Source organism: Triticum urartu, chromosome 7A (assembly GCF_056163025.1).
Source record: "Triticum urartu cultivar PI428250 chromosome 7A, HENAU_Tu73, whole genome shotgun sequence".
NCBI classification, from domain to species: domain Eukaryota; kingdom Viridiplantae; phylum Streptophyta; class Magnoliopsida; order Poales; family Poaceae; genus Triticum; species Triticum urartu.
Genome location: NC_141879.1, coordinates 139523320 through 139594094, shown reverse-complemented (window position 1 = coordinate 139594094; position 70775 = coordinate 139523320). Strand labels below are relative to the sequence as shown.

Here is a 70775-nt window from a genome sequence, read left to right as displayed (position 1 = left end):
TTTTATAGAAACATTCAAGAAACTAAAAAGTCAAAAATACAGTGAAAAAATGACAGAGAATTAGAGCAATACCAAATTTCGTTTGCCACATATTTCGGGCTTCACTGAACTGGCAACCCTGTTAAAAACAATGAGGACAACTCAAAAATCCAGTGAAAAAAGGATGCTAGAAAATTACAGTGTAAAATCCTATCTAACTAATCCTGTACCTAGAACATTTACATTGAAAACACAAAAGAATCTACACTGAATCAACCCTGTTAGAATTACAAAGGGGGTTACAATGTAAGTGCACAAGAATTTACACTGTAAAAGTACCCTGTGAGAAATACATGAGGTTTAGAAAAAATACAAAAAACATGATTTGCTGCTCAAGATTATGTTAACACTGACATTCTACTTTGCAATTGTGAACATGATAGGAGCATAGCGAGGGCAGTGACTGAAGATGATCTATTGAGAATGTCACAGGAAGAACTCATACTAAATCTGAGATGAACTAGCTAACACTTTGCAGATGTATTTAAAAATGCATAAAAGGAATAAAAGCTAACATAATCATCATGCAGGAAGCTTTTTCTTTCACCGCACTCCTTCATTCCGACATTATATACAAGGTAAAAAACAGGCAATTTTTACCAAAGTATCATTCTGACAAAAATATTATTATAAATCAAAATACCAAGTATCACTCTGAAAAACTACAACTTCTGATGAAACTTGCAGGTACATTCAGGAGATGTCTCTACGAACATTAATGAAACTATCTTCGAAAACACCAGGAGCAAATCACATGACAGTTTCATTGCAACAGGATATGACAATGTGAGGAAAACAACACTTGCTACAAGAAAAAAAGCCTAAGGGAAAGCACACTAACAAATTGTTACTTACTTTGCAGACACTGGAGGCAGACTTGCATCATGAAATGGCAGCAAGTGCAGATGACTGGAGAGAATCCAATCCTTGGGACAATAACCTGTTCAACAACATGAACCTGCAACAGGTACACACCAGAAAAATTCACAAAAACTCAAAATGATGAGCAGAAACATTACAAACAAAAATAAAGTAAAACAATATCACTAAAAGTTGCAGGAGCCTGAAGATGTTGATCCTACTAGAGCAGAAGTTAACACGAACTCAAGCACAGACCGGGATGAAGAAAGAGATAGAGAGGAACAAAAACACTCACTTGCACAAGATGGAGACGCTGGATACCTTGATGAAGAAGACATTGAGAAGTTCCTGCAAAATGAACAAGATGCAGCATCAGAAGGGAATCTCATGAACACTAGTAGCAATTTCAAGCCGCATTTAGGCATGCAATTCAAAACAAAGGAAGAAGCACAGGAATATTTCAATTTCTACTCAAAAGTGGCAGGCTTTTCAGTGGCTACAGTTGCAATCTCAAGAACAACAAGCAAAAAAGGAACAATGAGGTGACAAGGATCACTATGAAGTGCAACAAGTGGGGCAAGACAAAAGAAATGGAGAAGGACTGCATAGTGCCCATGAGAAAATCTACAGTCATTGCTAAAACAGATTGTAAAGTCGTGATGGTCATATCAGAAAAAGGAGGGTTATGGGAGATTACAAGACAACAGCTAGAACACAACCATGAATTAACACCAAATAGTAGATTCTTCAGGTCTCATAAGTACATGTCAGATGAAGAAAAGTGCTTGATAAGGGTTTTGAAGCACACAAACCTGGAAACAAGAAGGATAGTAGCTGTCCTAGCTTACTTGCGAGGAGGAATGGCTCATCTTCCCTACACAAAAAAGCATGTCACTAACTATGTAGCGACAGTAAACAGAGATATCGCAAACTCTGACATGATGGAAGTAGTGCAAATGTTCAACAAGAAGCAAGCAGAAAATCCTGGATTTTGCTACTCGTTTGAGCTTGATGGAGAAAATAAAGTGAGAAGCTTATTCTGGACAGATGTGCGGTCAAGAATGATGTATGACATTTGTGGTGATTGCATCAGTTTTGACACTATGTTCCTAACAAACAGATACAACCTACCATTTGCACCCTTTGTGGGGATATCCCCACATGGCAACACATACTTGTTTGCTTGTGCATTCATCGTCAATGAGACGAAAGAAACATTTGCTTGGTTGTTTGAACAATTCCTGATGGCTATGGGAGGAAAGCATCCTATATCGATCATTACAGACCAGGACAAGGCATGCAAGCAGCAATTGAAAAAGTCTTTCCTAATGCTACCCATAGGAGCTGCCTCTTCCACATAAAGAAGAAGGCAAAGGAGAAAGTCGGGCCCTGCTTCCAAGCTAATGAGGGACTCTACGAAGATTTCCAGGACATTGTGGACAACTCCTTAACGGTTGAAGAATTTGAAACACACTGGCCAGAAATGATAGGAAAATACAAAGTTCACCACATCAAGTACTTCAATGACATGTGGGAAAATAGGAAAAAGCTCATCCCAGTGTATTTCAAGGACAAATTCTTCCCATTCATACAAACTACAGCGAGAAGTGAAGGAACGAATTCCCTTTTCAAAAAAGGGGTTGGAGCAAAATTTAGTGCTACTAGCTTTTTGAGAGAGTATGACCGGATACTTGATGTTGTGCATGACAGGGAAGAAGAATGCGACCATGTTTGTAGAAACAAGAAAGTTGCACAGAAAGCATTTTGGTCAAAATACAGCATAGAAAGGCAGGCACATGAGCTATACAACATTGGAATATTCAGGAAATTCCAGTTTAAAATTTCAGACACAACAAGGCTGCATGTCTTTGAGCAAGAAAAGGACAAAAACTACATTGTGGCACAAGCTGAAAACTATCCTATAAAGGAACTCCAGAAAAGGTTGTACTTAGTACAAGTTGGACTAAAATAAGAAGAATACTCTTGCATCTGTTGTGCATTCCAAAAATATGGCCTCCTGTGCTCGCACATACTTCGAGTGATGATCCATCTCAACATTGAGAAGATACCATAAAAATACATCATTGACAGATGGAGGAAGAATGACTACGAGCTTGATATTACAAAGACACCAGCTGTTGCAGCTGAGAACTCCACACTAAGGTACAATGTGTTAGCAAGGAAATTGGTGCATGTGGCATCAATAGCTTCGAAGAAGAAGAGGAAATATGAGTATCTGTTGGGAGAATTAGACAGGATAAACAAAAGGTTACGGGAAATGGATGACGAAGAAGAAACAATGGATGAGGGGCAAAGTGCAACAACAAGAACAGTTACATTCGTACCAACAGCAGGAGAGGGAGAAAGATCAACATCATCATTCACAATTCAAGACCCAGATGTAGCAAAGACAAAGGGGAGACCAAGGATGCTGACTATTCGTGAAGCAATAAAGCAAAGCAAGTTCTACAAATGTTCACACTGTGGATCACAGAGACACACAGTAAAGAATTGCACGAACCTTGACAAGGTGTACAACAAGCCTAAAGGCAAACAACCTAAGCAGTCAAACCCAAGGAATGTCAAGAAAGGTAAGTAAAAAATTTGAAATGAGCTCTACTTCATTGCAAGTATAGAATTTAATACCACTCATTGGATACAGGCGGAGATAACAAAAGAAGTAGCCAGAGGGACAACGGCAAGAACACAACGACACAACACAACCCTGAAGCAGAACCCTCCGGAAGAAGTGAAGTAAACAAATTGACCATAACATGAGGAAATAAGAAAGATAAGAGGACAAGGTAGGAAAGAAAAGATGAGTAGGAGGGAAAAAGTGATAGGAAAAACTACTAGTGAACAAGGAATGTACTATGATGGAAAGCAATGTTTGCTACCTATTTTCGAATTCATTGTTGGTCTATGATGGTTACCAGTGTTGCTACCTAATTTCGAAATCACTGTTTTACTATGATTGAGAGGAGCGTTGCTACCTAATTTCGATCTGTTATGAACGAATTAAACTACAATACATATTTTTCAACAAAAAATGTAAAGAAGCTTATAGTACATTTCAGAAACGTGTGTGAAAGGGAAATGTACCTGACAAAAAGCATGGAGGAAAAACATCCACGAAATAATTATGCGACAAAACAGATTAAAGAGAACAAAAGACGATGACGTAAAATCAACGAGATGATCCACAAAGAACAAATTAGGGTGGAGTTTCTTCACCTACAAGACATATCAACATCAAACTGTAAATCTGGGGATTACATAATCTTTGCATGCTTCATAAAAAATAATTACAATGACATGGACAATAAATTACACTGTAATTCAGAGATGGTTCCACTGTAAAATCCGGGGTAATTATAATGTGAATACCAAAAACATTAGTACCCTATAACTGCACTGTAAAAACCCTTGACCTTGTAGTGGTTATTAAAATACATTGAAAATACAATGTAAATCAAGTGCAAAAGCCAATGGAATTTACATAAAAAAACATTACACATTTTACATGAAACTTTCCAGGATTTACAGTGTAAAAACCCATAACTTATACACCATAAAACCCAAGATTTAGAGTATGTTTTCACACTGAACTCACACTGTAAAAAACGCATGAACTTACATTGCAAGTTCCCAGGATTTACACTGTAACTTCCCGGGATTTACATTGTAACTTACAGATTATCAAAAACACTGTAAGTTCCCGGGGTTTACAGTGTAAAAAGCACATGAACTTACACTATAAAAACTCATAACTTACATAGTATTAACTCCAAAACGATTTACAGTGCAATTCCTCTAAACTTACATTGAGGGAAAAAGAAGACTAAGAAATGGAAAACCTATATGAACGAGGTATTGGGATACCGACGATCGAATCTCGGGCAAGTAACATACCGATTGACAAAGGGAATTGTATACGGGATTAATTGAATCCCCGACATCGTGGTTCATCCGATGAGATCATCGAGGAGCATGTGGGAGCCAATATGGGTATCCAGATCCCGCTGTTGGTTATTGACCAGAGAGTGATCTCGGTCATGTCTACATGTCTCCCGAACCCGTAGGGTCTACACACTTAAGGTTCGGTGACGCTAGGGTTGTAGGGATATGTATATGCAGTAACACGAATGTTGTTCGGAGTCCCGGATGAGATCCCGGACGTCACGAGGAGTTCCGAAATGGTCCGGAGGTAAAGAATTATATATAGGAAGTGCTATTTCGGGCATCGGGACAAGTTTCGGGGTCACGGGTATTGTACCGGGACCACCGGAAGGGTCCCGGGGGTCCACCGGGTGGGGCCACCTGCCCCGGGGGGCCACATGGGCTGTAGGAGTGTGCGCCTTGGCCTACATGGGCCAAGGGCACCAGCCCCAAGAGGCCCATGCGCCTAGGGTTCAAGAAGGGAAGAGTCCCAAAGGGGGAAGGCACTTCCTAGGTGCCTTGGGGAGGAGGGATTCCTCCCTTGGCCGCCGCCCCCCTAGGAGATTGGATCTCCTAGGGCTGGCGCCCCCCCCCCCTTGGCCCTCCTATATATAGTGGGGAGATGGAGGACTTCTGATCCCACGCCTTTAGTGCCTCCCTCTCCCTCTCCAACACATCCTCCTCCTCCATAGTGCTCGGTGAAGCCCTGCCGGAATACTGCAGCTCCACCACCACCACGCCGTCGTGCTGCTGCTGGAGCCATCTTCCTCAACCTCTCCTTCCTCCTTGCTGGATCAAGAAGAAGGAGACATCACGCTGACCGTACGTGTGTTGAACGCGGAGGTGCCGTCCGTTCGGCGCTAGGATCTCCGGTGATTTGGATCACGTCGAGTACGCCTTCCTCATCCCCGTTCTTTGAACGCTTCCGCGCGTGATCTACAAAGGTATGTAGATGCAATCCGATCACTCGTTGCTAGATGAACTCATAGATGGATCTTGGTGAAACCGTAGGAAAATTTTTGTTTTCTGCAACGTTCCCCAACACACTGTAGATAGATAGGGGAAGGTGATGAAGATGTTGGTGAAGATGACGGAGGTGTTGGTGTAGATCGTCGTCACACAATGATGGCCCCGGCGGCGTTCTGGCGCCACCAGGAGAGAGGGGGAGAGAGCCCCCTCCTTCTTCTTCTTCCTTGACCTTCTCCCTAGATGGGAGAAGGATTTCCTCTCTGGTCCATGGCCTTCATGGCGGCGGAGGGGCAAGAGCCCCTCCGAGATTGGATCTGTCTCTCTGTCTCTCTTTGTTTCTTCGTTCCAGATTCTGCCCTTTCACCGTTTCTTAAATTGCTGAAGATCCGTAACTTCGATTGGGATGAATTTTGGACACGATCTCTATCCGGATATTAGCTTTCTTGCGACGAAAGAAGGGCATCAACCGCCTTACGGGGTGGCCACGAGGGCCCAGGGCGCGCCCCCTGCCTCGTGGCCCCCTCGGGCATCGTCTCGCGTTGATTTTTCTTCCAAAAAATCACATATATTCCAAAAAAATCTCCGTCAGTTTTTATCCCGTTTGGACTCTGTTTGATATGGATGTACTGCGAAACAAAAAACATGCAACAAACAGGAACTGACACTGGGCACTGGATCAATATGTTAGTCCCAAAAATAGTATAAAAAGTTACCAAAAGTATATGAAAGTTGTATAATATTGGCATGGGACAATCAGAAATTATAGATACGACGGAGACGTATCAATATCATGTATTGCTGAGAACTAAGTTGATCAATAAAGTTTATGTATGCTAAAATGGCGCGAGACGCCCCATCTTGAGGGTTCGATCTAGATTTGGATCGTGGCGGTGCTGATTTGGACCAAGGTGCCCTAATGGACAAGATGGCGTGGTGGCTGACTGGCGTTCCAGCGGTGGCCTTGGCGGCTGACAACCCTTCCTGATCTGGGGAGGAGGGCCCTGGATAAGGGGCGGCGGCTCCTGGGATGGCCTCCCTGTCCGCTGGCGCGGTGGGGCTGGTGGGCTGCCGGGTGGCCGGTGATTCACCAGCGGGTTAGTGCTGCAGCTTGCTGCCTCGGCGGGCAATGGCGCCGAGCTGCTCCTTCCTCCAACCCATGTTGCGTGCACTCCGTCTTACCGAACATGGCCGTGCTCCTAGTCTGTTACCAGGTTGGGACGGAGCGGGAGGTCAGGATCTAGATCGAGATAATCCTTAGGTCGGCTCCTGTCGGCCGTGACGGTGACGACATCCATGGGTTCCGTTTTTCTTCCTAGAGACGTCGTTCAGATCCGGCCTACATTTTCCCACCTCACGGTCTCTCAGGGTGAAACCCCTAGGGCTACGATGGTGCTCTTGGCCTCGTGTCCTTCTTGAAGGCGTTTCGTGAGAGTTCTATGGCGGTGGGCACCGCTTGGGCGCATCGACAGTTGCAGATGGCGTGCCCCGTTCCTCTAGGTGGCAGCTGTTCCAGGGAAAACCCTAGATCTAGGTCGGATGACGACGCATACTTTGGTGCCGTTTTCCCTTCTGGGGGCGTCATCTTGGAGCAGTGGTTCACCGGAGAGGCCAATGGATGGAGCAGTGTTACATCGACCGCATTGAAAACGATAGGTCTCGACGGTGTGGAGCAGTGGAGTCTCAGAGTTGGACGCGGATTGATCGACGCGCACAGGTTGGTGGCGCCGTCGACGACAGATAAGTCTACCAAGATCTATGGAGTGGTTCCTAGAAAGAGTACATCTTGATAGTATAGGTGTGGCGACTTTGTTTGTCTAGAAAGAGGCTTCGGATTGATTCTTATATTCATTTTGTCATACCTTGATGAACAATTAATAAAGATGATTAGTAATAAAAAATAAAGTACCCGTTGTTTTTTTTTGAACATCAGTATTGCCGCAAGCGCTCATACATACGCGCATACATTTACTCCTATGAACGCATGCATGCACACTCTACCTCTATGAACACCTTCGAGTGATTGAGCCGGCATATCATCTTGAAATTTACAAGTCACCGTAAACGTCTCGTTGTTGACGGGAACGTCTCCTGCTGCAACTGAAAGCGCATTCCGGCAAATTCTAATTCGTGTCGCTGTCGTATCTTGGCAAAAAAGAGTCGAAGATGGTGAATGCAAGGTCCTGCCCACTATTTAGTCTCGATTAAAAAAAGCATGTGACGCTGCGGAATCCATCAGGAAAGCGGCTTGGCTTTTGGTCCCTTCACGCAAATGGCTGAACGTCAAGCAAAGACAAGGCGGGGGACGAAGAAATGACGCACTGCCTATGAGAGGTACTACAGGGCATGGCCACTCGGGGCTATCACCATGATGCCAATCGAATGCTCGATCAGTTTGACGTTGAGCCGGAATGATTCTGCAACAAACGCACTGCTTATGATCAGCGCCTCGAAGCTAACGATTCACCACCGTTGTAATAATTCAAACTATTTAAAGAAGAAGAAGAAAAGGAAGAGAGATTCAGGAAGCCTCGAGGCGAGCGCGCAAGCGACGTTAGGGCTGACGCCATCTTCCAGGAGATGGTTTGTCCTTGTGATGATCCTCGGTTCGAGGTGAAAGCCGCGCGCAGGATCTTAGAATAAATCCATCTTTGAGGACCGTGGTGTACTTTACAAAAAGAAAAAGGAAAGAAAGATAGAAATCTCGCATCGACGGCCCGCTAGTCCTCGGGGCCATGCCTCCGCAGGCGGCTGCGTGCCCTGCCAGATGATCGACCAACCTCGGAAGTTTTTCCGGGCAGTTAGCACGTCTCCCATGCATCCATGCAGCTTATTCTCACGTGACGGTGATTTTTTTTTCCTTCTGCTGACTGACTAATGGGGCCAATCCGGTTAGTTTGGAACTCTTCTTTTGTTGTTGGATAAATGCTCATGAAACATAGCCAATACAGGACTTGAATTGTTGCTCGCGTTACAAGGATGGCAACGGTGCAAACAGATCAAGAAACGGGGACCCGATTAATTAGCAAAGTACGTACGTGACAACAAAAGTATGTTAAACGGTTGGTGCTGCAAGCGCCACTCGTGGTATCGAGTGAAGTGTCTGGGTGAGAGAGAGACAAAACACGTTTTCCCTACTAAGGGATGTTTGTTTTTAGGGATATTTTTATGTAGGGACTAAAAAAAGTTTTTTTAAAGACTTTTTTACCAAACAGAAAAAGCCCCGCCGTTGACGAGGCGGCCGCCATCCTCCTCGTTCTACTCCGGACGGCCTACCTCGTTGGCGTCTTCCTCGCCCACTTCGCCGGTGTTGTCCTCGCCCCGACGCCGGCCACGGCACCGACCACAACCGACGATCCCGACGCGGTTTGTCGTCCTGCTCTTTGTGCTCGTCGCCGCGTGGCTTCTCCTCATTGTCGTGCTGTTCGCCGCCGTCTCCATCCTCGGCGCCGGCAAGCGGGGGACTGGGCCGGGGGTCAGCTCGAACGTGCTGAGCTAAATCTCGGCTTAATCTCCACGGAAGGCAAAATATTACTCTTATAGTCCTAGTAGTACTACTCCTGTAGAGGTGGGGTGTTACATTTGGGCATTTAGCCAGGGATAGCAAGTGATGCCATGGACGCAAGATCGATGGTGGCCGGCGGCGCATCGGACAAGAGTCTACGGAGTGCGACTGAAGAGTGGCCCCGTGCCCGTCAAGTTCCGAGGTGATGTACTCCGTCGCTGTCTTGTGTCCAATGGATGGATTCAGCTCCGGCGAGGGACCGGGGGATCACCCACATGTGGACCAGTGCGCCACGTCGTCGGCGACCATGGCCGTTTAGCTCCCACGACAAGCCATTTTCAACTCAAGCTTGTTACAAGTGACCTGCTGGATGTCGTCCCCTATTACTCGTAGTTGATTAGAGCATCTCCAGCTGTTGCCCCCCCCCCCCCCCCCCCCTCCGACGGCAATTTTACACGCTTCCTAGGGCGAGCCGGCACTAAAATCGACGCGGGGGCGAGCGGGTTTCCAGCCGCTCGTCCCAGGGTCGCCCCAGACGCGTTTTTTTATTTAAAAAAAACTGAATTCGGCAAACGGCTAAAATTCGGTAAACTTGATATTCATATTCAACATGTTCGGTGTTTTACAGAAATTATTTTAAAAAAAGTAATCTACGGGGCGAAGAACTCGATCAGCGCGGCGAAGTCACCGTCCTCATCGTCGGCCTTCTCCTTCTTGATGGCGCGGCCGCCCCTTCTGGACCCCTGCCCGGCGTCTCCATGGCAGACAGGTGGTGGCGGCGCGTCGTCGTCGTCGTCGCTGTCGTCGAGGACGACGATGCCTCCCTCATCCCGGCCATAGCGACGAGCTTCGAACCGCGCGAAGGCGGCGCGCTGGCGCTCCCTCTCCGTCTGCACCCAGTCGTCGCGCGCCCATTTGAGGGCCGCTTCGTCGTCGAGCACCTTCTCCTTGACGGGCTCCATCTTCACGACAGGGAGCCCCCGTTCCGGCTTGACGGCGCCAAGCCCCGGCTCCGTTTTTGGCTTGATGAAACGCGGAGGAGACGAGGAGGTGGCACGCCGGCCGCCCTCGTTGATGACGATGCCGGCAACGCGGGTGCGCCGGCCGAGCGGCGTCTCCGCGACGGGCTCTGCCTTGACGCCGAAGAGCGTCGTCGAGCCGGAGGAGCGGGAGGAGGAGGAAGAGTGAGAGGAGGAGGAGGCGGCGAACCTCCTGGGTACCCACGGCTCGACGCTCCGACGAGGGGCCGGCACGGCGGGGTACGCCAGCGGCGGGTTGTTGCCGTCCTCGAGGTGTGCGATCACCTCGTACAGGGTGCGGCTGGGGACCACCCACCAGACGCGGCGGCCGTCGCTGTTCTTTGTGCCGCCGACCATCGTCACCCCGTTCGTGGACGCCAGCCTCTGCGCCTGCCGCCGCTGGAAATAGTCAGTCCGGCCGTGTGGTTGTCAGCGGCGTACTGGGGGAGGGCACGCTGCTCCTCCGATAGGGTCGACCGCACGCAGTCGACCTTGGCGGCGAAGAGGCCGGGGCGCGCGTCGACGTCGGGCATAGGGGGATGGGGACGCCGCCGTTGCTGAGCTTCCACCCCGCCGGCCCGACGCATGTCCGGCGGCGCCTGGATGTTTGCCTCGAAGAGAAGCCACGACTCGCACTCCTGGAGCGAGCGGCGGCCGAAGCCGTTGGCCGCCGCGGCGTCACCGGGGAAGCGTTCGGCCATGGAGAGAGAAGGGGAAGGGGAGGGAAGGGAAGAGCGACAAAGCTCGGCGGCGGAAGGTAGGGACGACGACTGGTTTGGGCTCGGCGGCGAGAGGGAGGGACGGCGGCTGGTGTGGCCAGCGGCGAGGGAAGCCTCTGTTTATATAGCCCCAGGCCGTGTGAACTCGTGGCAGAAGGAGAGGCGTCGCCGCGCCTGACCGCCTGTGACGCGCCGCCCGTGATGAGGAATCAATGGCAAGGCTGACCGGCGGCAGCCTTGCCATTGATTCCCCGCGAAAACCGAGGCGTTCCGGGAAGGACGAGGCGCGTGTCGTTGACTTGGCGGGCCCACCGAGTTTTCGCGGCAAAACCCCTCGCCCCCAGCGTCCCCAGCGCGCCGGGTTTGGCCTGGGGCCGCCAGCATCAATTTCGGTCCAAACCGGCAAAAAACAGGTTCATGGGGGCGCGACTGGACCGAATTTTCGGCGCCAGCGCGAAAAAACACCTGAGGAGAGCCTGTTGGAGCCGCGGCTGAAGATGCTCTTACATAAGCTTAATGCAGTGTAATATTGCCCCTGTTGTGTTTCTATCAGTACTCAGTAACTTCAACATTGTTAACCTAAAGTATCTTCCTTAATTTATGGGAAAATTGATGTTCCTTTTTTGATCCCCTGATGGTGGTGGTATACTTCGCCGTGGAGTAAATCCTAGTGGGAGTGAAGTGATTAGCAAAAAATTTACATCCTCTGTTTACTAATGTAAAACGTCCCACACTAGTGAACAAGGATACTACAAAATGCAAGAGTGTGGATTTTCTACTCTCCGATGTACTACACACGAGTTTTTCATATCAGTGCTACTGCTAAGTGCTTTAGCAGTAGTGTTTTCTTGTTCAGCGCTACTACTATATTTTCTCATATCTTTGTTTTGCTACATATTTGCGATGTTTCTGTACAAGTTTTATACAATATTCTAATTATATTATAAACATGCAATATGATCATCATATCATGCACATAATAGTCTCATCATATCATCCAACACAAATCAGGTTGTCACATCATAATCACGATATAGCTATACAAGTTACATGACATGTCTCATTATACATAATGTACTATTTCTTGAGGCGTCGGTTCGTATCCCTCTCTCGCACCAGCATGAACCTAAACTAACTACTGGCTGTCGCTCGGAAACCGGAAACCGGTACACCTGGGCCTGACACTCCGGCCACTAGTCGTATACTCCTAGCGTAGCACTTCTTCACCATCGATGATCTATGCACCTGCATCGTCACATGAGTCGATGATATGCAACGACATATATAGTTGAGCAACAGAAAGAGACAAACTTTGCGAAAATAGAAGCAACATATCATAAGCATAAATAACAAAGTTCATCGTACACAAAATGCCCTAATTAGAGTGATCTTCGCTAGTTGAGGAGGGCGTTATAATTAATTACATCACAAATAAAATTTCATCATGCATAACTTAAAATTTCGTCATAGAGAAAGTATGGACTAAACGGACACATTGTCATATATCGTCAATCACTCCATGTCGTGCCATCCATCCAAGTCAGGGAGATAGTCCCCGAGCCCGGAAAACGGAATCCGGACATTTGTCCGTTTGCGCCCGCGCGCTGGGCCGCGCTATTCGTCCATTTTACCCCAAACGGACGCACGTGGACAGGATTGGGTCGCGTGGTGCAGTGACCCCATCTTGTCCGCGCGTTCTCTGGATCATCATAGCGTACTTCCACATATCCACTCAGAGGAAAGTCTTTTCGTAATGGATGACCCTCGAAACCATAATCTCCGTTTGGGGTAAAACGGACAAATAGCGCGGCCCAGCGCGCGGACGCAAACGTACAAATGTCCGGATTCCGTCCGTTTTCAACCCATCCCGGGTCCAAACTTCCGCTCGGTTTGGGGTGAAAGGACGCGCGCGGACGGCCTGGACGCACGCCCTTGTCCCCCCGTGGCCCGCCTGTCGGGGACACTAGCAGTCCCTCCGCTCCCAACGCTTCCATCCTCTCTCCCGCCCCGCTGCCGGCGCCGCCGCCATTCTCCGGCCACCTCCTCACCGCGCAGCCCCCGGCCGTCCCTACCAAACCACGTCTCGACATGGCCGCCACTACGCCTGCGCTTTGGCCGTAGTTTTGGACGTCGATCGGAGGAGGTTTGGCCGTCGCCGTCTTTGCCGGTCGCAGAAGGGACACGACCGTCGACGGCGTACCACAGCGGCCTCAGCAGCTTCCGACGAGAGCTCCAGAGCGGCCAGTAGCGGGCCGGCAACCACCCCTGCTGCGTCAAGGTGATCATCGCGGCCTCTTCGCCACCACGACCGCAAGGTGTTCGACATTTTGCCCACAAAGGTATGGACAGTGGAGACGAATTTTTCTTCCATCACTTCCTTTGTTCATTGGACGATTCGTCATCGGATGATGAAGAACTTGTGGTGGCTGCACTAGTCGTTCACGACCACATTCAGCGGCAGCTTCCTCGGTACAGGGGGTCAGTCCCTGGCCGTGCTCCCAACCTGAACCGCAACAAGGAGAGAGGCCACGCCCTGCTCTATGCCGATTACTTTGCGAACACCCCGCTTTTCAAGCCGGATAAATTTCGTCGCCGTTTTCGTATGGCAAGGCATGTTTTCAATCGTATCCGAGAGGGAGTGGTTGCTCATGACCCATATTTCGAGTGCAAGACGAATGCCCTTGGCAAGCTTGGATTCTCCTCTTACCAGAAATGCACCACGGCCATCCGCATGCTTGCATATGGAATTCCAGGCGATCTGGTGGATGAGTATGTACGTATGAGTGAGACAACATGTATGATGTCAATGTACAAGTTTTGTCAGGCTGTGATCGAGGTGTTTGGCCCAGAGTACTTGAGGCAGCCAACTGCCGCTGATACAGAGAGATTGTTGGCGACCAACGCAGCTAGAGGCTTTCCAGGCATGATTGGCAGTATAGATTGTATGCATTGGGAGTGGAAGAATTGTCCATTTGCTCGGCAGGGCCAGTACAAGGGGCATGTCGACGCGTGCACTGTCATATTAGAAGCGGTGGCTTCGCAGGATCTTTGGATATGGCATTCTTTCTTTGGCATGGCAGGTTCTCACAATGATATCAACGTGCTGCAGCGTTCTCCAGTCTTCGCAAGGCTTGCAGAAGGTCACTCCCCACCTGTCAACTTTGAGATCAACGGCCACCAATACAACAAGGGATACTATCTAGCTGATGGTATATATCCTCAGTGGTCAACTTTTGTGAAGACAATCTCGAAACCCCAAGGTGAGAAGAGAAAGAGATTTGCCCAAATGCAATAGAGTGTTAGAAAGGATGTGGAACATGCTTTTGGTGTGCTTCAATTCCGGTGAGGTATCGTTCGAAACCCTGCACTGTCATGGGATAAAGGAAGCTTTGGGAGATGATGACTGCTTGTGTGATCATGCACAACATGATCGTCGAGAACGAGCGTGATGAGAGTATCTTCGACCAAGGATTTGATTATCAAGGTGAAAATATTGAGCCCTTGCACCAAGACCCGACCACATTTGAACAGTTTGTTCAATTCCACCGTGAGATGCGTGATTGGCACACTCATTTGAATCTTCAAAATGACTTGGTTGAGCACGTGTGGGATCACATTGGCAACCAATAGATGTATTGGTTCATTTTATGTTCAGTCAAGACAATTTCGATTTGGTTGTATAACTATTTTTATTTTCAGACAATTTCAATTGGGTTGTAAAACTATTTTAATTTTCAGAAAAATATTTGGGTTGTAAAACTAGTTTAATGAAAATATGGGCATTTTTGGCCCTGACGAACATGATGGGGTAAACGGATGCGGCCGCGCGTTGGGCGCACCACGACCCCATTGCCCTATCCAAACGAACAGAAACCGGACAAAACAGACATCCGTTTGAGGTCGCATGATGAAGTTAGGCTAACGTACTGGTATAATAAATTGGGACTTCTTACATGCATTGACTCAACTACTACTCTACTGAGTACTACCACGCGCCGAGACGGCGAGCCCACCAGAGCCCACCACCACTCAACCTCTACCACGGCACGCTAGTGATAATGATTACTGGTAGTACTTTCATCGGTCTTTTTAGTTCGTATATAAGATTTGTCTGAAGTCAAGTCTTGTAAAGTTTGATAAATTTTATAGAAAAAAATACTAACATTCACAATATGAAATCAATACCAGCAGATGCGTCGTGACTTAAAGTTTCATACTGTATAACTTAAACATGGTAGATATTAATATTTTTCCATATAAATATGGTCAAACTTTACAAAGTTTAACTTGAGACAATTTTTATATACAGAGTAAAAAGGACCGGAGGAAGTACTACTTTACTGCTCACTTACCAGCATTGACGAACAGCAACAGCACGAGAGGCAATGCACTGAGCACAACCAAGGTGAAGCCAAGCCAGACGGCCAGAGCAGCGAGCCGCCTGGAATCCTCCGGCAACAAGCGCATGGCCGACGGCGGGGCAGTGGAGAGGACGTGCACGAGGGTGACGCCGGCGAGGTAGGCGACAAGGGTGTGTTGCACCAGCAGGATGACGGCGGCGTCGATGAAGTGGATACGAAGGGGAGGCAGCTCCACCGCTGCCGCTGGCGAGGAAGTCGAAAGCCTGCTTCAGGATGTGGGCGCAGCCGACGGCGACGAAGATGGCGAACCTGCAGTGATTGCGGAGGGAAGCCATGCATGGCATCCGGTGGGAAGGCTCTGGTTCGAGAGTGTGGACAGTGGAAGCAAGGTGGTAACCGGGAGACGGTGTCTTCGCTTAGAAGGAGCTCACCCTCCGCCTCGTTTATATAGACGTTTCGATTCTAGCTGTGCTGTAGCGCACTGTGTAGGGCATCATGCATGCCTCGGCAGTGCACTACTACATATCTTAGTGTAGTGTGTTTATGTCATGCCAAGAGACAAGAATATCTGGCATGCAGGCAGTGCGCTACATATGTCATGTACTCCTACTAGTAGTGTGTACGGGTCATGACAAGGGCATGCATGGGTAGTGCAGTGTACGTGTACTGGTACACGTTAGGTCAAGGGCTACCCTACAAGACTGACGACCTCCATGGCTGCAGTGTATGTACAGCCTGGTCCATCAGTGCTCAGTCTTACCATCACAGAAGCACAACACTGCGATATTCTCTTCAGCGCACTGTTTCCTATATCAGTTGGTCAGCATGCATCCATGGACCTCACCCAAGCAGTACCTCCACCCTACCTTTTGGGCCTACCTTATTTTAGATAAAAGATTTCATGGCCATAAACAAAGCCTAACAACTTATCATTTCATAGATTTGCTAAAGGATGTCATAGATTTGCCTAACAAAAACTTATCATTTCATAGATTGCATGCATGCACACGTTATGCACTTCATGCACACAGCAAACATATTATTTTTGTTGTTGTTTCAAGATTGTGTCCGAGCTAGTATTTCATGTGACCTTCTGCGGGACAGCCTATATGCCTAAAAACCATTTTGTCACCCATTAACTCTCTTCGACATCGCATGTGGTCGACAGAGTTAAAGTAAAGAACAACGAGTAATTATCGACATTGCAAGGAAAAGAGCTAATACCATTCTCTATATCTCGTCTTTTCAAATGCCCTATGGCATATATATACCATTATAAACACTCTAAAAGAAATATAGGAACGGCCTCAATCCAATGCTACGCCAATGCACACCTTTGCGGGGGTGGAGGAGAGCACTAGCTAGATAGAGCGTCAGACTAGGTAGGGAGAGAACACAGGAGAATGTATCCTGTGCACCGATCCCATTTGTGCACCCAATGCACCAACACATTCATGACCCTTAGATGAAAAAGCAATGGATCAGATATTGGTCAAAAGTTGGACTATACCATTTTTGTAGATAGAAGCTCACAGTTTGTACAAACTAATCCGCACTCCATAGCGCACACACCCATAAAAATATCTGTATGTATATTTTTCTGTCCGAACACAAAATAGTTCATATATTTTGAACCGGATGTTCGATTTAAGATCCGTTTGAACTGTAATGTTTTGTCTCGGCGAGATCTTTGAAATGAATATGTTTCGATAAATTATTATCATTTGCTTCTTTGAAGCTTGACTTGGAATTTGATGTACTAGAAAAATGTGAACGTAGGACACACATTTGAGAAAGATGTAGATATTCCTCACCGAAATTTTTTAAAATGTGTCAATGTTCCAGTCAAGTTTTGAGTTAAATTTCAAAGCAACAAAATACTGATTTTGAAAAATATACTCAATATTGATTTCGATTCAAAGATCTCATCAAGTAAAAAAGGTTGTCAAATTGGTTCTGAAATCCTACATTTAGTTTAAAAATATATGACCCTTTTTTCTGAGGGAATGCCATCATGGCTAGCTTTATTGATTCGGCAATATCATTACATCGTTCACAAGAGCGTTTACAAGAAAATCTAGGGGTTCCTCAACCCAATTACTAGATATATCATTATCATATGAATGTTTGGCTAAGAGGTGGGCAACATCGTTTGCTTCCCGTCGACAGTGCACAAACTCCACATTCCCGATCATACCTGCTAAAACGAAGCAGTCTGCAAAAATAGCTGTAGATTCACTCCATATCCTCTCCTGGCCTGAGCATGCATTAACAACTTGAAGGGGGTCAGCTTCAATCTGAATTGAGGTATATCCCAAAGACTCCGCCAACTGAAGGCCATTTTTCATTGCCATTGTTTCCGCCATGTTAGCATCTATCACATACGGGATTAACGTACATGATGCCGCAATGAAAGAACCATGGCTATCTCTGATCACAGCCCCCGTTGCTCCTTTCCCTTCATTCTCATGGAAAGATGCATCCACGTTTATCTTGACTATTCCTGAAGGTGGTTTTTTCCAACATTGCTCCCCAGGTGTAGTCCCATACGTGCCTGAAGAAGCTCTCTGAAAATTGGCGCAAATCGCCTGGACTGCAATAGCATTTCTACTCATTGGGGGTATTGTCTCATTATGTGTTTGCCTTCTTCTGAGCCACCATAGATACCAGCATGCTGTAAGTAAACACACAGATTTATTTTGATCGGAGTGTGTTCTGTGGAGCGCGTGTTAATTTGTACACACTGCAAGGTTGTCTCTGCAAAAAAGTATAGTACTACTTTTCCAAAATCTGGTCCATTACCGTTTCATCTAAGGGTTCTGAATCTACCGGTGCATTGGGTGCACAGATTGGATTGGTGCACATGATACATTCTCGAGAACACAGACTAGCTGCAGAGGAACCTTTGCGTCAAATCAGCTGCCTAGTCAAATGTAAAGACCTCTCCTCTATTGGGATTTGGGAGAGAGAGAGAGAAAGAGACTACTGCATGCATGCATGCATAGGCAAACTATTCCAAATTTCAAACAAGACGAGGAACTATCTATGCCAACGTGCACTGCTACAAACTAGACTGTGGAGGGAGAAAGGTGCCCTACGTCCGATTGCAAAGGAAGCATATGGGAGCCCAGCTTGAAGGCTGCGTACCACTACAAAAATATTTTGCAGATCACTGTGCAGACCATGCGTAGCAGGAACTGGGCGCAAAACAGTGTGCAGACCGTGCGGAACGGCCACCAGGAACTGGGAGCAGATCATTGTGCAGTCGTGCAAAAACAGTGTACAGAGACAGAGCATGCATGCCAGGAACGGACACCAGGAACTGGGCGCGGCCAGAGCGCTGCCGCGTGAGCCAGTGATTAAGGAGACTACTCTTCCTTTTAATTTTTTTGAATTGAGACAAGTCTTCTTTTGAAAGCTGACGTAGTGCATTTACCTGGCGTGCGTGAACATGGACATGCGCGGTAATTAAGGAGACTGGTCTGAATTTAAACGGAGGAAAGACGTGATTGATCGACAGAGAAACTTCATGGCAAAAGGAGCCGGTCCTTTCTTCAAGTAGGGGCAGGTTTATGTACGCCCTGGCGGCACGCGACGAGCCAAAAATTTAGGGACTGTCTATTTAACATTTGACTGTTTTTCAATTTGAAAACAGTCAAATGTCCTGCCCAATCAGGACATTACAGCTGTACTAGCAGGGAAATCAATAAAAAGGAAAAAAAAACACCTAAACGGGTCGGGTAACCATCTAACCCGGTTAGATGGCAAAACAGGGACCACAACTAAACCATCCCACCAATTCAGGGACCACAAAACAGCCGAAGCTTGCAAACCACGCAAGAGGCCAGAACCCCCCTCCACAAAAAAGCCCTCCCTCCTCAAACACTAGACAGATCTCACCTAACCAGATCTGGGGACGACCATGGGACTGGAAGAGGCGACCATGACAGATCAGGGAGGAGGAGATCGCCCAGGAAGAGAAAAACGAAGAGGAAACACATAATTGGGAGAGGGGATGAACCTGCTGATCACCAAGGAGATGAACAACATGATCCACAGGTTAGTAACTCCTCTGCATCATCTCTCTTTCACTCTCTTAGGCTCTCGCATTGACAGAAGCCTGACGATTTGCTTCATCTACAAGAACAGAGGAGCATAGATCAACATCAGAAAACATTCATGAACCTGGTCAAAAAAGGCACTGCCCCTATGTGATTAGTCTTGTGTCCTGTAAATTTTTTGTGTAAAATCCTCCTAAATTCCGGTGTAAAAATGGTTCTAGACTAAATTGAAATAATTATATTTCAATAACAGAGAAAATTAAACAGCAAAAATCATAGCAATGAAACATTTGACAAAAAGAAAACAGAAAATCACAAACATTCAGTATCCATTGTAAAAAAATGCTAGAGAATTACAGTGTAAACCCTATGTAACTAGCCTTGTACCTAGAAAATTTACATTGTAAGTATACGAGAAATTACACTGTAAAAAATCATTGTAGCTACCTAGAAAATTCCAGTGTAAAAATGTTGTGTAGCTGATGGTTCTTACTGTAGTTTGCTATTTTTCAAAACATTCAGTAATCTAATAAAGTAAACAATCCATAGTAAAAAATGAAAGAAAATTACAGAGTAATACCAAATTTCACTGTGCTTCTTCTTTTGGTTGACTCTTTCGTAAAATTTACATTGAAAGTACATGAGAAATTAAACTTTAAACTACATTGTAGCTACCTAGAAAATTCCAGTGTAAAAATGATGTGTAGCTGATGCTTCTACCTGTAGTTTGCTATTTTATAGAAACATTCAAGAAACTAAAAAGTCAAAAATACAGTGAAAAAATGACAGAGAATTAGAGCAATACCAAATTTCGTTTGCCACATATTTCGGGCTTCACTGAACTGGCAACCCTGTTAAAAACAATGAGGACAACTCAAAAATCCAGTGAAAAAAGGATGCTAGAAAATTACAGTGTAAAATCCTATCTAACTAATCCTGTACCTAGAACATTTACATTGAAAACACAAAAGAATCTACACTGAATCAACCCTGTTAGAATTACAAAGGGGGTTACAATGTAAGTGCACAAGAATTTACACTGTAAAAGTACCCTGTGAGAAATACATGAGGTTTAGAAAAAATACAAAAAACATGATTTGCTGCTCAAGATTATGTTAACACTGACATTCTACTTTGCAATTGTGAACATGATAGGAGCATAGCGAGGGCAGTGACTGAAGATGATCTATTGAGAATGTCACAGGAAGAACTCATACTAAATCTGAGATGAACTAGCTAACACTTTGCAGATGTATTTAAAAATGCATAAAAGGAATAAAAGCTAACATAATCATCATGCAGGAAGCTTTTTCTTTCACCGCACTCCTTCATTCCGACATTATATACAAGGTAAAAAACAGGCAATTTTTACCAAAGTATCATTCTGACAAAAATATTATTATAAATCAAAATACCAAGTATCACTCTGAAAAACTACAACTTCTGATGAAACTTGCAGGTACATTCAGGAGATGTCTCTACGAACATTAATGAAACTATCTTCGAAAACACCAGGAGCAAATCACATGACAGTTTCATTGCAACAGGATATGACAATGTGAGGAAAACAACACTTGCTACAAGAAAAAAAGCCTAAGGGAAAGCACACTAACAAATTGTTACTTACTTTGCAGACACTGGAGGCAGACTTGCATCATGAAATGGCAGCAAGTGCAGATGACTGGAGAGAATCCAATCCTTGGGACAATAACCTGTTCAACAACATGAACCTGCAACAGGTACACACCAGAAAAATTCACAAAAACTCAAAATGATGAGCAGAAACATTACAAACAAAAATAAAGTAAAACAATATCACTAAAAGTTGCAGGAGCCTGAAGATGTTGATCCTACTAGAGCAGAAGTTAACACGAACTCAAGCACAGACCGGGATGAAGAAAGAGATAGAGAGGAACAAAAACACTCACTTGCACAAGATGGAGACGCTGGATACCTTGATGAAGAAGACATTGAGAAGTTCCTGCAAAATGAACAAGATGCAGCATCAGAAGGGAATCTCATGAACACTAGTAGCAATTTCAAGCCGCATTTAGGCATGCAATTCAAAACAAAGGAAGAAGCACAGGAATATTTCAATTTCTACTCAAAAGTGGCAGGCTTTTCAGTGGCTACAGTTGCAATCTCAAGAACAACAAGCAAAAAAGGAACAATGAGGTGACAAGGATCACTATGAAGTGCAACAAGTGGGGCAAGACAAAAGAAATGGAGAAGGACTGCATAGTGCCCATGAGAAAATCTACAGTCATTGCTAAAACAGATTGTAAAGTCGTGATGGTCATATCAGAAAAAGGAGGGTTATGGGAGATTACAAGACAACAGCTAGAACACAACCATGAATTAACACCAAATAGTAGATTCTTCAGGTCTCATAAGTACATGTCAGATGAAGAAAAGTGCTTGATAAGGGTTTTGAAGCACACAAACCTGGAAACAAGAAGGATAGTAGCTGTCCTAGCTTACTTGCGAGGAGGAATGGCTCATCTTCCCTACACAAAAAAGCATGTCACTAACTATGTAGCGACAGTAAACAGAGATATCGCAAACTCTGACATGATGGAAGTAGTGCAAATGTTCAACAAGAAGCAAGCAGAAAATCCTGGATTTTGCTACTCGTTTGAGCTTGATGGAGAAAATAAAGTGAGAAGCTTATTCTGGACAGATGTGCGGTCAAGAATGATGTATGACATTTGTGGTGATTGCATCAGTTTTGACACTATGTTCCTAACAAACAGATACAACCTACCGTTTGCACCCTTTGTGGGGATATCCCCACATGGCAACACATACTTGTTTGCTTGTGCATTCATCGTCAATGAGACGAAAGAAACATTTGCTTGGTTGTTTGAACAATTCCTGATGGCTATGGGAGGAAAGCATCCTATATCGATCATTACAGACCAGGACAAGGCATGCAAGCAGCAATTGAAAAAGTCTTTCCTAATGCTACCCATAGGAGCTGCCTCTTCCACATAAAGAAGAAGGCAAAGGAGAAAGTCGGGCCCTGCTTCCAAGCTAATGAGGGACTCTACGAAGATTTCCAGGACATTGTGGACAACTCCTTAACGGTTGAAGAATTTGAAACACACTGGCCAGAAATGATAGGAAAATACAAAGTTCACCACATCAAGTACTTCAATGACATGTGGGAAAATAGGAAAAAGCTCATCCCAGTGTATTTCAAGGACAAATTCTTCCCATTCATACAAACTACAGCGAGAAGTGAAGGAACGAATTCCCTTTTCAAAAAAGGGGTTGGAGCAAAATTTAGTGCTACTAGCTTTTTGAGAGAGTATGACCGGATACTTGATGTTGTGCATGACAGGGAAGAAGAATGCGACCATGTTTGTAGAAACAAGAAAGTTGCACAGAAAGCATTTTGGTCAAAATACAGCATAGAAAGGCAGGCACATGAGCTATACAACATTGGAATATTCAGGAAATTCCAGTTTAAAATTTCAGACACAACAAGGCTGCATGTCTTTGAGCAAGAAAAGGACAAAAACTACATTGTGGCACAAGCTGAAAACTATCCTATAAAGGAACTCCAGAAAAGGTTGTACTTAGTACAAGTTGGACTAAAATAAGAAGAATACTCTTGCATCTGTTGTGCATTCCAAAAATATGGCCTCCTGTGCTCGCACATACTTCGAGTGATGATCCATCTCAACATTGAGAAGATACCATAAAAATACATCATTGACAGATGGAGGAAGAATGACTACGAGCTTGATATTACAAAGACACCAGCTGTTGCAGCTGAGAACTCCACACTAAGGTACAATGTGTTAGCAAGGAAATTGGTGCATGTGGCATCAATAGCTTCGAAGAAGAAGAGGAAATATGAGTATCTGTTGGGAGAATTAGACAGGATAAACAAAAGGTTACGGGAAATGGATGACGAAGAAGAAACAATGGATGAGGGGCAAAGTGCAACAACAAGAACAGTTACATTCGTACCAACAGCAGGAGAGGGAGAAAGATCAACATCATCATTCACAATTCAAGACCCAGATGTAGCAAAGACAAAGGGGAGACCAAGGATGCTGACTATTCGTGAAGCAATAAAGCAAAGCAAGTTCTACAAATGTTCACACTGTGGATCACAGAGACACACAGTAAAGAATTGCACGAACCTTGACAAGGTGTACAACAAGCCTAAAGGCAAACAACCTAAGCAGTCAAACCCAAGGAATGTCAAGAAAGGTAAGTAAAAAATTTGAAATGAGCTCTACTTCATTGCAAGTATAGAATTTAATACCACTCATTGGATACAGGCGGAGATAACAAAAGAAGTAGCCAGAGGGACAACGGCAAGAACACAACGACACAACACAACCCTGAAGCAGAACCCTCCGGAAGAAGTGAAGTAAACAAATTGACCATAACATGAGGAAATAAGAAAGATAAGAGGACAAGGTAGGAAAGAAAAGATGAGTAGGAGGGAAAAAGTGATAGGAAAAACTACTAGTGAACAAGGAATGTACTATGATGGAAAGCAATGTTTGCTACCTATTTTCGAATTCATTGTTGGTCTATGATGGTTACCAGTGTTGCTACCTAATTTCGAAATCACTGTTTTACTATGATTGAGAGGAGCGTTGCTACCTAATTTCGATCTGTTATGAACGAATTAAACTACAATACATATTTTTCAACAAAAAATGTAAAGAAGCTTATAGTACATTTCAGAAACGTGTGTGAAAGGGAAATGTACCTGACAAAAAGCATGGAGGAAAAACATCCACGAAATAATTATGCGACAAAACAGATTAAAGAGAACAAAAGACGATGACGTAAAATCAACGAGATGATCCACAAAGAACAAATTAGGGTGGAGTTTCTTCACCTACAAGACATATCAACATCAAACTGTAAATCTGGGGATTACATAATCTTTGCATGCTTCATAAAAAATAATTACAATGACATGGACAATAAATTACACTGTAATTCAGAGATGGTTCCACTGTAAAATCCGGGGTAATTATAATGTGAATACCAAAAACATTAGTACCCTATAACTGCACTGTAAAAACCCTTGACCTTGTAGTGGTTATTAAAATACATTGAAAATACAATGTAAATCAAGTGCAAAAGCCAATGGAATTTACATAAAAAAACATTACACATTTTACATGAAACTTTCCAGGATTTACAGTGTAAAAACCCATAACTTATACACCATAAAACCCAAGATTTAGAGTATGTTTTCACACTGAACTCACACTGTAAAAAACGCATGAACTTACATTGCAAGTTCCCAGGATTTACACTGTAACTTCCCGGGATTTACATTGTAACTTACAGATTATCAAAAACAATGTAAGTTCCCGGGGTTTACAGTGTAAAAAGCACATGAACTTACACTATAAAAACTCATAACTTACATAGTATTAACTCCAAAACGATTTACAGTGCAATTCCTCTAAACTTACATTGAGGGAAAAAGAAGACTAAGAAATGGAAAACCTATATGAACGAGGTATTGGGATACCGACGATCGAATCTCGGGCAAGTAACATACCGATTGACAAAGGGAATTGTATACGGGATTAATTGAATCCCCGACATCGTGGTTCATCCGATGAGATCATCGAGGAGCATGTGGGAGCCAATATGGGTATCCAGATCCCGCTGTTGGTTATTGACCAGAGAGTGATCTCGGTCATGTCTACATGTCTCCCGAACCCGTAGGGTCTACACACTTAAGGTTCGGTGACGCTAGGGTTGTAGGGATATGTATATGCAGTAACACGAATGTTGTTCGGAGTCCCGGATGAGATCCCGGACGTCACGAGGAGTTCCGAAATGGTCCGGAGGTAAAGAATTATATATAGGAAGTGCTATTTCGGGCATCGGGACAAGTTTCGGGGTCACGGGTATTGTACCGGGACCACCGGAAGGGTCCCGGGGGTCCACCGGGTGGGGCCACCTGCCCCGGGGGGCCACATGGGCTGTAGGGGTGTGCGCCTTGGCCTACATGGGCCAAGGGCACCAGCCCCAAGAGGCCCATGCGCCTAGGGTTCAAGAAGGGAAGAGTCCCAAAGGGGGAAGGCACTTCCTAGGTGCCTTGGGGAGGAGGGATTCCTCCCTTGGCCGCCGCCCCCCTAGGAGATTGGATCTCCTAGGGCCGGCGCCCCCCCCCCCCCTTGGCCCTCCTATATATAGTGGGGAGATGGAGGACTTCTGATCCCACGCCTTTTGTGCCTCCCTCTCCCTCTCCAACACATCCTCCTCCTCCATAGTGCTCGGTGAAGCCCTGCCGGAATACTGCAGCTCCACCACCACCACGCCGTCGTGCTGCTGCTGGAGCCATCTTCCTCAACCTCTCCTTCCTCCTTGCTGGATCAAGAAGAAGGAGACATCACGCTGACCGTACGTGTGTTGAACGCAGAGGTGCCGTCCGTTCGGCGCTAGGATCTCCGGTGATTTGGATCACGTCGAGTACGCCTTCCTCATCCCCGTTCTTTGAACGCTTCCGCGCGTGATCTACAAAGGTATGTAGATGCAATCCGATCACTCGTTGCTAGATGAACTCATAGATGGATCTTGGTGAAACCGTAGGAAAATTTTTGTTTTCTGCAACGTTCCCCAACACACTGTAGATAGATAGGGGAAGGTGATGAAGATGTTGGTGAAGATGACGGAGGTGTTGGTGTAGATCGTCGTCACACAATGATGGCCCCGGCGGCGTTCTGGCGCCACCAGGAGAGAGGGGGAGAGAGCCCCCTCCTTCTTCTTCTTCCTTGACCTTCTCCCTAGATGGGAGAAGGATTTCCTCTCTGGTCCATGGCCTTCATGGCGGCGGAGGGGCGAGAGCCCCTCCGAGATTGGATCTGTCTCTCTGTCTCTCTTTGTTTCTTCGTTCCAGATTCTGCCCTTTCACCGTTTCTTAAATTGCTGAAGATCCGTAACTTCGATTGGGATGAATTTTGGACACGATCTCTATCCGGATATTAGCTTTCTTGCGACGAAAGAAGGGCATCAACCGCCTTACGGGGTGGCCACGAGGGCCCAGGGCGCGCCCCCTGCCTCGTGGCCCCCTCGGGCATCGTCTCGCGTTGATTTTTCTTCCAAAAAATCACATATATTCCAAAAAAATCTCCGTCAGTTTTTATCCCGTTTGGACTCTGTTTGATATGGATGTACTGCGAAACAAAAAACATGCAACAAACAGGAACTGACACTGGGCACTGGATCAATATGTTAGTCCCAAAAATAGTATAAAAAGTTACCAAAAGTATATGAAAGTTGTATAATATTGGCATGGGACAATCAGAAATTATAGATACGACGGAGACGTATCAATATCATGTATTGCTGAGAACTAAGTTGATCAATAAAGTTTATGTATGCTAAAATGGTGCGAGACGCCCCATCTTGAGGGTTCGATCTAGATTTGGATCGTGGCGGTGCTGATTTGGACCAAGGTGCCCTAATGGACAAGATGGCGTGGTGGCTGACTGGCGTTCCAGCGGTGGCCTTGGCGGCTGACAACCCTTCCTGATCTGGGGAGGAGGGCCCTGGATAAGGGGCGGCGGCTCCTGGGATGGCCTCCCTGTCCGCTGGCGCGGTGGGGCTGGTGGGCTGCCGGGTGGCCGGTGATTCACCAGCGGGTTAGTGCTGCAGCTTGCTGCCTCGGCGGGCAATGGCGCCGAGCTGCTCCTTCCTCCAACCCATGTTGCGTGCACTCCGTCTTACCGAACATGGCCGTGCTCCTAGTCTGTTACCAGGTTGGGACGGAGCGGGAGGTCAGGATCTAGATCGAGATAATCCTTAGGTCGGCTCCTGTCGGCCGTGACGGTGACGACATCCATGGGTTCCGTTTTTCTTCCTAGAGACGTCGTTCAGATCCGGCCTACATTTTCCCACCTCACGGTCTCTCAGGGTGAAACCCCTAGGGCTACGATGGTGCTCTTGGCCTCGTGTCCTTCTTGAAGGCGTTTCGTGAGAGTTCTATGGCGGTGGGCACCGCTTGGGCGCATCGACAGTTGCAGATGGCGTGCCCCGTTCCTCTAGGTGGCAGCTGTTCCAGGGAAAACCCTAGATCTAGGTCGGATGACGACGCATACTTTGGTGCCGTTTTCCCTTCTGGGGGCGTCATCTTGGAGCAGTGGTTCACCGGAGAGGCCAATGGATGGAGCAGTGTTACATCGACCGCATTGAAAACGATAGGTCTCGACGGTGTGGAGCAGTGGAGTCTCAGAGTTGGACGCGGATTGATCGACGCGCACAGGTTGGTGGCGCCGTCGACGACAGATGAGTCTACCAAGATCTATGGAGTGGTTCCTAGAAAGAGTACATCTTGATAGTATAGGTGTGGCGACTTTGTTTGTCTAGAAAGAGGCTTCGGATTGATTCTTATATTCATTTTGTCATACCTTGATGAACAATTAATAAAGATGATTAGTAATAAAAAATAAAGTACCCGTTGTTTTTTTTTTGAACGTCAGTATTGCCGCAAGCGCTCATACATACGCGCATACATTTACTCCTATGAACGCATGCATGCACACTCTACCTCTATGAACACCTTCGAGTGATTGAGCCGGCATATCATCTTGAAATTTACAAGTCACCGTAAACGTCTCGTTGTTGACGGGAACGTCTCCTGCTGCAACTGAAAGCGCATTCCGGCAAATTCTAATTCGTGTCGCTGTCGTATCTTGGCAAAAAAGAGTCGAAGATGGTGAATGCAAGGTCCTGCCCACTATTTAGTCTCGATTAAAAAAAGCATGTGACGCTGCGGAATCCATCAGGAAAGCGGCTTGGCTTTTGGTCCCTTCACGCAAATGGCTGAACGTCAAGCAAAGAAAAGGCGGGGGACGAAGAAATGACGCACTGCCTATGAGAGGTACTACAGGGCATGGCCACTCGGGGCTATCACCATGATGCCAATCGAATGCTCGATCAGTTTGACGTTGAGCCGGAATGATTCTGCAACAAACGCACTGCTTATGATCAGCGCCTCGAAGCTAACGATTCACCACCGTTGTAATAATTCAAACTATTTAAAGAAGAAGAAGAAAAGGAAGAGAGATTCAGGAAGCCTCGAGGCGAGCGCGCAAGCGACGTTAGGGCTGACGCCATCTTCCAGGAGATGGTTTGTCCTTGTGATGATCCTCGGTTCGAGGTGAAAGCCGCGCGCAGGATCTTAGAATAAATCCATCTTTGAGGACCGTGGTGTACTTTACAAAAAGAAAAAGGAAAGAAAGATAGAAATCTCGCATCGACGGCCCGCTAGTCCTCGGGGCCATGCCTCCGCAGGCGGCTGCGTGCCCTGCCAGATGATCGACCAACCTCGGAAGTTTTTCCGGGCAGTTAGCACGTCTCCCATGCATCCATGCAGCTTATTCTCACGTGACGGTGATTTTTTTTTCCTTCTGCTGACTGACTAATGGGGCCAATCCGGTTAGTTTGGAACTCTTCTTTTGTTGTTGGATAAATGCTCATGAAACATAGCCAATACAGGACTTGAATTGTTGCTCGCGTTACAAGGATGGCAACGGTGCAAACAGATCAAGAAACGGGGACCCGATTAATTAGCAAAGTACGTACGTGACAACAAAAGTATGTTAAACGGTTGGTGCTGCAAGCGCCACTCGTGGTATCGAGTGAAGTGTCTGGGTGAGAGAGAGACAAAACACGTTTTCCCTACTAAGGGATGTTTGTTTTTAGGGATATTTTTATGTAGGGACTAAAAAAAGTTTTTTTAAAGACTTTTTTACCAAACAGAAAAAGCCCCGCCGTTGACGAGGCGGCCGCCATCCTCCTCGTTCTACTCCGGACGGCCTACCTCGTTGGCGTCTTCCTCGCCCACTTCGCCGGTGTTGTCCTCGCCCCGACGCCGGCCACGGCACCGACCACAACCGACGATCCCGACGCGGTTTGTCGTCCTGCTCTTTGTGCTCGTCGCCGCGTGGCTTCTCCTCATTGTCGTGCTGTTCGCCGCCGTCTCCATCCTCGGCGCCGGCAAGCGGGGGACTGGGCCGGGGGTCAGCTCGAACGTGCTGAGCTAAATCTCGGCTTAATCTCCACGGAAGGCAAAATATTACTCTTATAGTCCTAGTAGTACTACTCCTGTAGAGGTGGGGTGTTACATTTGGGCATTTAGCCAGGGATAGCAAGTGATGCCATGGACGCAAGATCGATGGTGGCCGGCGGCGCATCGGACAAGAGTCTACGGAGTGCGACTGAAGAGTGGCCCCGTGCCCGTCAAGTTCCGAGGTGATGTACTCCGTCGCTGTCTTGTGTCCAATGGATGGATTCAGCTCCGGCGAGGGACCGGGGGATCACCCACATGTGGACCAGTGCGCCACGTCGTCGGCGACCATGGCCGTTTAGCTCCCACGACAAGCCATTTTCAACTCAAGCTTGTTACAAGTGACCTGCTGGATGTCGTCCCCTATTACTCGTAGTTGATTAGAGCATCTCCAGCTGTTGCCCCCCCCCCCCCCCCCTCCAACGGCAATTTTACACGCTTCCTAGGGCGAGCCGGCACTAAAATCGACGCGGGGGCGAGCGGGTTTCCAGCCGCTCGTCCCAGGGTCGCCCCAGACGCGTTTTTTTATTTAAAAAAAACTGAATTCGGCAAACGGCTAAAATTCGGTAAACTTGATATTCATATTCAACATGTTCGGTGTTTTACAGAAATTATTTTAAAAAAAGTAATCTACGGGGCGAAGAACTCGATCAGCGCGGCGAAGTCACCGACGTCGTCACCGTCCTCGTCGTCGGCCTTCTCCTTCTTGATGGCGCGGCCGCCCCTTCTGGACCCCTGCCCGGCGTCTCCATGGCAGACAGGTGGTGGCGGCGCGTCGTCGTCGTCGTCGCTGTCGTCGAGGACGACGATGCCTCCCTCATCCCGGCCATAGCGACGAGCTTCGAACCGCGCGAAGGCGGCGCGCTGGCGCTCCCTCTCCGTCTGCACCCAGTCGTCGCGCGCCCATTTGAGGGCCGCTTCGTCGTCGAGCACCTTCTCCTTGACGGGCTCCATCTTCACGACAGGGAGCCCCCGTTCCGGCTTGACGGCGCCAAGCCCCGGCTCCGTCTTCGGCTTGATGAAACGCGGAGGAGACGAGGAGGTGGCACGCCGGCCGCTCTCGTTGATGACGATGCCGGCAACGCGGGTGCGCCGGCCGAGCGGCGTCTCCGCGACGGGCTCTGCCTTGACGCCGAAGAGCGTCGTCGAGCCGGAGGAGCGGGAGGAGGAGGAAGAGTGAGAGGAGGAGGAGGCGGCGAACCTCCTGGGTACCCACGGCTCGACGCTCCGACGAGGGGCCGGCACGGCGGGGTACGCCAGCGGCGGGTTGTTGCCGTCCTCGAGGTGTGCGATCACCTCGTACAGGGTGCGGCTGGGGACCACCCACCAGACGCGGCGGCCGTCGCTGTTCTTTGTGCCGCCGACCACCGTCACCCCGTTCGTGGACGCCAGCCTCTGCGCCTGCCGCCGCTGGAAATAGTCAGTCCAGGCCGTGTGGTTGTCAGCGGCGTACCGGGGGAGGGCACGCTGCTCCTCCGATAGGGTCGACCGCACGCGGTCGACCTTGGCGGCGAAGAGGCCGGGGCGCGCGTCGACGTCGGGCATAGGGGGATGGGGACGCCGCCGTTGCTGAGCTTCCACCCCGCCGGCCCGACGCATGTCCGGCGGCGCCGGGATGTTTGCCTCGAAGAGAAGCCACGACTCGCACTCCTGGAGCGAGCGGCGGCCGAAGCCGTTGGCCGCCGCGGCGTCGCCGGGGAAGCGTTCGGCCATGGAGAGAGAAGGGGAAGGGGAGGGAAGGGAAGAGCGACAAATCTCGGCGGCGGAAGGTAGGGACGACGACTGGTTTGGGCTCGGCGGCGAGAGGGAGGGACGGCGGCTGGTGTGGCCAGCGGCGAGGGAAGCCTCTGTTTATATAGCCCCAGGCCGTGTGAACTCGTGGCAGAAGGAGAGGCGTCGCCGCGCCTGACCGCCTGTGACGCGCCGCCCGTGATGAGGAATCAATGGCAAGGCTGACCGGCGGCAGCCTTGCCATTGATTCCCCGCGAAAACCGAGGCGTTCCGGGAAGGACGAGGCGCATGTCGTTGACTTGGCGGGCCCACCGAGTTTTCGCGCCAAAACCCCTCGCCCCCAGCGTCCCCAGCGCGCCGGGTTTGGCCTGGGACCGCCAGCATCAATTTCGGTCCAAACCGGCAAAAAACAGGTTCATGGGGGCGCGACTGGACCGAATTTTCGGCGCCAGCGCGAAAAAACACCTGAGGAGAGCCTGTTGGAGCCGCGGCTGAAGATGCTCTTACATAAGCTTAATGCAGTGTAATATTGCCCCTGTTGTGTTTCTATCAGTACTCAGTAACTTCAACATTGTTAACCTAAAGTATCTTCCTTAATTTATGGGAAAATTGATGTTCCTTTTTTGATCCCCTGATGGTGGTGGTATACTTCGCCGTGGAGTAAATCCTAGTGGGAGTGAAGTGATTAGCAAAAAATTTACATCCTCTGTTTACTAATGTAAAACGTCCCACACTAGTGAACAAGGATACTACAAAATGCAAGAGTGTGGATTTTCTACTCTCCGATGTACTACACACGAGTTTTTCATATCAGTGCTACTGCTAAGTGCTTTAGCAGTAGTGTTTTCTTGTTCAGCGCTACTACTATATTTTCTCATATCTTTGTTTTGCTACATATTTGCGATGTTTCTGTACAAGTTTTATACAATATTCTAATTATATTATAAACATGCAATATGATCATCATATCATGCACATAATAGTCTCATCATATCATCCAACACAAATCAGGTTGTCACATCATAATCACGATATAGCTATACAAGTTACATGACATGTCTCATTATACATAATGTACTATTTCTTGAGGCGTCGGTTCGTATCCCTCTCTCGCACCAGCATGAACCTAAACTAACTACTGGCTGTCGCTCGGAAACCGGAAACCGGTACACCTGGGCCTGACACTCCGGCCACTAGTCGTATACTCCTAGCGTAGCACTTCTTCACCATCGATGATCTATGCACCTGCATCGTCACATGAGTCGATGATATGCAACGACATATATAGTTGAGCAACAGAAAGAGACAAACTTTGCGAAAATAGAAGCAACATATCATAAGCATAAATAACAAAGTTCATCGTACACAAAATGCCCTAATTAGAGTGATCTTCGCTAGTTGAGGAGGGCGTTATAATTAATTACATCACAAATAAAATTTCATCATGCATAACTTAAAATTTCGTCATAGAGAAAGTATGGACTAAACGGACACATTGTCATATATCGTCAATCACTCCATGTCGTGCCATCCATCCAAGTCAGGGAGATAGTCCCCGAGCCCGGAAAACGAAATCCGGACATTTGTCCGTTTGCGCCCGCGCGCTGGGCCGCGCTATTCGTCCGTTTTACCCCAAACGGACGCACGTGGACAGGATTGGGTCGCGTGGTGCAGTGACCCCATCTTGTCCGCGCGTTCTCTGGATCATCATAGCGTACTTCCACATATCCACTCAGAGGAAAGTCTTTTCGTAATGGATGACCCTCGAAACCATAATCTCCGTTTGGGGTAAAACGGACAAATAGCGCGGCCCAGCGCGCGGACGCAAACGTACAAATGTCCGGATTCCGTCCGTTTTCAACCCATCCCGGGTCCAAACTTCCGCTCGGTTTGGGGTGAAAGGACGCGCGCGGACGGCCTGGACGCACGCCCTTGTCCCCCCCGTGGCCCGCCTGTCGGGGACACTAGCAGTCCCTCCGCTCCCAACGCTTCCATCCTCTCTCCCGCCCCGCCGCCGGCGCCGCCGCCATTCTCCGGCCACCTCCTCACCGCGCAGCCCCCGGCCGTCCCTACCAAACCACGTCTCGACATGGCCGCCACTACGCCTGCGCTTTGGCCGTAGTTTTGGACGTCGATCGGAGGAGGTTTGGCCGTCGCCGTCTTTGCCGGTCGCAGAAGGGACACGACCGTCGACGGCGTACCACAGCGGCCTCAGCAGCTTCCGACGAGAGCTCCAGAGCGGCCAGTAGCGGGCCGGCAACCACCCCTGCTGCGTCAAGGTGATCATCGCGGCCTTTTCGCCACCACGACCGCAAGGTGTTCGACATTTTGCCCACAAAGGTATGGACAGTGGAGACGAATTTTTCTTCCATCACTTCCTTTGTTCATTGGACGATTCGTCATCGGATGATGAAGAACTTGTGGTGGCTGCACTAGTCGTTCACGACCACATTCAGCGGCAGCTTCCTCGGTACAGGGGGTCAGTCCCTGGCCGTGCTCCCAACCTGAACCGCAACAGGGAGAGAGGCCACGCCCTGCTCTATGCCGATTACTTTGCGAACACCCCGCTTTTCAAGCCGGATAAATTTCGTCGCCGTTTTCGTATGGCAAGGCATGTTTTCAATCGTATCCGAGAGGGAGTGGTTGCTCATGACCCATATTTCGAGTGCAAGACGAATGCCCTTGGCAAGCTTGGATTCTCCTCTTACCAGAAATGCACCACGGCCATCCGCATGCTTGCATATGGAATTCCAGGCGATCTGGTGGATGAGTATGTACGTATGAGTGAGACAACATGTATGATGTCAATGTACAAGTTTTGTCAGGCTGTGATCGAGGTGTTTGGCCCAGAGTACTTGAGGCAGCCAACTGCCGCTGATACAGAGAGATTGTTGGCGACCAACGCAGCTAGAGGCTTTCCAGGCATGATTGGCAGTATAGATTGTATGCATTGGGAGTGGAAGAATTGTCCATTTGCTCGGCAGGGCCAGTACAAGGGGCATGTCGACGCGTGCACTGTCATATTAGAAGCGGTGGCTTCGCAGGATCTTTGGATATGGCATTCTTTCTTTGGCATGGCAGGTTCTCACAATGATATCAACGTGCTGCAGCGTTCTCCAGTCTTCGCAAGGCTTGCAGAAGGTCACTCCCCACCTGTCAACTTTGAGATCAACGGCCACCAATACAACAAGGGATACTATCTAGCTGATGGTATATATCCTCAGTGGTCAACTTTTGTGAAGACAATCTCGAAACCCCAAGGTGAGAAGAGAAAGAGATTTGCCCAAATGCAATAGAGTGTTAGAAAGGATGTGGAACATGCTTTTGGTGTGCTTCAATTCCGGTGAGGTATCGTTCGAAACTAGCTAGTACAACGACAAGCCACACCCAAATATTACACACAAAGGAAAAAAATACAAAACCAGCAAGCATTCTTTTACCTGAAAAAATATTGAACTTGAAACACTGACAATCTCAGTTTAATTATTGGGGGGCTTCAGAAAGAATTAAACCAACCCTGCAATAACAACAAAGAGACAAAAATGTTCAGAAAAATACTAAACACCCTAAAAAGGAAAAAACAAAACAAAAAGAATGAGTTAGGAGGAAATGAACCTTGATTACCCAAGAACGTCTAACTGCCGTTGAAGCAACAATGCTTGATAATACAGTAAAATAAAAAAGAAATCAAACAACCACAAAGGAACGAAAAACAAACAGATAAAACAAATGGGATAATGAAACCATCCTTCTCAAACTACTTTGTAAAAAGAGTCACTAATTCACGACATTAAAGATCAAACAGCCATCCAAATACACATACATGACATGTAGACCAAAAAGCGTACAAATTTATCGTATTTAATCACACTACTGAGAAACAAAACATTGCCAGCAGTACTACTATCTATAATTTCTCGGAATGCCTAGTTTTAACCAAAGCCCTCAATGCCGCAATGCATCTCCCAGGAACCCTAAGCCTTGATCTGTACAAAAGAAAATACAACATACTATAATATTGTTCAACAAGAAATAAACACATCAAACCAAAAATCAAAAAGAGAAGCATACAAAAAGAAAACTCACATCATCAAAGAAGTGGGTGACAAAAGTCTTGTCGACGCTGTTGAATCCACTGAAATACAACACATTAGCCAATCTGATTCTTATGTTGTCAACATCGGTTGCGCCAAACATATTGCCAATTGGGGTCCTAGGAGTCCAGTGCTTCAGATACATGATAGTGAAAACACCACAATCATCCCTGAAAAGAAAGAAAACCAAAACAATAAGAAACCTGAGAAGAAAAATGGACATAAGGGACAGCCAAAAGGGAAAAGGAGATATAGAAATACCAGTTATTTTGCTGTGGAAGAGTAGGGTACACAATGTCAAAATTCTCAAAGTCAATGCGCTTACGCAGGATAGGAGTCACATACTGATCCCAGATTGTTATGAAATTTTCAATCTATATCAAAAGACGGAATAATCATCAGCACAACAACACATCGGGAAGTAAAAAAGGCATGAATAACTAAAGGAAAAAATAGTTTTGATTACCAATTTATCACGAATTCCCAGATGAAAATGATCCTTTGCCCCGTACAGAGAATCAAGAAATGCAAAAGCCCTCTCCTTCAAGCAAACAACAAAGGTGAACCAGTGTTTCTCCTGTCCAATGGGAAAGAACAGCTGTAGACCAAATCTAGACAAAATTAGACATCAACAGAAAAATAAAAAATAACTAAAAGGACAAAATACAACAAGGACACACACACGTACTAAAAAGATGAAGCATAAAACAACTAACCAAATTACTTCTCCACATTGGGAAAGCACTGTTAGCACCAGTAAAAGCATTGCCTACAATATCAACATCAGTACCTCTCAGGATGGTTTCCTGAAAAAAGAGAAGAAATTATAACTACATACCAGAAATTCAAAAAGGAAGACACAAACATGCTTAAAAATGCTTATATAAAAATACCACAAAATAAGAAAAAGAATGACATAATACAACATACCCCAATATAAGAGAAGAAAAAAATGTTTCTTTGATACTGACGGGTGAGCTTGTTTGAACAAATAACGACAAACGCACAAAATCAAGAAATTATCCACATGTTCTCTTGACTTCAAAGTTGCAAGATTGCGATAGCTACAGTAGGCTCAGTCATATCAAATTGCTTCATATCTACAAAAGAAATATAATAAAACCGAATCAAAAAATATATTCACCCTGAGGATAAAAAAAGAGAGTCAAAGTAACAATTAAAACACATTGGAAAAGGAAGTAAAAAAATAGAACCTGCTAAAATGATAGCTACAAACCCTACCAGTCTAAAAACAAGTTCAAACATCAGCATTTGATAAAAGCATTTCAAAAAGGGAAAAATATACAAGGCCAGAAAAACGTACTTGCACCAACTTGCATGACTCCCAATTTCCACCATTGCTAGGTGGTGACGCCTTTCTTTAGCAGTAACAAGGAACTTGTTACCCTGAGGAACATAAGGATCCGAGTTATATCTACCTGGTAAAACCATCCTGCGAGGTTGATGACCACCAGATGAACCACTAGGAAAAACGAAAGATGCGCCATCCGCTTTAGGAACTTGAGCAGGAGAGAGTTCTTTAGAGGCATTCCCAGAAGACAATATCTCTACTTGTGGACTAGCAGTAGCCTGAAAACATACAAAGTAGCAGAAAGGAAAAAAAAGAATCAGAACAAAAAGAAACATGATGAATAAATTATAAAAAAGATGAACATAAGGGGAGAAAGGAAGAGAAATTGTCATTACTTTTTGATTCTTAGGGTAACGACTAGTTGATTCAGGTTCTGTCAAGTTGAAGTTGTTAAGCTTGTTGTAAGCAGCATCAGTAGATCTTGAAAGGTCTTTGCATCTAGCAACAAAACTGGAAGTCCCCACAATTTGAACATCGTCTACTCCCTTCTAAAACATACATTGATAAAACATGCAAGAAAAAGCATTAGATTAAGACGGGCATTAACTAAAACTATGCTGCAACTACCAACAGAGACATCAAAAAATCTGACATGATGGGAGTAGTTCAAATGTTAAATAAGAAGCAATCAGAAAATCCTGGGTTTTGCTACTCATTTGGGCTTGGTGGTGTACTAGATTGTGTGGTGATTGCATTAGCTTTGACACTACATTCCTAACAAACAAGTACAACATCCCATTCGCTCCATTTGTCGCAATTTCTCCACATGGAAACACCAAAAATTAGAAGAAAAAAACTAACCCACATTTCTTCTTCACGCTCATTATGCAAAAAAATGAAGCAGAAGCAACAAGTAGTCGATATATTAAAAACACATGGTTGAATATTAAAGTGCAAACTAGAAAACTGATAACAAAAGACAAGGCATGCAACATTTACAGACCTCAAGCCACATATATTAAAGTGTAAAAAAATAAACTCTGGTGAATTACAAGATGTAAGACACAATAGCAATTAGAGACCTCAACCATGCAAATTAAAAGACTGTCTTAACTAGGGTGAAGAAAAACAATGAAAAGCTATAGGGGATTATAGTCCCCGCCCACAAAAATTATAGTGTAAAACTCTGCTCACTTACAGTGTAAGCCCTAGAAAAAAACACTGTAATACATACCACGTACTACAGTCCTCACACACACATAATAGTGTAAAAACTAGTCAATTACGGTGTAAGCTCGAAAAATTTACAGTGTAAAAACTATACTCAATTACGGTGTAAGCTCACAAAAATTACAGTGTAAAACTCTACACAATTACAGTTAAGCCGCATGGTTAATTACAGTGCAAAACTCCAAGCAAATTACACTGCAATCCCTACCAAAAATTACAGTACTCACACACACAAATTACATTACAAACATTCTGCTGATTTACAGTGCAAAAAATCAAAAAAATACATTGTATTCCCTCGGACATACAAAAATACAGTGTATAAATCCACTTAATTGCAATATAAAATCCTGAAGAATTACATTGCACTACTTAAATTTACAGTACTCAAACACACAACTTATAGTGTAAAAATCCACTTAATTATAGTGTAAAACTCTGAAGAATTACATCATCAGCCATACTCAAATTACAGTACTAAAACACACAACTTACACTGTAAAACTCTGGATAATTACATAGTAAGTCATGCAAAAAATACAGTGTAAATATCTACACTGTAAGTATTACAGTACTCAAACACACAACTTACAGTGTAAATATCTACTTAATTACAGTGTAAAACTCTGAAGAATTACATCGTCAGCATACTCAAATTACAGTACTAAAAACACACAACTTACACTGTAGTACTCTGGATAATTACATAGTAAAGTCAGGCAAAAAAACACAGCCCCCAAACCATATATTTCAGTGAAAAACTATAGGGAATTACATTGTAAAACTCTGGTGATTTACAGTCAACACTAGCAGTCATCAACAAATGATGCTAAAACTAGAGTATAAAACTCAACCATTCTAAGTCAGCCACACACAATGCAATAGTTTATACTGAGAATCAGAGACCAAAAGAGCAGACTAAAAATGCAAAAAGCAAGGTAAAAAGAATCAATAAACAAAAAACACAAAGAAAAAGCACCATACCTGATCATTAAGGTGGCTTGAGTAGAAATTTGACTTTGAAACTTCAGAAGGAGGCAGGTTCACCATTTCAATGCAATCCTGCAAAAAAAGGAACAAACGGAAAATCAGAAGTAAAAAATAAAAACCATCTACTAAACGAGAAGACAAGAATTAAAATTCAAAAACAATTACCTCATCTTTCGCAGGATCAATCGAACTCAAGAATCTTTCGACATTATACTGAGAGCACTCAACATCATCTATCTGAATATAAAACAATGAAACAAACAAAATCACTACTGAAAATAACATGGAAAATAAGAATGAACAAGAAAAGAATAAAAGGACAAACAAAAAGGGAGATGCTAACCACATTACGGAACCTCTGCGTCAAACGAGTAAGAACCAGAGGGGACAATCCTCCAACATAAGAGACACCATCTTTAACTTTGTGTTGTTCAATAGAATCTTCAGGATGTGATTGAACGCCAAGAGAGCGACTGAATTCAGCAAAACTTGGTTTTTGAAAATCATTGACAACAACCTTGGGCTCGCACTTCTTTTCAGGACGGCCTACACAAAAACACAAAAGAGGGTCAGCTACAAAGAAAAAGAAAATGAAAACTATGCCCCTGGAAATAATTAAACAAACAATTACCTGATTGCATTAGCGAAGAACCAACATCAGGGATTGGGCACTGCATTGTTGACGGGGATACACCTACAAAAGGAAAATAAACAAGCACACATGAACGACAGGAAAAAATCTAAAAGAAGAACCCATGGGATAACAGAAAAAATGCAAAATAAAAAGAAGCGAAAGATCAAACCTATAGCATCAAAAGCACTTTTTGCGCAAGATAGAGGAGCCATTGGAATTGCACCTTCAGCATTAGCTTCATTCACCACACTCTATCAAACAAAAAAAAACAAAAAATATTAGCCTAAATGCATCAAAGCAATCAAAACATAAAGCTGTTGTTACTGGACAAATACCTCAACACACACCTTAGGAACTGGAGATGAACTAGATAATACTACCGGATTGAGAAAATCTCCATCCGAAATAACACCAGCAGCAAAAGTAGAAGGTTCATTCAGATTGGGGATTGGGGGTTGGACTTGAGAAGACGGCTTTTCAACAAATGTTTCAATGTTTCTTTTAGGAATGAAAGAGTGAATAGAAAAAGACTTATTGCCTTCAAAAAAGAAGAAGGAAATAACACTAACATGAGCAAAAAACTAACAAATCATACAATAAAAAATTACATAAAAACAGAAATAAAGACAAGATAAAGAGAACACCAGGAAGGAACTAACCAAACGAGAAGTTGTTCAGAGATTGAACATCGCTTGGAGAAAATTTTGGTGTAGCAATAGATTTCACATTCAAAGCTGAGTTTGCTATGCAATCAAGGACATCAATTACAAGAGATTCTGACCATTCTACAAATAGCTTAGGCTTATCTTTGTTCCTGGATTGAACAAGGTCTATAACTACCTGAGCAGCCTGAAAAAGAAAAGGAATTCAGTAAACCCACAAGATTAAACAAAAAGAAAAATAGAAAAAGGCAAAAAAAGAGCATACTCAGAACTATGCTAACCTCTAACCGAAAACGAGCACCAAATAATTTCTGCACATTCATTTCAAAAAGTTTGGCGTTGCAAAGGGGGACATCACCATCCTTGCTTGCTGAAGATTTCTCGATAGACTGCTACATCGACAAAAAAATAAAGTTGACATCAGAACATACAGAATAACATCAACAACCACAAAAAGTGAAAGTAAAAAACAAAGAACAAATGTACAAACAAGCAGAAAAAACAAACCTGCGGATGAACTGAAGGACACAGCTGCTTTAGAGGCCTCTTACCAAAAGATCGGCTATTGTTTCTATCAAGCTCTGAAAAATTGCTTAACTTTGTTGCCTCTCCATGCTAGGATCCGAGGCTTTACATCAGGGATAGAGTGAAGACCAAAATTGAGATGGTCAAGGTAACAAACCTAGAAAAAATAAGAGCAAATGAAAGGATTGAAATGAATATAACATGTCAAAATCAAACTTAAAAAAAGGAAAAAGAACAATAACAACACTTACAGCAAAAGCGTAGTGACAACCGCCAAACGTCACTGATATTTTGGAAGCAACTTTAGTGGAATCCTTGAACTTCTTTATGCAACTCAACAGCCACTCATAAACAAATTTCGACAGATCATAGTTACGCACAGAAGGACAATCCCTAAAGATATGAAGGTACTTTGGGCTAGGACTGAGGCTAGAGTTGGGACAAAGGAATGATGAGAAAGCAACAATCATGAAACAAATAAAGACATCTTCATCAGGCAACTCGACTTCGGTTGATTTTAGCTTGTTTGCAAAGGACACGGGAGGAATACTGGTCACGTTGAAGTGAGAGAGGATAAAGTCACGACCGGATTCAGGATCACACACAAGTGGCTCACCATCTATTGGAAGGTCGAGGATGCCATGAATATCATACTTGGTCATTGGGATAAATTTCTTTTTGAGCTGGAATTCAGATGAAGGGACATCGAACCTACTGGCAAGCCACTTCACTAACCTGAGCAGCACCTCGGTCCTAGCAAACTCTAAGAGACAGCCCATGCCATATCTCTGGACAACACCACGATACCTAGAACACAAACCATCAACAACACCAGAGAAGAACTTCCTAGAATATCTAGTGAAAGTAGCACAAGTAGGGTAATCACTGGAGCGTTTCTGCCTCTACAAAAACAACAAAAGAGAAACACCAAATCAACCACTCAAATAAATTACTACGCATTACTATTACTTAGTACAAAAAAATACATTGCAATACATTGAAAAATACGGCTACTAAAATAAATGAACTTAAACTAGAAAATCACAAAAAACAACATGAGTGAGAACACATATCAAACCAGTCAAAAATTGCTTCAGATAACTATTACTTAGTACAAAAAAAACATTGCAGTACATTTGAATAAATGTAGTTACTGAGAATTGGACTTACACTAAAAAAAATATAATTCATTGAGATAGAACTTCAAGCATTTTGCTTTCAGAAGTAGTAAAAACTACTGAAAATAATAGTAAAATAGGAACTAACCACATTCCTCCTTGAAGCAGATGATAATTTCCTCTTTAAGCATTTTACTTTCTGAAAAAAAAAGAAAAACACAACTATCACTTAAGAGAAAAGAAAAAAATGAAAAAAAATCAAACAAGAACGAAAAGTCCTAGACAAAATAAAACATATTTGATTAAGATAGAACTTCAGAAGAGCTTTGTCAATCCCTCCGTCGTCATCAGATAATTCCTGCATAAAAAACCATTAAAACTAAATAAGACAACCCAAAAAAAGAGGGGCAATAAAACTAAAATAAAAGGAAGCACAAAATAAATAAAATACCATAGACACAGGGTAAGAACCATCTTCTGCAAAATCATTAGGCACAAATGCTTACTACAGGAACATCCCAATGACAAGCTTTCCGTAGCTTGCCCATTTAAAACCTATAAAAAGGAAGGATCACAAAAAGGAAAAACAAAAAGATAAGTAATAACAGTGAAAGGCATCCAATTAAAACTCAAGCTATAATTACACTGAAAGAATTACACTAGAAAATACACTGTAATTACATTATAAAGTTAGCGCAATTACACTGTAAAAACTAGCACAACTACAACGTAAAAACTAACAGAAATTACATTGTAAGACTAGCGGAATTATACTGTAAAAAGACACCGTAAGACTGAAACATGAATTACAGTGTAAAAATAACCCTGAAGATCCTTGACCAACATTCATTGAACAGAAAAGGGTCAATAAACACCTAGAGCTCGCAAAAACAAAAATTCACTTGGCAAAATTCGCGGCCTGCGAGATAAGCATGACATGAGCAACATAAATAGGCAACATCACTAGGCGAAAAACATTACAATGAAGTACTGCACATCAATAGCTCTGCCAAAAAAGGTTTACTACACTGCAAGTTCTGGACAAATTACACTGTAATTACATTCAAGTGGATATACTGTAACTCTGACATGAATTATATTAAAAAACAACAACAATGAATATATTAACCAACAGTCAACATTAAAAATAAGATGACACAAAAAATACACTGAAAAATAACTCAAAATTCATGCCCTCCCTATAAGTAAACAATCAAAAATTAGCAAGCAATTCCCGGCCTACATAAAAGCTTGACATGACCAACAACATTAGACAACGTCAAGAGAAGAGAAAACATTACAAAGATGACCAAAATTCAGAGCCTACAGTGGCTACAAACAAGAACTCAGACTTCAGAGACAGGAGCTATAGGATCCACCACTTCGCCTACTTCCACATCAACCCTAGGACACATAAAAATGCACATCAACAACAACAACCAAATTGGGGAGGGGCACAAGATTTGAAGTGCGTCCACAAGAAAAACACAAGACCACGGCATGACGCATAAGGTAGCAGTGACCCTCTACAGGACGAAATGCAAAATGCAGTGAACATATATGCCAAACTAAAAAAGGGTGAGAAAAGGGCACAACAGAACTTCATGCACATAAATCTGCAGACCCTTGGTATTATCTACACTCATATCATGGGGGAAATACATATAAACAAGCATGAAATTCAGGAAAAAGTGCAGAACAAAAATGAACAAAAAAACATAGAGATGATCAGTAAGCCACCGGGATGAACATCAGCGGACAAAAACAACACAAACATCACAAAATTCAGGCGCTATAGCCACAACTCGACCTACAGACACAAGCTACAGGATCCGCAGCTGAAAACTAACACCACCTACGCATACCTCCACAACATCTGCAGGAAAACTAGCTTCTACGCGTACCTACACATCAACAACTAGAACCCTAAGGACGGCGCTCCTCCACATCTGCAGGAACACACACACCTCGGACATGGAGACTACGAGCAGCACACTGCAGGCTCCTACCAAATATTCACACGCGCACAAAACACACACATCACGGGCATTGAGAACACCACGGCAGAAACATACACATCCCGCGGATCCGCGAACCCAAAAATCACCTAGATCTGGAACTACATGGCCATGAAAAGCAAGCACAAAACTGCGAGAAAGACAGGGCAACGAACCAGAGCAGCCACGGGCGACAAGAACGAAGAGGATGCCGTCAAAATCCTGGGGCGGATGAACTCCAAATCGCCATGAACACGGGGAATCGTCTCGAGGAATCGCCCCGCCCTCTGCCGCCGCTCGAGCTCTCACTCCCTCTGCCTTATCCAAATGAGAAAGGGGAACGACACCCCGCTCCAAATTCAAAAGGGACAAAAACCTACAGTGCCCACCGGTTCGGCCGGGTCAAGGAAAAACGGGGAGAAAACCGCGCCCGATAAACAAAACCGACCCGAAAACCAGCACAAAAGAGCAGGACCGAGCGCGAATCTCGACGCGAGATCAAACGGACAGAAATTCGAACGTCAGCGAATTACAAAACAGCCGACTGTAAATTAGCAAAACCAAAAATTTAGAGCATCTCCAACAGGCGCCCAAAAAGAGCTCCGTGCACTAAAATTTCGTTTTTTTGGGTGCCGCACAGCTCCAGCAGATGCTGTAGCGCTAAAAGTTTTTGAGCGCGCGCTGAAAAACGCTATCGCGCGCAGCATATTTTGGGCTCCGGATTGCGCGCGCTTTACAATTTGCACTGTGTGCTTTTTGTGCGCGCGTTTTTGGACGTCTACAAAAGCGATGTTGGTCCCGGCGCACTAAAAGTGCTAAAGTGGCACGCTATAACTTTTATTGGGCGCCAAATTTTCATGCGACCGTTGGAGATGCTCTAAGGTCAACTCCACCGCACGATCCCAAATGGACGTCTGTTTTGTCCGGAATCTGTCCGTTTTGGGGTGGCAATGAGTGGCAAAACAGACATGCATGTCCGGGTATAGTTGGAGGCGCCCAACGCACCAACCAGCCCCAAACTGTTCGTCTCGGCCGCGCGCCTCACCCGCCCGCGAGCTCGCGCTCTGACTCCGCCCGTTCCCCGCTGTGGCATGCCGGCCGGCGCGCGCCCTGCCTCCACGCCACGCCCGCGCCGCGCCCCCTGCCCCCGCCCGCCGCGCTCGCCGCCGGGCCGTGCCCCGCCTCCTCGCCCCAGCCGCTCGAGCCCGCCTCGCCGCGCCCCGCCCTGCCGCCGCCGCGCACTCGCCCCGGCTGCCGCCGCACGCGCGCTCGCCGTCCCCGCCCGCGCGCTTGCCCCCGCCCCCGCCCGCGCTCGCCGCCGCCGCACGCGCGCTCGCCACCGCCCGCCGCGCTCACCCCTGTCCGCGCGCTCGCCCGCGCCTGTAGCCGCGCGAGCTCGCTGCTCTCCCCCGCAGCCGCCGGCCCGCCCCGCCTCGCCTCTCCACGCCCGCAGCCGCGCCCCGTCGCCCGTCGACGTGCCGCCGCGCTCGCGCACGACGCCTCCTGGGCGCACGCCCCCAGCTCGCAGCCGCACCCCACGCCGCCCGCAGCTCGCAGCCGCGCTCGCGCACGACGCCTCCTGGGCGCACGCCCCCAGCTCGCAGCCGCGCCGCACCCCGCTCTCCCGCACCCGCACTCCGGCGCGCGCAGCGCTCGCCCACGGCCGTAGCACAGTGGTGTGCACCGGCATGGGGAGGAGGAAAAGATGGAGAGAGAGAGAGGATGGTAGGTGGGCATGGTGGGCCACGTGAGTGAAGAGGAGAGAGGATGACAGGCGGGCCAGGGTCGCATGCACAAGGGACACTGCTGGACGAGAACGACCCAGAAAGCGTCCGCTTGTGTCCGATTTGGACGCAAACCCAGCTCAAATTTGGGTCCAGGATGGGGTGAGACCAGGGGCGGGCCCACTTCAATTCATGGGTATTCAGTCGAATATCCATTATTTTTGCGAAAAAACTAGGTATATATACTGTATAATACGTGCATGTGTGAGAAAAAAGGAAAAACTAAGAGAAAGTCTGATGGGTGCACGCATTATGTTTGCTTCCTCCCAGCCCAATATGAGAATGGTTAGTCGGCTTGATCGCTCGCACGAAAATACAGAGCGATCCATCAGGACCGTCCTACGCACGCAGAGAACTGCCGCATCGCCTCCCAAAATTCCGATCTCGCAAGCAGGGCACACGGCGGCCGCGGCAGGCTGGGGTGGACCACAGACGGGCGGCCGCCGTGACAGGCAGGGGCGGGCGGCGGCACCGTCGACAGTCCAGGCGCCGGGCGTGCCACTGCTACGTGCGATTGTCCGACTGAACATCCTGTGTCGGTATCATCGTTTTCTTCTGTCGTTCTTCAGACATTCAGACTTCGGTACATCTTGGGCAGTTCCACTGTCTAGCAATAAAAATCTTGAATTTTTCCTTGTAAACAATACATATGTAGAAGGGTTTTAATCTGGCTAATTGGCTTCTTATTTCGATATAGGATTCTTTGACTGAATTCATAGGCAAGGACTGAATTCTTAGACTTGTTTGAGAGTTGAGACCTCCTATTTCAGCACAATATAAGATATTGTAATTTGAGACTTGTTTGTCATGATTCATAAGGATGAACTGTTACTGTTAAGATGAGAGTCGTTTAGGGTTATTCAGTATAACACATTCATATTATTTGCAATTTGCGATGTGATTTTGCAATTATGACAATCAGTATTATTATAAAATAATTACTCTGAAACTTGAGTGATTTTTATGAATATAATATATAGTTCAGAAGACCTGCCACATCAATGTGGCAATATATCTATACAGTTTAGAACATTTTTTATGAACAATTTTTATTTCTATATGTTGATCAATTTTTACTTAATATAGTGTAGAACTAGTACAATTTGTTTCTATAATCCGTTATACGTGCCAAAAGGAGGGATATATATAGGCTTAACAAAATGTTTTCAAAATTTGAATACACAGCCTTTAATTCCTGGGCCCGCCCCTGGGTGAGATGGACCAGAAACGGATGTTTTTTACGGATGGGGTTATGCGTTGAGTCGTCTCATTTGTTCGTTTAACTCCAAACGGACAGACCCAGACGTTTTGGGGTCGCGCGCGCTCGCCAAAAATTTAGGGCTACCTTACTGTCCCTCTAACCTCGCGGCTCCTCGCTGCATGCATGCGCACGCGATGCTGGCCGGTGCATGCGCAGCACTAGTTCTACACAACAACACAAGCCATCCTGCATGCATGGTCGCTAACAACACAAGTCTGATGGTTTGTCTGTCTAGAGGCTAGAGCGAAGGGAGTTCTTTACCTAGAGAATCTATAGGTGATCTGAAAGTCCTGGTCTTGCTTGCTCTTATCGTGGTACTGATCAATCGACTGCGTGTAGCAACAGGGTTGCAACTTTCAGCCCTTGACCACACCCGCACTTTCTGTATTCTTTTTCTGAGTTCAGAATCCATTACAGTGCCATTTTCCGTGAACTGTGTATCAACGTGGTGAACCGTGATAGTGCAACATCATATGTCTACTCCGACAGACCACTATTCATCCGTGTGATTGGTTCATTTATAATCCACGTACAAAAAGCAACAAACAAACGGCACATATTTCTTTGAGAAGGGGAGTACCCCGGCCTCAGCATCACATGATGCACATAGCCATAAACCGGCGGCATTTTTCTGGTGTGGATGAAGCGAAGCTTTGGGCATGCCTTGCTGGGCTCTTTATATGCATTTCTTTAAACTTGCTTATTATTTTGGAAACTGATTCTGTGTTTGTGTCTTCTTTCCTTGCACCTAACACAATCAGGCTTATGAGAAAATTCAAGTTGTCTAGAATAAATAGAAATGCCAATCAAGTGGCGCATGAGATTGCTAAATTTGGTTTGATAATAGATCAGATGGTTTTCTTTTTAATAGTTTCCCATCCTGCGCGGTGCCTGCTGTAATGAACAATTGCAATAACATTTTTAATTAATTAATAAATGGGGAGGTGTTTAAAAACATGCGGCACGATTTACATGAACCAGTGTGATGTAGCAAACCAAATGTGCGGCATTGCAAAGACCGAGCTCCATGGAGCTCGTTTAAAAAAACAGATTATATTAAAAGTTTCAAAAAAATACCAATTTATTTCTACAGATGCATATGCATATTCTTTAACTACGTATAAAATTTCATCAAGTAATTTGATTATTAGCACACTACTCAAACAACACAAATATCTGTCCCGAATACAATAAAAAAACCATTTTAGTCTATGTATTTATCTTATTTGTCTACATGTATGCTTTTATCAGATTTTTTGAGGTGTGAAAAAAGTATTTTCTCTCAAAAGAAACTATATATGGAGCTCGCCCTCTAGTTGCACTTTTCGAGTAAACTGGGCATTATGACATCCCAATCGTTGGAGTATACTGTATGTACGATGTACTCTCTAGTGAGCACGACACTACTATACCTCGCTTCTAGCAAGGTACTACATTTGTACCAAATTATAAGACGTCTTTCCTGTTCAATTTTAACTGAAAAAAATACTTATAATTTGGTACGTAGAGAGTAGAACCGAGCATCGCCTCAAAGCACCCTCTACATTGGCCGGGCTGGTAGTAGGTGGCCCGTTGATTTCTTTCATACATGTAAAATCGTTCATTTTTTCATTTTTTTCTTACTTTTTGTATATATTTGAAATATTATAATACCAAAAAATAAGAACAATATTGACTGCACATTTGAAATTTTTTAATGCAGTGCAAATTTTTTTAACCTAATTTTTGAAAAATGTGATATATATCAAAAAAATATTTGGGACATTTAAAAAATGTTCACACATTTCAAGAAAATGTACTTGGCATTTTTAAATATTATAGAATGTAAAACATGTCTGTGTAGTTCAGGAAAAATGCTTTGTGACATTGAAAAAAATGTTATGACTTGTATTTAAAAATGTTTAAAACATGTATTTGAAAAAATGTTAATGATGTATTTAATTTATTAAAAACCTGTATAAATGTGAATACAAAAAAGTTAAATGAACAAGAACACTCTCTCTCTCTCTCTCTCTCTCTTTCTCTCTCTCTCTTCTTTACTGTCCCATATTAGCCTGTTTGTTAGTCCCGTATGCATGATACCAGCTAATATACCATCACTATGGCCAGCCTCAGCCTCGTCAATATCAGTTTTGCTGCTCTAATGCTCCTCATGTTCAAATGTTGTATAAGCCTGTAGCAATCTAGGATTGTAAAAAAGATATGAAGTGGGGATTCTGGGAGAAGCTGGGGAGGGGGCTATTCTGGGAGAATCGCCCAAAAGAACTATAGCCTATAGTAGGATTGATGCCTAGTCTAGAGCAAGTTCTGGAGCTTAGAGATGTGAGACCCTGACCGCGTCTTCTAGCAAATAGGTTTGTGACAGATTAACACGTGTGTGTGCGCGCGCGCGCTTATTTACATTGCTCCATCTAAACAAGGCCAGGGATGCAAATTGGTTTGTGTATGTATGTTACAAACTTTGAACATGATGCATGGTCGATTACTGAACTTAGGGTTTATTCATCAACAGAGCTAGCTACTTATTTTTTAACTTAAAACTGCAGTGCTCCATGCATCATCAACTCATCATCATCACATCACAAAAAGTAAAAAAGTTGATTCATAAATGCATAGTCCAACATACATTTCTCCATTGATTTAACTCGAGAATTTCATTCCAGAAGCAGCAGAATTCCTTCATGTATCTGAATAATGCTGCCCTTCAAACAAAATGATGCTCCAGACTTCACGAGTACGTTCAGGTTGCATGCAGGAGGTCCCTAGACTAGACTTGCTCGTCCGGAGCCGACAGCTTGCGCCTGCAGAGAGGGCACATCTCGCTCCCTTTGAGGGTGTCCGCCAGGCATGCGCCATGGAAGACGTGGGGCATGGAGCACCCGGGCCACACGGCGGCGTCGCTTTCCAGCAGCTCGAAGCAGACGGAGCACTCCTGCCCGGCGACCTCCTCCGCGACGACCTTCCTCCGCTTCGCCGGCCGCTCACCGTCGCTGTCGGCAGCTTCAGCCACGTCCGCGCACTGCACGTGCACCGGCTCTGGCAGGCGCAGCTCCATCCCGACGTGGTACCCGGGCCATGGCTCCGCTATCATGCCCTGCAGCGCGTCAACCACCACATCCATGCGCCCCCGCGTGTAGTCCTCGAGCCGGAGGATGCCGACGTCGGCGATCACCTTGAGACGCGTGGTCCCCGGCGGGATGCCCACGGCCACGTTCGAAACCAGCCTGGACCAGAGTTCCTGGAGCTCGCTGCTGTGGCGGGCGGGGTATATCAGCGGCGCCAGCGAAGACCCAGCCCACTGGAGCGAGCCCGCCGCGTCGCCGGCCGGCGGGACGGCGAAACGGAGATAGTGCAGCATCGTTTTCTTGGACACCTCCACGCCGCCGGGCGCCGCCTCAAACTCGGTGTAGCGGTAAAGCACCAAGATCTCCTTGCCTCCTCGTTGTTCTTGGCTGGCGACCGGGCGATCAGCCGGCGGCGGCACCACGACGGCGACGTCCAAGAAGCCGGCCGTGTTCCTCGAGGAGGCGAACCGCGGCGCCGGCCCAAGGAACCGGCCTTCCGGTACGTACTGCCTCCGGAGTAGCGGCGGTCCGCCCCTGACGCCGCTCGCCCCGGCCGCTACACGTGGGTCGATCTTGAGCGGCACCTCTACCTCGCCGTCGCTCTCCTCCTCCTCATAGCTGCCATCGCTGTCGTAAGACTTGCCGTCCTCCTCGTAGTAGTTGTCATCGCTGTCGTAAGACACCTCGTCCTCCTCGCCGTCGATGGCCTGATCTCCGCCCCCAAGTACCGGCTCTTCCTCCTCCTTGTCTCCCGCCAAAAACGAAGGCGACGGGAGCGCGAGGACGCAGCCTCGAGGCCCGACAGCCGTGCCGGAGGAGTCGCCGGGCTGCTTCATCATCAACGAAGCCATCTCCTCCATCGATGGATCAGCGCCGTCGTCGTCTCGTCGACCCTAGCGGGGTTTACTGATCGGCCGATCGACAGCGGCGCGATGGAGCTCCTAATTAAGTGGAGGTGGAGATGGAGCAAGATGAGAATTGCCCCGCCTTTTATCGACTCGCGCCCAATCCGAAACCGGCTCCAAGCAGGAGCAGCAGAATCGAAGATTGTTCGTGTTCGTTTCAAAATAGGAAAGAAACGCCTGCTGGAAAGCAATCGGAAAGAAAAGATATTTATCTAGCTTTCTATATAACAAATTGCACGAAATTGGAAAAAGAAAAAGCGCCGTTGGGGGGGATCGAACCCGGGTCACCCGCGTGACAGGCGGGAATACTTACCACTATACTAGAACGACTAACTCGTGATTTAATTTTCAGTCAGCTTGCAATTCTTTTCTTCTATATATGTGGTAATTCTAATTAGCAGTGTAGGGCGCAACTTGCCATGAGAATCAGCGATCAGCTAGCTGGCCTCAACTTGCCATGAGTAAAAAGGATTTTCTAAGCTTCTAACCAGTGTTGGCGCTTAGGCTGTTAGGCATACAGTAAACATCTTCCTACTACATGCAGTTACAAATTACAACACCAAGTTCAAGCTCCCAGTTACAATATCCTTTTGTTCATGCGTATAGATCGTAGAGTCATGCACACACAGGACACAACGTCCGGTTACAAGTTACAACACCAAGTTCAAGCACCCCCAAGTCACGTGATCCGCACCGGAACAGAAGAGGAGAGGATGCAGATATATTCGTCTGGGCAAATCACATCGGATCATGTGATCGAGTGGGAGGAGATGGAGGCGGTCTCTGCCATTCCAACGTCGATGGGCCGTGGGGAGCCTTCAGGGCTCAAAATCTGCCGCCGCCACAATGCCCATCACTTGTTTGACACTCGGTTCACATGCTTAGAGTTCCCGGATTTTAGTAAAGCTTGGGTTGATCCTACCTGGTCAGAGCAACTTCAACGGGCCGATTCAAACGGACGGCGCTTTTGTCTGCTTTTTATTCGTTTGGATTGACCCGGCGGACACAAATGTTCGGTGCTGTGTTTGGGTCGGCGCGAGCGCCCAACGCTGGTCCAGCCCATTTTGTCAGTGTGCCAAAAAATTTTTAACATGCATTTAATTAAGAGAAAAGTATACTTTTCATCCCTTAATTCTTTGCGAAGTCTAGATTTGGTCCCTCAACTTTAAAATCGGACAACTTGCGCCCTTAACTACTGAAACCGGCCAAGATTCATCCCTGGTCACGGTTTTGACCGCTTTTGGTGCTGTCCCAACCCGGTTTTGACCGTGCCGACTCAAATTCGCATACCTTTTCCAAGTCCGTTTAATGTTTTCAAATTCGGGTATTTTTTTCAAATACATGAACTTTTTAAAAATTTGTGTACTTTTCCAAATCTGCGTACTTTTTCCAAGTTCACGTACTTTTTTTAAATCCATGTACTTCTTTAAAGTTCCTGTAGTTTTTTTAAAATTCATGTAATTTTTAAAAATTGACATACTTATTCCTATTCACGTATATTTTTTTGGGTTTGAAAATTTTATGTGAAATTGAAAACATATGCGGATTTGAATATCTTTTACGCGAATTAGAAAAAAAATGTGTGGATTTGAAAATTTATGTCAACTTGAAACAAGTATGTGAATTTCAAACAAAGTTCATGGATTGGAAAGGAACACGGATTTGAAAAAAATACACGAACTTTAAAAAATATGCGGATTTGAAACAAGTAAGCGAATTTAAAAAACAGATGGATTTGAAAAAAAATACTTGGATTCGATAAAATTACACGAAGTTGAAAAAATACACTGATTTGAGAAAATTACGCAAATTAAAAAAATCATGGATTTGAAAAAGTACACAAATTTCAAAATAGTTCACAGATTTGAAAAAGGTATGTTTATTTTTGAAAAAAATGCACGACCTTGAAAAACTATGTGGATTTGAAAAGAGTATGTGAATTTTAAAAAGTTCACGGATATGAAAAAATTACGCGAATTTTAGTCGGAACCGGTCAAAACCGGGGTCAGTCAGCACCAAAACCGGTCAAAATCGAGACCAGGGACAAACCTTGTCCGGTTTCGTTAGTTGGAGGTGCAAGTTGTCCGGTTTCGGAGTTGAGGGACCAAATCTAGACTTCACCAAGAGTTGAGGGACGAAAAGTATACTTTTCTCTTTAATTAAACATAAAAGCCAGCCAAGAAGGCCGGCGAAAGGCCACATTACATTAATTAACATAAAAAAATACTAAAAACTAGACGACGCACAGCCCTAGGCGTCCTTGTCGGAGTCTGCGTCGGGACCGGTGAGGTCGATCAACGTCGGCGCAGGGCCGGCCCAGGGGAACGTCGTGTTCCAGAGGGCAGCGATGTCGGGCTGCGCCGCCGCTGCCTGGGCCTGGTGCGCCTGCTCTTCGGCCTCGCGCTCGAGCATCTGCAGGCGCTCACCCTGCCGGTGCCCATCGACCAGCTGAACGCGACGCCAGTGGTTGAGGTAGGCCGCCTCCTGCTTCTTCGTCGCCCCGAGCCAGATCGGCGGAGCGCTGACCCACTCACGCACTACTCCGGTCCAGGAGTAGCGCTCGAGGGGGGCCGGCTCCTTCGGCTCGGCTTTGGGTGGGGACGGCGGGGTCACCGGCGGCACGACGTAGTCGCCCGCCGCGGAGAGGGCCATGGCCTCCCCATGGCACCCTAGAAAGCCGCCTCATCCGCCTCCCTCCACCGCTGCTCCTCCTTGCTCTCCTTAATGACCGCCTGGTAGGCGGTCTCGGCCTCCTGGTCCTCGTCGCGGATGACGAGGCGGGGCGGTGGCAGGCTGCGGTCGACACCGCGGACGCCGCGTCGCCTCGCCTCCTCGTGCTCGAAGGCGAACCATCGAGCACAGTAGGGCGAGTCGACGACGTAGTGCGGTAAGGCGCGCTGCTCCGGCATCAGCAACGCCCGCCGATGCCGCACCTCCTCCTCATGAGCCCTCGCCGTGCGCGGCGCTGCCGGCACTGCGATCCTCTCCGGATCCAAATGCCAGTCATGCGGCAGCGTCGCGTTGGGGTACGGCAGAGGCACGTGGTGCTGCCAGTGCCACTCGGCCTGGTGCACCGGCACATTGATGCGCTGCCTCTGTCGGGGAGCGCGCAGCGGCGCGGGGAGGAGGGCGGGGAGGGAGGGGGAATGGCGGGCGGGGGCCTTGCCCTTGCCGCTGCTGCCGATGCCGGAGAAGAAGCCCATGCTGGCGGTGGCTAGGGTTGTCGCCGGCGTGGGGGCAGGGGTGGCCAGATTGAGACGGGGGCGAGTGGCAGTGGATGAGGACAGCCCCGCCACACGCCCGGCTTAAAAAGGACGACCGCCTTCACTGACGTGTGGGCCCAAGGTGGGCGGTCGTCATAAATAATGTTGACTGTCGAAATTGGACGGCCGCTAGGTAGGGACGCGGTGGACAACGAGAAGGCGCGCGAGGCGTCCGTTCCGCGTCCGCGCTGACGCATTCGCCGCCCAAAATTTGGGCGGCGAATGCGTCAGCGCGGACGCGGAGCGGACACGATTTGGGTATGGATCAGTGTGTTGGGCCGCCTCTTTTGTCCGCATCAATCCAAACGGACGGCGACGGACGAAATGGGTCGCCCCATTGAAGTTGCTCTCAGCCTCTATTTATCATGAAGACCACGGGACCCTTTCGTTTACATTTCTAAAGAGATTTCCAAGCCTACTGTATTTCATGGGGATTTGACAGTGCTTCGTGCTCGTGATATGGAGGGTTCAGGTCTACGACCCAGCCATCTGGAGTAATTTGTACCGTTCAAGATTCGTGTAGCACCTTAGCGGCTTGAAGAGGATGTTAATGAGATAGTGTAAGATTTCTACTGGCAGCTATGGGTGATCCCTCGATGCACCGCCATAGGCCCAAACTACCACTCTGAAGGGCTTAACAGGATAGACTATGCGAAACCGGGAGAGAATGCTGATTAGGTTTGGTTCCCGGCTAAAAACCTCAGTAACAAGATTATCTGAATTGAGGTACCTTGGGGCTTTTCCGAGTTGTACGAGTGGCTGTTTGGAACGTATTTGGCTCATGAATCCTACTCACATCTTGTGTGACCCTTTTAATAGGGTGGTATTCCTAAATGACTCAAGTAAGTATCAAAAACGAAGTGCAAAGTCAAATATATGTCATTTTGTTTTATATTTTTGTGTATGCGGGTCTCCAAGCACCTTTAATTCACCTCAATGGAGCTAAAACTGATCATATCTTCTCCAAGTTTATGTGTGGGTGCATATGCTAACGATGAGCACATCCCTAGATCCGCTTTGACTAGCTTGTGGGCCATGGGCGTTGTTTTTCTTTTCTCTTGAGTAGCGCGTTTGGTGCTTAGCGTTGCTAGCTATATGGTTGTCGTGTGAGACGACAACTTGTGCTGCCGCTTGGCCGGTGGGGTGATCTATGGGGCCTCAGCCATGGGATGCACCGTAATATAGCAGCGTATGATCTCTCCTACTAGCAGTTGGGGCACGCCCATGGCGCCGTCTGAGTGGTAGCTCGGTGGTGTCAGGTGGGAAAGCCCACATTCAGTTTCAAATATCGTTGATGCAAAAGTCAAGTAGGATTACAATCTAGAAGTCATGGCAAGAAAATATTGGTTCCAATTGAAGCAACATGCACCCATGCTTCCAAGAAGGCAAGACGGTGAAGCAACATCTAGATCACCTATCAACCTTTGCGTGTCCCGCCTTGAATTTGACTAACCATACAAGACTCTAGTCCAGATTTATCGCCTATATGAGGCTAAACCCGTAAGGGAAGTCCGGCCGAAGTTTCTATCACGGTCCCAAACGATGTTTGCAGGGTTCCCAAGTCCACTATCCGGGTGCCAGTTGGTACACCGGGCCATGGTGCCTAGTCTGTCCCAAACCCACCTGTACCGGATGCCACTTGGTAGACAAATAACACGACCTACAAACACCAGAAACTAGTTACATCTCCTAGACAAAAGATTAAGGTGATTAATAAGCTGAGAGGGGTTGAGTTACCGAAACCCAATGTGTGGTAATAGCTAGTCTCGAATAACATACACAGAACTCAGTTTTTAAGGACGGTCTCAACCAGACAACTCATCATGTACTCCTACATGGCCTCTCATCCCTACCTTTATCAAATGTGTTCACACATTTAACTCTCAAGATCAGAACATGATCATAATATTCCAATTCATTCCCAGATGAATCAGACCTGACATAACTCTAAGCAATAGCAAGCATGACGTGGATAAAATCACAACATGGCTCAAGCAACTCCTAATCATGGTAGGATGGTTTGGCTATTTATACATGACAATGATAGGTCATGTAGAGGAATGGTACAACTACCGCAACAAGTAGCAGTTGAAACGTTGTTGTCCTAATGCAATAAAAGGAGTTAATTGCACAGAGGTACCACAATTGGGACATTGGATGTGGCTTGTTCTTTTGCAAAATAGACCTTCACTTTTTATTTAATCACGCATCCATCCCATATTAGCCGAAAAAGGGCCTGCCAGAAAAAAAATTCTGACAAAACTACTGCATGGTAGGATGGTTTGGCTATTTATACCATGACAATGACAGGTCATGTAGAGGAATGGTACAACTACCGCAACAAGTAGCAGTTGAAACGTTGTTGTCCTAATGCAATAAAAGGAGTTAATTGCACAGAGGTACCACAATTGGGACATTGGATGTGGCTTGTTCTTTTGCAAAATAGACCTTCACTTTTTATTTAATCACACATCCATCCCATATTAGCCGAAAAAGGGCCTGCCAGAAAAAAAATTCCGACAAAACTACTGCATGCATGTGCGGCGATGATTCGAACACGCGGCGGGGAGTTCCAAGCGTGCAGGCGCTGCCACCACGCCACAGCACCATTTGCTTCCTATTGCACACGTGCTTGCTTTTATAACTTGACGTGTTTAGTTTTTTTTAGTATATGTTTTTTTTCGTGTCTCTTTTAGCTTTTCTCATATTTTGGTATTCTTCGAACAGTATATCCCGGCGATACTGCAGCCTTTGCTTCATACTAGGGGTTGGGGCGCCACCGGTGGCGCCTTTTGAGGAGGGATTATGCGCACTAATCAAGCTGACATATTTGTTAACGTGTTGACACTGAATTTGGTTACATGATCTTTTCAAACATGTGAAAATTTCCAAATCTGAACCGGACAGATAGTTTTACAAATAATAAAGCAACTCGTTACACCCTCACAAAATGTCTGGCTGACAGTAACCTAGGTGTACTATATGTCAAACGGAGTTTATCCAAAGTATGAATCTCACGGACTCTTATTCACAAATGAACAAAATATAAATCCAGAAAGCTAATAGAAGGAGCAAGTAACTAAGATTGGATGATAATAAGCTCTGGTAGGAAAAAATCATGCATCCATAAAAAGAAATTCCAATCTTAGAGGACAATAAAAGAGGCAATTTCAACATTGATATACAAGTTTTAGCTTAACACGCCTACAAAAAATCAAATTTAAAATTGGTTGATTATAACTCTATGTTTTCTTTAACCTGATACTCGTCTTCATTATTAATTTTACTATCACGGGTAAGCAGAGGCATCAGCATCATCGATCAATATTTTAGTTAATAAACCATGAAATGGAAAAGTTAGTTTGCTCTCTCGAAGAAACATCATAGTTTAAACCATGTTCACACACACCATCTAAACTATGCCTCTTGGTTCAGTTTTGATGAGGTGTGAACAGAGAAGAAAATAGTAAAGATTAACCTAAAAAGGGTGTGGAAATTGAGCTGCAAGGAAAACCTCAGTATGTTTTTTCTTTGTACTCTCCCGAAAAGTTATGTAGCATGAGAAACTTCATATTAGCATGTGGCATACATCATGAAGGAAGCTGCACCGAATTAGTCAAGGAAATGCAAAACTGCAGGTCAGAACTTTGATCACCACATTCGTGTCAAAGTGAGATAAAATGGACCATTGGCACATCCTCGTCAAAGAGAGCTAAAATGAACCATGGGCTATCAGTCGGTATAAATATCCACATTACGTCATCGACCCTGCAACCAATAGTACCATACTATCATAACCTTTCCAAGATGCACCATAACTTCATGAATCATGATTCAGAGACAGAACAATGGAGCAGGAAAAGAACTTAGTTTAATATTAACTACTTGTTGGTTTGAAGCCAAATTTAGTCATACAAATGAAGACGAAAATATGAGAAACATAAGACATTCCATATTTAATTAGTCTGCATTTTCTGGAAGTAAAAGCTCAGTCGTTCACATTCATAGCCATCATCTTATCCCAGCAATCTACAAAAGCATATTAAGATGCAGTTAGAAGAAAACAATAATAAGTACGTCCAAGCCAGAAAATCAATAGAATATCTTTTAACAAAACTATATGAAGACTATGCCTAATCTAACCTTTTATGGCATTTTTATCTAGATTCTTATGGAGGCACTCAGTGTGCACTACAGCCTCATCAACTTCGCCTAACAGAAGCATTATTTCTTGCTATCACTTGTCGTTGGCCACCAGGTTCATACTGGAAAATAATGAAAGAACAGAAATCAGTATTCATGTCTAATAGTAATCCCAACAAGAATTAACATTCTTCTGCCCCCCTCCCATCTACCAAAAAGAGTAGCACAAACAATGCATTTGCATTTACAATACAGGAGGACTATCTACCACACTACCGGCATTATCTAACACCCAATAGCAGAAGCCAACATTTATGTTTCTAATAAAGTGATTGGTCTTATTCTCAAAAAGAAAAATAAACTACGTGATTGGTCTAATTTATAAATAGCACAACTCGATGCAGCATCACTGTAATCTATCATAAATTCCCAAATCTACTTTTTTCATAATCCCGTATAACAAAACTCCATAATATTAAATCTTCTCTAAGAGCCAAATGCAACATGCTCGATGGAGAATATTTCTCAGTAAATAAAACTCGAATCAATACCAAATCGTTCAGATCCCAGGAGTTGCTCTGCATCATCAGTCATGCCAGCTTCCTGCTGGTCCTGAAACTGCAAGCAAGCAAAGCTTAGTGATAACTACAAGATCAGCAAAGAAATCCAAATAGAAGTGATGAACTGTTGGCATCATCAAGTGAGGATTATAAAGAATAATTCGCCCATTTAAGATCATTGAAACCGGTGTAAGGCAGATTCTTGCAATAGATGGCCATTGCAAAGTTTATGGATAAAAGATGACATGCCTTGCATCGGGACACTTTTTTTTGCCATGGAATTGATGTGAAAACCTGAAACGTCAAGGTTGTATTACCTTCATCTTTTTTAGAATGAAGAGAATACCATTACTGCATAAAATTGAAAGGTCAGTACATAAGTATTTTGTTTGCCTGGCATATAAGACGAACTAATACCAACCCATCTTACCATTCAAATGCTAGGAATTTTAGCACTGAAACAAAAAATCATACATGACCATTTTACTATTGAATTGATCTCAATCAGATGGAATGTAACATAACCCATATAACTTCTTGTGGAACACATACCATAATATTGTTTTGGGGTATATATCATTATACTTGCTAGGAGGGTTAGTGATACAAACCAAGAACACGAGAAAAATTGCCATCACAATGAAATATAATCGCTGCCTGCCATCCTGACTCCTGAGTTCCTAAAAGGCCCCACTAAGATTTTCCTGGACCAATGAAACACAAACCTGCACAATTTCTGAAACGGGGATAGATTAAGTATGTGAATCAGATGTAGTATTAAGAGAACAAAAAGTAGCAGTGCCATCAAAGGATTCACTTACAATCAACAACAGAAGCAAAAATACTCAAAAAAATGATGACATAAGAAGATTATCCAGCAATAGAAGAGAAAACTAAATGCAGCCGACTGTATCCTTATTATTAACCACACATTTAGCAGGAATTTCCCAACCATCATTCAAATGTGAATGAGAGCACATGAAGCCACAAACCGCAAGAAAAAATTCCTGATAACTAAAGTTTTTCCATAGCATTTAATTGTAATTATTCAAATATTGTTCAATAGATCAACAATACCATAGCGTTATCGTAAAAAGAAGAACTCAAGGTAAAGTTTTAGGTCATAATTCATGATATATGGCATATAAGAAATTTTGAATAGGTCAAGAACTCTTACAAAGAATAAATAGATCATGCAGAACACACTGGATTCACCACTGATGCAAATAATAGAAGCTCCAGCACTGTAAATGCAACTAAGCTCAATACAAATTAATAGGAGTATCTATATTTGTACACACCAGGACAAGATTTGCACCCACAAAAACTGATACACAGTGCTAACTACCACAAAACATGCAATTATTTTCGATTTCAGATGGTTAAATTTTCCAAAGTCTACAGGGTACTATTTATATAAGATACAACATCCTGCTTAGGTGATCACTGAAAGAAAAACAGTATCAGGTAGTACATTCAAAGAATTGAACCTATCAAGCACCAGCTAGTTCATTACATAGCAAACAGTAGGATTATGTGAATACATGGCTGCAGCCAAATAGGTTAGTTTGTGCTTCCAACAAATCTTTAACTACTACCCTTAAGCTTATTGCCCAAAACCTATACAAGAACTAATGTAGTAAAGTCAAGAGACAACAGTTAAATGCACACCACATGGGAGAACAGTTAATCCTTCTGATGATAAGGTTCCAAAATCTACGAGCAAGCCATTCGCTGCAAAGGATTATCGGGATTAGACTGAGGAGCTCACCTTGAAATGAACACGGAGGTCCCGGTCCATGGCCTTGGCGGCTGCAAGAATTAAGGAAAAATGCACACCTGAGAAACCCACAAATATGTGGAAATCATCGTACGAAACGGCGAAAACAGTGAGACTGGAGAGGACGTACCTCAAAATCGGGGGAACAGACAGAGACGCGGCGAGGACGGACGGGAGCTGCGATGACGGCGAGGAGGCGAGTCGTCCTGCCTTCTCCCACGACGTGCCGTCGCACGAATCCGCTCTTCCTCGTGCTCCTTCCGGAATTTCCCGCCGCCAATCTGCTTTGTCCCACCTCTTGCCTTCCCATGTTTCTTGCAGATCCACTGCCGCTGCCGCTCGTGTGTGCCATGAGGGGGTGGGCAAGGCAGTAGAGAGAGGAGGAAGTGGAGGCGGCGGCGACGGCTGGCGACGAGGGAGAGGGGGAGACGGCGTGTGGGGAGGGAAAAGAATTATACGAGACCACGTCTCACGCGAGACCCATCTTGATAAATGACACGTGACATTCACAAATCACAAATTATCCCTACTTCATTTAAAATCAGAGGAGAGAAAGAGATTAGATGCTTTGTGATTTGTGAATGCCACGTGTCATCCATCAGGACGGGTCTCACCTGCTAATCGTGAGACATGATTTTATATAATTTTTTTCCGTGGGGGAGAGGAAGAGACGAAGATGACTGCCTTCGTGGGGAAGTTCCTTTTTTTTCTCTGGCTATTTCTCTCTTTTTTTTTAAAGTTCTCTAGCTATTTTCTTTTGACTGAGGTAGATGTTACCTGCAGAAAATGTGTCCTATAATAACAGTAAAAATGGCATGCGTGGCATAGCCCAGCATACGCCCCTTTCGCGACTGTTAATATATTTAATGGCACACATATAGCCTTTTATACTTTGGATCATTTCGTTATTTTTTTTATATATTTTTTTCATGTCTCCTTTAGCTTTTCTCATATTTTGGATATTTTTCGTACCGTATAGCCCGGTCCTATTGCACGCTTTGCTTCATACGGCACACATATAGCCTTTTATATTTCGGATCATTTCGTTATTTTTTTATATGTTTTTTCTATCTCTTTTAGCTTTTCTCATATTTTGGGTATTCTTCTGACCATATAGCCCGGTGCTACTGCACGCTTTGCTTCATACGGCACACATATAGTTCTTTTATACTTCGGATCATTTCATTATTTTTTGTATATTTTTTTCGTGTTTCTTTTAGCTTTTCTCAGATTTTCCGGCGAGCGGCGCGGGTTGGGGCAACGGCCCGGCGTGGCTACTGCTCCGGCTGTGGGCGGCGGCGGTGGCGAGGTGGCTCGGCTCTCTAGGTGTGGAGGCTTCCATTCGCCGTGTCGGCATCACGGCAGCTCGGCGGGCGGGCTGCGGCGACAGCTGGCTTTCCGACGTCGGCTCGTTTTGACCTTCGATCCCTCACCTCGTCGTCCGGCCGCTATCTTCGTCAAAGGGTTGGCCCTCCCCCAAACTGCGGTCCGTCACTCGTCTCACACCCGGTAGCATGACCGAGCTCGTCTCGCGCCCGGTAGCAGAAGGGGCCGCCCCAAAAATATGATACACACACTGCCTATGGCCCGAAGAATACCCAAAATCCGAGAAGCTAAAAGAGACACGAAAGAAAACATATACAAAAAAAATATCCAAAGTATAAAAGGTTATACATGTGCCATATGAAGAAAAAGGTGCAGTAGTGCCGAGCTATACAACCCAAAAAATACCCAAAATCTGAGAAAAGCTAAAAGAGACACGAAAAAATATCGAAATGATCTGAAGTATAAAAGAATATATGTGTGCCATATGAAGCAAAGGGTGCAGTAGCACGTGACTATATGGTCCGAAGAATACCTAAAATATGAGAAAACTAAAAGAGACGTGAAAAGAACATATGCGAAAAAATAACGAAATGATTCGAAGTACAAAAGGCAATATGTGTGCCATATTATGAAGGAAAGGGTGGAGTAGCGCCGGGCTATACGGTCCGAAGAATACCCAAAATATGAGAAAAGCTAAAAGAGACACAAAAAAAAAAAACTAAACGAAGCAACGTATAAAAGGGCGCACGTGTGGCACAGGAAGCAAACGTTGTTGTAGCGGAGTGGCGGTGCCCGCACGCTTGGAACCCAAAGTCGCGGGGTCGAATCCACGCCGCACACGAGCATGTAAAATTTTCGTCGGTGTTTTTTTGGCAGGTCCTTTTTTCGGCTAACAAGGGATGGTTGTGTGATTAAATAAAAAGTGAAGGTGTTTTTTTGCAAAAGAGCAAGCCACGTCAGCACCTGACAGGTGGGCCCAGCTGTCAGATACACCATCAATACACTGTTATACGCGGTTTAGACTATTTTGCAACAAACTACCCCAAATATGGTACTGACATAGAAAAATTACGAAAAATAGCACCAATCCGCATCCAATGCCGCACACGAGCATGTAAAATTTTCGTCGGTGTTTTTTTGGCAGGTCCTTTTTTCGGCTAACAAGGGATGGTTGTGTGATTAAATAAAAAGTGAAGGTGTTTTTTTGCAAAAGAACAAGCCACGTCAGCACCTGACAGGTGGGCCCAGCTGTCAGATACACCATCAATACACTGTTATACGCGGTTTAGACTATTTTGCAACAAACTACCCCAAATATGGTACTGACATAGAAAAATTACGAAAAATAGCACCAATCCGCATCCAATGCCTCAATTATGGTACCTTTGTGCAATTAACTCCAATAAAAAAGAGCAGGAGTGAGAGATTGGGATTTTGTCGGAGTGGTCAAGGGGGGTTTGTTTGCCTGGCACTTCTGAAGATGGTACTGTTCTTCATCAATGTCAACGATCGCTACGTCGGAAAGTCGACTACCGAGAAGGAACAAACGCCAACAAACAAAAAAGAAACATGATCAATGCAAATACAACAATATGATGCATGCTCATGACATGACAATATGCTAGTGTTTGAGCTAATGCAGAATGCTACCATTTTAGTTGAGGTTCATTTGAATCAAAGATTCAAATTCAAAATCAAAAGGAAGCATTTGAAATGCCCTTTAATTTATTTGACCTGATCAGCACGCATAAATTGTTCAAACATGCACGAAAATGCCATAAACAGATTCTTCATATTTTTTTCCGATAATTTTGCATATATAAACCATTTCATTTTAGAGTTACGGTTGAATTTCTATTAATTTTTGAATTTCCAACCATTTTTAAATTAGAAATAATCCAGAAAATGATTGCTGCGTCAGCATGACATCAACGGTCAACAGGCCGTCGAGGTCAAACCTGACCAGTGGATCCCACTGGTCAGTGACACAGAGATTACATTAAGTTAGTTTTAACACTAACTACGATTAGCACGGTTAGTTTTAACACTAACTATAATTAGCACGGGCTCTGGACCCACATGTCATGAACTATCAACGTTAATCAAGTTTAAATAAAATTTTGCAGGGCCATGGGCCCATCTGCCAGTGACCCAGGGGTGATTAGGGTTAGTACTAATCGATGATTAAGTCGGAGTTAAGCCACTGGCGAGGTGCCGCAACGATGGAGGGCTGCGGGTTTTGTCTGCAGGCGACATTTTTGTTTGCGGAAGGGCTCTACGGAGAGCTAGGAGTGAGGCACGTCGGGTGGTTGCAGTGTTACATGGTCGGAGGTGCACCATAGCGACGGCGGCGAGAAATAGAGTGGTGGCCGGAGCTATGGCTTCACGGGCGCAACGCTTGCGGCTTGCAAACGCGCTGGCTAAGGAGCTAGCTAGGCTCCCAGGGATGCGGCGAGCACTAAGACGCGCTCAGGTGCAACATGTGTGTGCTGCAGCTACGGCGGCAACATGGACGCCGATGGTGAGCTCACGGGCTCGGCGGTGAAGTTAGCTAGGGCTCGAGCGTGAGAAGGGGAGCAGAGGGAAAATGTAGAGGGGATCACGGCGCATCCGATAGCTTCGTAGGCAAAGTCGGGGGAGCATTGTGGACGATGAATTTGACGACGTCGTTCGACGGCCGAGGCAGCGAAGACAGCGATGGTGGCGCAGCTGCAGGGTGTCCGGGGTCTCGATCTCTGTCTTGGAGAAGAAGTGCTTGTCCACGGAGCTCTAGGACAAGGCGGTTTGTTTCGGGGACTACGGTGGACGCGCCGACGACGAGCGGCGGCTCTCAGGTGCGCTCGGGTGGCTGGGGGCGCAAGCATTAGAGAGGGAGGGAGGCACCGCAGAGATGGGGGACTGAGGGAGAAGGCGATGGGCGTCTCCGTGGCGGCGCTAGCAGGGCCGAGGAGTAGCAGGCAGACAGGCAGGAGCTGCGCGGCTCAGCTGCGCGCCTGGCACGCAACTGCTTCTCCTCCTAGCAGGAGGAAGAAGACAACACTGCCCCTGGTGGGCTGGGCTTTCCAGCTCGGCCGCGAGGTAAGTCAGATTAGTTTTCTCTCGCTTCTGTTTTTCCATTTCTTTCTATTTTATTATATTTCTTCTGTTTTGTTTTGATTTGAGCAGTCAAAACATTTTATAAAATTCTGAAATTTATATGTAGATTATCTCGACTTGTCCAAAGCCGCATAACAAAATTCAGAATTATTGGATTCCTAAACTATTTATTATGAATATAAATCCAGTTCAAATAGCTATTGATTAAATTAAAAGGCCGAAAACAAATATTTTTAAGCCTCCTAAAATATTGGTTTCAGTTTTTTTGCTCTGTCCAATATTTTCATGGTTTAATAGGAACATTTTTTGGGGCTCATTTGAAGATATTTTTAATTTGATCAGTTCTAAAGTTCACGAGGCTTGAGAATTTCCTCAATCCCAATTTCCTTTGAAATTAAACATGATGCATGGATGCTTTAATGCAACTCTCTACAGTCTATTCTAGGGTTGTGACATGAACGGGACGAACTTTACACTCGATGAACAATCATCAGTTGATGAAATACAATATAGTGTCAAGCTATCTCATTCACACATCGAGTATTGATTGACCTATGCAACAACAGACAAACTTGCCGCCATCTGCCGACGCGACTATTTAAGCCGGTCGGTGTCCGCCTGGCGTAGCAAGTTTTGACTAAAATTTGAGTGCATGAGCTTCTGTCGTTGCAGGTGGGATCGCTACGACCTGCAGCGGGGTCGGCAGATGTACGCCAGCGTGCCCGGACCGTCCTATATTTGAGCTGGATATGAAGGGTGTGGGTCAGTCCAACGTTTGAGGTGCCCATCTGGGCAGGTTTTTTGTGACCGGGCCATCGCCCGGGCGTATACGGCGGATTTGAGGAGCCCGGTTGTAGATGCTCTAAGGCCTTTTAAAGATTCCGATACAAACTACTCCCTTCGTCTGGAAATATTTTTCATCAAAATGGATAAAAGGAGATGTATCTAGATGTATTTTAGTTGTATATATATATTTTTATTCATTTTGATGACAAGTATTTTCGGACGAAGAAAATACATATATAGTAAGATGAGTGGATCTACGATTAAAATACAGACTACATACGGAGCGGAAAAAGACTAGAGCGCAAATTGACCTCTTGTACTACAACGCTGCTAGCTTGTGCGTCGATCGGTGCCGCGCATGCTCACCATTGGCCACGAGAGAAAGGGTAGGGTACAAGGTGGAGGAACAAAGCCAAGCAACCATCTCCACCGGATCACCCTCTCCTGTCAGTGGTCAGACATCATCCTTCGCTTCTTTTTTCTCGGCGTATCCCCAACGGAGAGTGAAATAGTACGACCCATAACCCATTCTCTCTCTCTCAGGCAAACACGTACTACCCCAAGCTGCTATAGTTTACTTCAATGAACGTACACCCTACCCCGCGGCCTCTCTCCGAAATTTCGCCAGCGCTCAGGAGCGAAAAAAAGACACGCATGTTTTCATCTCTGTCTTTCGCAGCGCGGTCACATCCTCTTTGCATTACATCTTTTATTTGCGGCTGGGTAGGTGCTGTTAGAAGGGAGAGAGAAGATTTGATGGAATAGTTGCTGTATTGTTTGAGCCTCGTGGGCATATATATATAGGAGTATAATGATCTATTTGAAATACAAGACAAGCCAGAACAAATCCTAGTCTATCTCGTCTTTCCTAATAATCAATATACTCAACATCCCTCCACAGTCACAACGGTAGCGACGCAGACGGTGAGACTGGAGAAGAATCCCCACAGTCGTAACGGTCGATACATCACCGAGTCGTGGCTGAAGTGGCAACCGACGAGGTTGCTCAAGCAAGGCGATAGCCCATTGTGCCGTTTGTCGTGGTAGCCGAGAGCGTAGGTGGTGGAGCCGTGGTCGAGGTAGCAGTGCGAAAAATGCCGTGATCGATGTTGAGTCGGGGTAGCCGGTGTCGATGAAGTCGTCGTGGAGCCGCTGGCGCAAAAGGCGCCGAGTTAGACATGGACACAGTGGTGTCGAAGTAGTGGTGCGCCAGGAGAAAGACGTTGTTGACGACACGTCGCGGCGGGTTTGCCAAGCCCGAGGACACATCATGGACGAAGACACGCATCGGTGTTGCCAGCACCGGGCATGTGTAGACGGACGAAGACGAAATTGACGAAGCGCGGCACTAGGCTTGCCAGGCCCGGGGACACATCGTGAACGAAGGCACGCATAGCATCGGGCATGCGTAGACTGGGACCTGCACGAGTTGTAAGCCATGTCGGAGAAGTCGGAAAGGCCAGCAGAGAATGACTCGACGATAGTTGCGGCGCCAATCAGCGCGGGGCCGATGTCGCTCGCGGTTGTCGGAGTAGATGAAGTGGTCGGGGTAGATGATGACGACGCTAGCGACGAGCTGGTGCTGGATGAAGACGAACGGGGTGGACGGGCCGCGGCGGCGGCTACTGGGGTAGCGGCGGCGGCGGCCGAAGAAGAGCGGCGGTGGCGGCTAAGTTAGGAGCGCGGCGGCGATGCTCGAAGGAGGAGAAGAACCCGACAACATGACGAAGATCAGCGCGGACGGTGACGTTCCCGTGCCAAAGGATGCGACGTGGCGCATACTACGAGAAGTCGACGCGCAGCGACCGCGGTGGACCGCGGGCCGTGGCGCTACGGCCCGAAGGGGCGACACAAGGGCGGCGGACGGGTCAGGGCGACGGTGGAAGACCTCGGGGCGGTCGCAGGGACCGCGGGCCGCGACGCTACAGCCCGAAGGGGCGGCGTAGCGACGGAGTGCAGGTCAGTGCAACCGCGGGGACTGTCTCGGGACGGCGGCGTGGACCGCGTGCCACGCTCGCTACGGCCCGGCGGGGCGACGCAGCGGCGGCGCGAGGTCGGTGCAGCCACGGGACGGCCTAAAGTAGACGGCCTCGAGGCGGCGGGGGACCGTGGGCCGCGGCACTACAGCCTGAAGAGGCGACACAGCGGTGACACAAGTCGATGCAGCCGGAAAAAAAACCACGAAGCGGCGGCGCTGCGGTCCGATGAGATGACGCAGTGGCAATCCGATGCTCTATCGATGGAGGGGCGCATTGTACTTGGAACAATCTTCATAGAATCTACAAAGGCTCATGCGAATGGTTGATCAGATCAAAGATGCGACCGGTAAGATCCAGAAGAGCAAACCAGACATGGCAAGAGTGGGACACGAGCTGTGCACGAACATTATACATGCTAGTAGACTTGGCCATGGGCAGCCCGGCCCGGCCCGGCCCGAAAAAGCCCGACCCGGCCCGGCCCAACGCTACTCCCGGCCAGGCTCGGGCCTAGATTTTGAGTCCGGTGGCCTGGCCGCGCCGGTCCCGGGCCCATCATTTTTGCCATTATCTAAAGAGGCCCGGCCCGAGGCCCGAGGCCCGACGGGCTTTTGCATGTTCGGGCCGGGCTTGGGCCCAAAAACTAGACCCGATGGCCGGGCCGGGCCGGGCTCGGGCCTAGATTTTTTGGCTTGGGCTTGGCTAGGCCCGGCCCGAAGCCTGGCCCGGTCCGAGGTTTGGCCAGGTATACATGTTAGTATCAACTTGCACGGGATGCATTGACGTGCGATCAAGACATACACGTGATGCTCAAGTGCCCTGGTTGTGACGTGGACCGATGGGTCAACTTGGGCGCCCGAGCAACCCAGTGGCCACGCCGCGCAGATGGACACGCCCGCGGATGATGCGAACAGTGGCCGCACCTGATCCGCTCTTAAAAGCATCTTCAGCCGCGTTTCCAATATGTTCTCTTCAGGTGATTTTTCGACACCGACGCCTAAAAATCGGCCCAGTCACGTCTTTAGGAGCCCGATTTTCGCCGGTTTGGACCAAAATTGACGCCGGCGGACCTAGGCCGAACCCAGCACGCTGGAGGCGACCGAGGGCGCCGGGGCGAGCGGTTTTGGCGCGAAAGCCGATGGGGCTGCCGAGTCAGCGAGACGCCGCTTCGTCGTCCTCATCGCCTCGGCTCCCGCGGGAATTAATGCGAAGGCTGCGGCACTACCGTGCCGGTCAGCCTCCATTGATGCCTCACGGGTGGCGCAATGAACGCGTGTGAATGCGCGCGAGACGCGCGCCCAGCCACGCGTCGCCTGACATGCAGGCCATTGCCGCCCTGCGATGGCTATAAAAGGCGATCTTCCCGCCGGTGGACGCCACAACTCTCACTTTTCTTCCTCCCCGGCGTAGATAGTGACACTCCCCTCTTCCCGCCGACGAGAAAGATGGCCGAGAGGTACCCAGGTGATGGCGCGGCGACGAACGGCTTCGGCCGCCGCCACCTCCAAGAGGCGGAGGCGCGGCTGCTGTATGAGGCGGAGTACCCAACGCCCTCAGACATGCGGGTGCCGGGGACGTGGAGGCTGAGCGCCGCCGGCGTCCCGGTGCCAACGGTGCCCAAAGGGGCGGCGCGGCGGGCTGAGATCGCCCGCACCGCTCGTCCCTGACGGAGGAGCGGCGGAACGAGCCGCGCTACGCTGCCGACAACCACACCCTCTAGACCATGTACTTCCAACGCCGCTGCGAGGAGCAGATCGCCTTCACCAACGGCATCATCCCCCGGGGGTGCCACAACGCCGACGGGCGGCGCGGGTGGTGGGGCGTGCCCGGCCGCACCATCGAGGCCGTCCTCGACCACATTGAGTGCGGCAACGTGTCGTGCCTCAAGTACCCGCCGCGACCGTCCTTCTCTCGCCGTCGCGGTAGCTCCTGGACGCCGCGGCGGCTGGAACCGGGGTCGTCCTCGTCGTCGGGCTCCGACTCGCCGGTCGCGCTCCGACCCATCAAGCCTGAGCCGGAGGAGACGCTGCTCGGACACCGCACCTGCAGCGGCGCTCTCGTCATCAACGAGGGTGCCCGGCCCACCCCACCTGCTTCGGCTCCGGGGAGGCGCTCCCTCCGCCTGGTTCGGCCGAAGCCCAAGCCGGGGCTGCTCCCGGCGAAGCCGGAGCACATCGAGATGGCAGCCCCCGACGATGAGTCCGCCCTCAAGTGGGCGAAGGAGGACTACATTCGGGAGCAGGTCCACCGCCAACGCCTGGCGTACACGGAGCTCCAGGCCCGGCATCGCGGGCGCGAGGAGGGCAGCGTCATCGTCCTCGATAGCGACAAGGAAGATGAGGCCGGGCCGTCCAGCGCGCCACCACGCCTTGGCGACCCTGGCCAGGGCTGCAGCAGGGGCGGCACCGGCCCAAGCCAGCCGCGCGACGACGACGATGACGGCGACTACACCCGCTTCTACAGGCTTCTCGGCATGTAGACGATGACGGCGGCGACGGTGATGGCGGCTAGGTGTAGTTTGGCGTAGTTTAGCCGTAGTTTGCATGTTTTGATGTTTTCTGTTCAAATTTCAACAAAGTTTCGCCGAGTTCACGCCGAGTTTTGATAACCCACAAGTATAGGGGATCGCAACAGCTTTCGAGGGTAGAGTATTCAACCCAAATTTATTGATTCGACACAAGGGGAGCCAAAAAATATTCTCAAGTATTAGCAGCTGAGTTGTCAATTCAACCACACCTGAAAACTTAGTATCTGCAGCAAAGTGTTTAGTAGCAAAATAATATGATAGTGGCGGTAGCGGCAACAAAAGTAAAGCCAGCAAAAGTAATGTTTTTTGGTATTTTGTAGTGATTGTAACAGTAGCAGCGGGAAAGTAAATAAGCGTAAACCAGTATATGGAAAACTCGTAGGCACCGGATCAGTGATGGATAATTATGCCGGATGCGGTTCATCATGTAACAGTCATAACATAGGGTGACACTGAACTAGCTCCAATTCATCACTA

General features: G+C 46.5%; 5 protein-coding genes, 2 long non-coding RNA genes and 2 pseudogenes across 8 annotated transcripts; 4 read left to right on the top strand and 5 right to left on the bottom strand.

Annotated features, from left to right (window-relative positions):
- LOC147958598 (protein FAR1-RELATED SEQUENCE 5-like) overlaps nucleotides 1-9304 on the top strand; it is a 10083-nt pseudogene extending 779 nt beyond the window's left edge.
- Nucleotides 9305-13389: 4085 nt separating this feature from the next.
- LOC147958597 (uncharacterized) lies at nucleotides 13390-14343 on the top strand. Its single transcript, XM_087532203.1, has one exon. The coding sequence runs from the start codon at nucleotides 13390-13392 to the stop codon at nucleotides 14341-14343; it is 954 nt and encodes a 317-aa protein (XP_087388329.1).
- A 15780-nt stretch (nucleotides 14344-30123) lies between these two features.
- On the top strand, nucleotides 30124-30953 carry LOC147958596 (uncharacterized; annotated as a pseudogene).
- Nucleotides 30954-33606: 2653 nt separating this feature from the next.
- Nucleotides 33607-34560, top strand: LOC147958595 (uncharacterized). The gene has a single exon (XM_087532202.1). The coding sequence runs from the start codon at nucleotides 33607-33609 to the stop codon at nucleotides 34558-34560; it is 954 nt and encodes a 317-aa protein (XP_087388328.1).
- A 416-nt stretch (nucleotides 34561-34976) lies between these two features.
- On the bottom strand, nucleotides 34977-36427 carry LOC125523150 (putative ubiquitin-like-specific protease 1B). Of its 2 annotated transcripts, none has more exons than XM_087536298.1 (6): nucleotides 36289-36427; nucleotides 36075-36164; nucleotides 35825-35935; nucleotides 35620-35732; nucleotides 35351-35528; nucleotides 34977-35250 (listed from the first exon to the last, which is right to left on the bottom strand). In XM_087536298.1, exons 2-6 carry the CDS (start codon nucleotides 36090-36092, stop codon nucleotides 35239-35241), a joined length of 432 nt encoding a protein of 143 aa, XP_087392424.1. In that variant the 5' UTR covers nucleotides 36093-36164; nucleotides 36289-36427; the 3' UTR covers nucleotides 34977-35238. The 2 variants fall into 2 exon arrangements, with proteins under 2 accessions (XP_087392424.1, XP_048544165.2); XM_048688208.2 differs by having other exon boundaries at nucleotides 34986-35250; nucleotides 35825-35956.
- On the bottom strand, nucleotides 36288-40833 carry LOC125518520 (uncharacterized). Its single transcript, XM_087536297.1, has 12 exons — nucleotides 40694-40833; nucleotides 40468-40575; nucleotides 40184-40373; nucleotides 39860-40062; nucleotides 39694-39775; nucleotides 39522-39584; nucleotides 39234-39436; nucleotides 39056-39127; nucleotides 38885-38962; nucleotides 37066-37218; nucleotides 36683-36948; nucleotides 36288-36458 (listed from the first exon to the last, which is right to left on the bottom strand). The coding sequence occupies exons 2-12, from the start codon at nucleotides 40507-40509 to the stop codon at nucleotides 36443-36445; spliced, it is 1368 nt and encodes a 455-aa protein (XP_087392423.1). The 5' UTR covers nucleotides 40510-40575; nucleotides 40694-40833; the 3' UTR covers nucleotides 36288-36442.
- A 644-nt stretch (nucleotides 40834-41477) lies between these two features.
- LOC147958594 (uncharacterized) lies at nucleotides 41478-44178 on the bottom strand. Its single transcript, XR_015611366.1, has 4 exons — nucleotides 44003-44178; nucleotides 42281-42384; nucleotides 41978-42187; nucleotides 41478-41613 (listed from the first exon to the last, which is right to left on the bottom strand). It is a non-coding gene; the product is annotated as an uncharacterized LOC147958594 (long non-coding RNA).
- A 5460-nt stretch (nucleotides 44179-49638) lies between these two features.
- On the bottom strand, nucleotides 49639-50796 carry LOC147958593 (uncharacterized). Its single transcript, XM_087532201.1, has one exon. It carries the CDS (start codon nucleotides 50794-50796, stop codon nucleotides 49639-49641), a length of 1158 nt encoding a protein of 385 aa, XP_087388327.1.
- A 6209-nt stretch (nucleotides 50797-57005) lies between these two features.
- Nucleotides 57006-61022, bottom strand: LOC147958592 (uncharacterized). The gene is made up of 5 exons (XR_015611422.1): nucleotides 60718-61022; nucleotides 60579-60619; nucleotides 58799-59543; nucleotides 58248-58369; nucleotides 57006-58133 (listed from the first exon to the last, which is right to left on the bottom strand). It is a non-coding gene; the product is annotated as an uncharacterized LOC147958592 (long non-coding RNA).
- Between the last annotated feature and the right edge of the window lie 9753 nt (nucleotides 61023-70775).

What these genes read in the sequence shown, in the direction of transcription:
- LOC147958597 (XM_087532203.1), top strand. Translation starts at nt 13,390, where the DNA reads ATGGACAGTGGAGACGAATTTTTCTTCCATCACTTCCTTTGTTCATTG.
- LOC147958595 (XM_087532202.1), top strand. Translation starts at nt 33,607, where the DNA reads ATGGACAGTGGAGACGAATTTTTCTTCCATCACTTCCTTTGTTCATTG.
- LOC125523150 (XM_048688208.2), bottom strand. An exon ending in TGGGAATTCGTGATAAATTG is followed by an intron (nt 35,733 to 35,824) that starts GTAATCAAAACT and finishes CTTTTGATATAG; the next exon opens with ATTGAAAATTTCATAACAAT. An exon ending in CTTCCACAGCAAAATAACTG is followed by an intron (nt 35,529 to 35,619) that starts GTATTTCTATAT and finishes CTTTCTTTTCAG; the next exon opens with GGATGATTGTGGTGTTTTCA.
- LOC125518520 (XM_087536297.1), bottom strand. Translation starts at nt 40,509, where the DNA reads ATGAATGTGCAGAAATTATTTGGTGCTCGTTTTCGGTTAGAG. An exon ending in AAGTGCTTTTGATGCTATAG is followed by an intron (nt 39,585 to 39,693) that starts GTTTGATCTTTC and finishes TTCCTTTTGTAG; the next exon opens with GTGTATCCCCGTCAACAATG. An exon ending in GTTACCCTAAGAATCAAAAA is followed by an intron (nt 36,949 to 37,065) that starts GTAATGACAATT and finishes GTATGTTTTCAG; the next exon opens with GCTACTGCTAGTCCACAAGT.
- LOC147958593 (XM_087532201.1), bottom strand. Translation starts at nt 50,796, where the DNA reads ATGGAGGAGATGGCTTCGTTGATGATGAAGCAGCCCGGCGACTCCTCC.